The sequence below is a fragment of the Vidua macroura genome, chromosome 11, assembly GCF_024509145.1.
Source record: "Vidua macroura isolate BioBank_ID:100142 chromosome 11, ASM2450914v1, whole genome shotgun sequence".
NCBI lineage: Eukaryota > Metazoa > Chordata > Aves > Passeriformes > Viduidae > Vidua > Vidua macroura.
Window position 1 is genome coordinate 18681777 of NC_071581.1, and position 70633 is coordinate 18752409.

Here is a 70633-nt window from a genome sequence, read left to right on the forward strand (position 1 = left end):
GTGTGGTGCCATTCCCTGAGATCCAGGGGCTATGTCCTGCATGACTGTGACCTCATTGGTGCTCCCTGCCAGCCTGTTCATCCTTATTTTGGACACTTCTTATTTTTGCCACTTCCTTGACCTTGTGGCAACCTCCTCTTACTGCTGTGCTGTTGACAAATGCATTTCATATCTCCAACTTCTGTGCTGCAGTGAGGCCCCTCCCCATCTCCACTGTGTGAACCAGAGGTGTTTGCAGGGACAGCAGGGTCACACAGGGTCACAACGGTGACACCAAAGCAGCTGAGTTTGCTGCCCTGCTGAAGGCAAGGATTCCATGCCCTTATTTTCTTGGGTGTAATTTCTGATGGCAACTGTTTATGACGGCTGTGAGGAAGTGGCTCCACTGGTGTGGGAGGCAGGTGCCCAGCCAGCAGTGCAGGAACAAACCCAAATATCCTGACTGATCCTGGGGACACGTAACTCCTGTAAAACATGGACAGAAGCTGCCTCCTGAAAATATACACAGTTTGAATGAGAAGAGAGTAGAGGTGAGCCCAAAGGTGCAGGGCCATGGGATGGTGTTTTGGGGATGTGCACACACCCACCTCCTTGTCAGGGGGTAAAACACATCCCAGTGGTCGACAAAAATCATCCAAGTTGCGTAAAAGAATTGCTATTTTCCAAATGAAGGACGAACTGAAGAATTCCACTGAAACCACCTGGGTTATCCACCAGGATTTCCTCATTTTTCAGCTCCTGCCCCTCTGCTTCACCTGCATGACTTTTATTCCCATGTATTCCTTTTTTCATTGGCACCAAGCATGCCATAGGGAAGTCTTATTGAATAATATATAAATGACTACAGGAAAATACATTGCTAAAAAGATTCCTGTGAGAAAATAATTTCAAGCCAATCTAATTTATTTCTGAGATGGAGCTACATATGCATAGATCTGTGTTTATCCTCACAGGATTTTAGACGTTGTGCCTGTGACATTCCTTTAAACCAGTGGAGGAAATACAGGCTAAAAAATTTACAACAAAGTGGATGTAGTAAAATGGGAAGGATGAGAAGCACTCTCATGATCTCAGCTCTGCATCCCTGAAAACTATCCAGGGAAAACTTATGGATGTTTTGTGCAGGCTGATTGTACTGGAAGAAGTCAGGCCTCGCTTGCATAAATGATAAGATGATTAAACTAAGGATAAAATTATTAAGTGTATTTGAAGTTTCTGTGGTCATGGGCAGCAGTGTCTAAATCACACCAACAATTGCTGTTAAATCCTGCCAACATGAAGAATTTGCTCTTGTTTAATCTGGTTCCACTTTCCACATTAATTTAGCTAAATGAATGCAATCACAGTGTATTGAGCGAGTGGCTTATTTTAATTAATCTTAAAGCAGTTCCAGGTCAAATGCAATAACTAGGAAGAAGTCACTAAAACTGATATAAGTGTGTCTGTATAGGGATTTCCCTGTTTAATTAAATGGGGTTTAAGTCATGTTTTTATATAAAATGATGCAACTTTCATGTGCAAAGGTTTGGATCAGTTAAGCAACCTTAAAAGTTTAATTCTAAAAAGTTACAAATTAATAAAATAATCAGAGATGCCAACAGGAAAAACATATGAGAGAGATGCAGGACATTATTTTCATTATTCTATTGGTTAATCATTGGATTTCCCTGTCCCTGTTGGCCCTGCAAGCTGTGGCACTGTGCAGCTGCATGAGGTAGGTGTGAAGCAGCTGAAATCTGGTCTTCAGCTTCTCCTTTCCTCCACATTCCTGAAACATAATGAATCTCTCTTGCTTTTTAAGCAGTGTGCTGAAAGCAGTGGCACTGCAGGCACTTGGATTTGGTGCAGCCGGGGGGATGAGGCTGAGGTAAGTGTGGAACACTGATGGATCATTTGCTGATTCAGGATGGGTGCTTTGTGCCACAAGGGTGGAAATCCCAAAGAAGTGGATCCCAGACCTTGTTCCCCCACAGCCAATTATACAGCTCTTATCAATTTTATGCTTTGTTGGTTTTTTTTTAAACCAGCCCAAAGCAACTGTGTATGTCTGGAAAATAATTGCTAACAGCACCGTTCATAACTCTTCCTCTGCTCCCAGTTTATGCCTCAACACTTGATGTTACCCATTATGCAGAGATCAATGTGTCAAAATGAGGTAGATTTACAGTGAAGATAATTCTGCTTCCGAGTTTGAAAAAAAAAGAGTGTGATATTTTCACTGAGTTAATCAAAGGAATTCAAAGGGGGTTTAAATCTTACAATTTTCCATGGCTCATGGAGGAGATGAAAAGTGTTTGACCTCTAGTAAACCAGCTGAATTCATGTGGTGGCTCTGTAGATAAATAAAATGTCCACCCAGACAGAATATTGATTACTTAGGTGCTATTTGCTGAATCACAAACAGGACCATCAAACACAACAGCAAGGAAGTATCATAAAATACACCAGAGCATCCGAAGTGTGGGCTTAATGCAAAAAGACAAGTTAAATAAGTGGTATTAAACTAACAGGGCTGAGAAGTGGCAAGATGCATTGTTCCAGTGCATTATTCATGGCAATGGCAGGTCCTCTACACCAGCCACCACTCACGCTGGCACTTGCTTTAGGGGGCAGCTTGTTAAAGGGACTGAGGTTGTCATGGAAATTTGGCCTCTAAATGCTCTCCTGATGCACTTGGCACTGAGACAGGAGGCTTTGGCCAGGTGGTTTACCAGAGAAAGAATCACCCATCTGTGCCATTTGCAGCTGCAGTTTTTTAGAGTGTTGGTTGTGGATCAGAGCTCACAGAGGTGACCAACTCTTGGGGCTTCTGGTGACACTGGAGGTGTCACTGCTTGGCCACTCTCACACAGTGGTGGGGTCAACACACAGGGAGGATCCATCACCTCTTGTTAGACATTAGGAATGAAAGAGCTGGGTTTTTTCACCTCTTAAGAGACATAGCCCTGGATGGATATATCTGCCTGGTTTTAACAAACAAGCAAGCAAGCAAACAACAACAAAAAACAAGCCAAACCAAAACAAACAAAAAACAAACAAACAAGACCCCACCCAAACCAAAACAAAAAAATCAAAACCCACAAAAACAAACAAACAAACAAAAAAAAAAACAAAAAAAACAAAAACAAAACAAAAAGAAAATCCAAAACCCAAAAAACCAAACCAAAACCAAACAAACTAAAAGGCAAATCTGGGGAGTTTGGGTAGTGTCTGATTTCTGAGCAGAGACCTTGTGGCTCTGATCCTGTGAGGGATTATCACAGCTGGGCAGAGGCTACAGAATCACCTTCCCCACCTGTCAGGGGGATCTCTTCCGTGCTCAGCAGGGTGGTGGGGGAAGCAAGAGAAGAGGATTATGGAAAATGTGGCATGAAAGATACACTTCTCTTTGCCTTCCTTATGGAGGAGAGCTCTGGTCAGTCCTTCTGGGTATTACGTTGGTTTTGCTATCAGGAAAAACGGAACCAAAGTTACAGATATTCTCACATGAAAGAAATTAAAAGAAGTAACTTTTGCTCTTTATGTTTGTGCAAGAAGTCACCACAAAACGCATATCCTGTTTCACCTTCTTTCTACAGAAAATACAAAAACTGCAATTAATTCCAAGTGTGGCAGCACTGCTGGAAGAAGTGATCATAAACCAAACCTCAGACTAACAATCTGGGTAGTAATATTTCTAAGTTGAGATAATTTTGGACTTGTCATCTTTGGCCAAAGTTCCAAGCCAGGCATTTTTTCTTTTGGATTAAATATTTTATGTGTCATGAAGCAAAAATTAAAATAAACCTGGACTTATTTCATAAAGCTCTCTTCAGACAGCTGTAAAGACTGTTTGTTTGGCTTTTCTTGGATGACAGTGGACTTCAGATTGAAAGAATATGTGCTGTAGGAGGCCCAGAATAATCCTTTCAGCAGATGTGGGTATCTCCAGTAATTCTTGTAGTAGGGTATAAACCTCTGGGTCTGAGCAGAGAAATGGGGTGGATCTGGATCTGATGGGGGTATGGACACTTTCACCCTGCTATGGATAACCAGAAGGGAATGAATTCAGAAAGAGACCCCTATTTGCAGCAATTTATGCCTTTCAGGGCTTATCCAAAGCCATTCTGCCAGGGATGTGCTGAATTACTGCTTTACTCCTTCTGAAGGGCTTTTATGTTGCTGGGTTTTGGGGTATGTGAGGGGGATGGACTTGCATAAACATCTTCTTGGACCCAAGGAAGCAGAACAACAGGACAAGGATGAGCTGGACTGAGAATCTACCAGCCAAAGAGGAACCTGCAGGCATTTTGGTTTGTGTATTTGGCCATAGGGGGAGGATTATGAAAATATCTCTGTTAAAAAAGCCCAGCAGTTGAAGACCAGGGTTTTTTGAGGAAAAACCAAAAGAATTCTCGTCAATTCAGCATCTAAATATCTTAGAAGTCAGACTGTGGGTTCTGTGTCTAATGGGCAGACACCTGAACTAGCCCCAGCTCCTTGGTGTTAATGAGGGAGAGAATCAGCAAAGGCCAAGAGGGGTTTTTATGCTTTGGCATGGGCTGTGCTGCTGCCGTGGGACACTTCAGGAGGGACCTGGTAGGATTTGCACACACCCCTTGCTCTGTGTATCTTGTGTTTGAGCACATATCTGGGGAGGTTTCCTGCATTTTACACTGGCACAGGTTTGGAATTTGGGACACTGGAATAGGCTCCAGTGCTCACTGAGCTGGTGGTGGATTGCTAAAATCCCACTTTATGTGATTTTGTGCCTGTGAGGTGAGAGATAAAGTGGATTTTCCTGGGGTAACGAGCACAATATCTAATCTTTATCCCCTGGATTATAAGTGGTGTGATTTCAGGTTAATAATTAACAGTGCAGGTTAATGGAAATAAATGTGTCAGCTACACTGATTGCTGGGGCCCTTTGTTTTCTTATGGCTTCACACATTTTGGAAGTGCAGGAATTCCCAGAAGTGGCTTTGCTGATTTGTTTGCACATGGAGCCATTTGGTCCATCTCATCCCCAAATCTTCCCTTGTCCACTTTAATGCCCAGGTGGTGCTGCTCTCCCTTAGCTGCTTCTTTCCAGGGGGGATATAATTTTACAGATAAAAAGGCTGGATAATTAAACAGAGCTTCTATAAGTGCATTAAGGTTTAGCCTGATGCCTGGTTGGAGAAACTTGATTTTTAAGATCTCAAACTATCCTGCCATAAAAAGACAAAAGTCATATCCATCCCAGAGATGGGAGACACAGAAACAGGATTCTGGGTCACTTCCCCCTTCTCTGAGCTCGGTGTTTATTGTAACAGGTGGATAATTTTTTATTATTAATGATTACTTATTTTTCTCTTATTTTCTTATGGTCCCAGCTGGGCACAGACTACCAAGGAAGTAAAATCCTGGTGACATCTAGTGGCTGCTGGGGCTTCTCTGAGGCATTAGAGGTGAGAGTGCCTCTGCCCTGGGCATTTCAGCAGGCTGTGCACAGAACAGATAAGGAAATAAACCTTTCAAGACCAACAGACTCCCACAGCCTGAATTTAGAGACCTCCCCATCTTACTCAAGGACAATATTGCTGGGCTTGCTTTGATTTGTGCAGCAGTCTAAGCAGTCCTGTCCCACCTTTCTGGTCACACCCAGCACCTGTGATGCTTTAGAAAGAAATCAGAAATGGGTGGTGTCACCAAAGTGGCCTTTTGTACCATAAATCCTGCTTTCCTTTAGAACAGTCCCCGATGTCTCACTACCTGGCTGTGTGCTCAAATGTATTTTTGGTTTGCAGATGCCTGGTGAGAAGATTGGTTTGCAGATGCCTGGTGAGAGAAATTTAGGCCAATTACAGAAATATTTTGAAAAGCCAGTTTGCAAGGAACATAACGTGGCACTATGTGTTAATTAGCAAATCCAAAAGGAAATGCTGAGTGAAGCTGGAAGGTTTTGGGTGGGTGGCAGAACACAGGCTGCTCTCATGCCAAGTAAAGCTGGTACATAGACAAGGAACACCGATGTGATTTGAGTTTGGACACGTAGTTTGGGCAAGAACAGGCAGCTGCCAGTGTGCATCAGCAGTTGCAGGTAAGTGTGGCTGAGGAGAGGTTTGAAAGGAGCCACTGCAGAAAGGAAGCAACACCTGTGTGCTGCAGGGCTCGTGGCAGCTGTGTCCCCCAGGGCAGGCTCGGGGAAGGGTTACCCTCATTAAGGCTGAGCACAGATGCCAGTTTGGTCTTTTCCCATTGCTCTGTGCTTGGAATGGGGAAACAGGCTTTGATTTCGTGATGAATGAGTGAAATTGTATTTGGGTTCTGCTCGAACAAATCAGCAGTAATTTCAGAGTGCCTGAGCCAGGGACAAGGCTGGCACGTGTGGCAGCGCTGTGTTTCTGCTGGTGTGCTCTCTCAGGCAGCCACAGCCTGGCATGAGCTGGGCACAGCCTCACCCAGCCAGGACTCCTCAGATCCAAACACAGAATCAGCACACACACACATACACAAACCCAGTTTCAATGAAATAAAAAATACCAGAGGTGTACGGCCAGGCAGTCCATCCCTTCCCACGCACCATCTGCCCCTGCAGCCCCACATCTCTGCTGGTCACCCAGCTGGCCTGGCTGTGGGGTGCTGTGGGCAGCTGGGCAGAAGCTTGCACGTGTCCTGCACTCGTGGCTTGCTGGGGAAGTTTGAAAGAGAGAAATTAAAAGGGAAACTGAGGCTCGTGATGGTGCAGTTGACAGATTTCAGCATGGCCAGTCAACACAACACGTGTCCAGCTAGGAATGGGGGGTGGCCCGTCATGTATAATTCATCAGGAAATGAGAGCTGCAATTATGATGTGTTTGCACAGCAATAAGCCTGTAATTACTGGATATATTTACACCCATTACAGCTCAGTACAGAGAGAAATGAGCCCCTTCCCCTTTTGTGCTGCTGTGCTTCCAACCACAGCACGAATCCTCAGAGTAGGCAGGGGTCAGACCACCAGCACCCTCCTAGGAGGAAAAGGCAAGCAGTCTCCTTTCTAACAGGAACACAGGTTAAAAATGATGATTGGGTACCAATCAGGCAGCAAGTAAGCCATGTGGAAATGCAAGAACCCTACAAATAAGGAGGCAGAAAGAAAACCCCTGGAGGGAGCAGGCTGCAGAGGTGGGACTGCAGCACATCCGAGGTTCCAGATGCGGCTGGAGAAGGCTCTTGCCTGCCTTGCCCTGGCTTTGTGCTGCATGGCAGGAGTGGCACCTCCCATGGGAGCCTGTCTCCTTCCCCTGCTGCACCCCAAGTGAGAGCTGAGCCCACTGCAGGTGAGCCTGGGCTGCACAGAGCACTTCAGTCTGCCAGATCTGTTAGTGGGGACTCTTACTTCACTCAAGGCCATGTGCATGAAGTGCCAGTCGGAGTGAATTATGAGGGCAAGGCCTGACCATGAATAAATGTTTCAAGACTGGGGATTCACTTTTCTCTATAAACACCTAATGCTATTTTTGCATTCAAGTCCAATTTTCAAAATGGAGTTGAGTGCCAGGCTCCCTGGAAGCCCTAACCTCGGGGCTTGTCTGCAGGAGGAACTCTACCTGCATTTCTCCTGTAGTCAGAATGTAAGTGAATTAAAATAAATCCCATTATGGCCATGTTTTCTCTGATGGAGCACATCCACACAGGCTCACCATCTGCTTTAACTAATCTCTGCTATGAATTCATAGCCCTGTGTTGTTCAAGTTAGTATTCTGGGGTATTTTTGGGTAAACAAAGATTAAATTTGTTCAAAAATATGATTTACAGCAATGTTTATGTAAGGGTGTTCTACATAACTTCAGTCTTGTTTTGAACTGTTTTCCATGCAATATTAATCTGTTTTCCAACTGATGAAATGAAATGAAATGTGTGCTAACTCTTAAAAAGCAATCCCTCACTTTGGACTGACAGAGGTTTATGCTGGCTTTTGTTGAAAAGGTTCCTGATTGAGTTGAATTATGTTGAAGTAAGTCAATGACCTGGAGAGACATTCTATATTTAGGGAGTTGCCCATATTTCAATGGGACTTAAAGTCATCACACCTGTAATTGATCTGTTTCAATGCATTTTGTGTATGCACAATCAGGTTCCAGGTAATCTGTTGTCCTTCAAGAGGGGTAAAAAAGTGCATGCAATTCCTTAAGAGGAGCCTGCTATATATCTGAAAGCAGATTCAGGATGTTATTTTCATTACTTACTTGCTTTAGACCTTTGTTTTCTCTCTCTCTCCTTATATTTTTTTGCCAGTTATCTCCAGGAAAGACCTTCCAGTGCTGTTCCTGGCAGAGGGATACCATGAGAGCTGGCAGGATTTCATGTGTCCACCACAGACATCGACCCTCAGGACCCTGAGTGTGACAAGAGCCCAGGTGCTGCATCCAGCATACCCCAAACCCACTCCTGCCCCAGGTAAACCACCAGTGGCTCTATATCAGCCTTTTCCCCGGGCTAATGAGTCTCTAATTACCAATTTCTTCTGTCTGTTGGGCACTAATCTAACAGAGATGTGATTGTAATGATGCAACAAGGCTCCAAGCCATGTTGGTAAGTGAGATCTGTTTATGGGTACTATAATTTCATTCAAGGACTCCTGCATAAAGTGCCAGTCAGAGTGAATTAAGCAGCAAAATCCTAATGTTTGCCTGAATTCAGTGGCAAAACCTTTAATAGTCTCTTTACCTTTGATTTTGTCTGTTGCTGTTACTCATCAAAATGTGGTTGTGTGCTGTTGAGTGAGAAGTGGAGGAGAGTTTCTAAAGAGGGAACTGTGCCTCTTCAACTAATTAACAGAATCCAAAGGAAATTTAGGACTTTTTAGGCTGTGGCTGACACAGAAGACAAAAGGTGTTTGATGTTATCACCAGCGTATCTCCTCTGGTGGCTCCGGGGAAAATTAAAATGCTTGTCCAGAAGCATTATTGCTCATTAGGCTTTCTTTAATGAGTCCTGAATGGCCCATCAAAACCGAGGTGGTGTTGATACCAGGTGTATCAGAGCAGCCAAGATGTTGGGAACACTGGAGGTGGACAGGCCATGTAATTTGGGTGAAAGTAGCAAGCCAGAAGGTGCCTTTGCTTGTGGCATTTCCCCCTGCCCAGGCAGCCCACCCCGGGCTTGTAGAAGTGGCAGCACCCAGGAGCCTTTAAAATCCTGTTGTCACCCTGGCAGAAGGTGACAAAGTCAACGTGGATGAGTTGAAAGGGCAAGAAGTTGTTTCAGAAATCCCAGCTGGTTTGTACCCAGCCCACACCCCCCCCAGCAGCTCTCACAGCATCCTGACTCCCTTTTCTGCTTCAGAGAAAATTCATTTTCCTGGCTCTGAAGCTCTCCTGGAGGTGTCCAGGCTCTGCCACTCTGTCCCATGCCACTGCAGGGACGTGGACACCACCGTGGCCCTTGGTCCTTTCTCCCTGCTCACCAAAAGATGCCAGCAAAGAGCTTTGGTTCCTCGGGCTCTGCTGCCAGTGCTGCACACCCGGGAGCTGATTTTTCTTGAAAGGGCTGATTTTGGCATATTCCCCAGTGGGACTGGAGTGCAGAGTGAAGCCTTATTCTGCTGATCTGGATAATGTCATCAGATGGAGACAAATGATTTTTAAGCAGGCATTTCCACTAGTTTTAATGGCAGATTTTTTCCAATTAAAATTAAAAAAAAAAAAAAAAAAAAAAGAAAAAGAAAGATTAAATCCCATGTGTGCCCATGCAGGAGTGTGGTCTATAATATTTAAATTGCCATATCCCAAAGGCTGAGTACAATTGAGAAATCAACAATTCAGGAAATAGGGAGTGTGGATTTGCATTGGCCTTGAAGAAATGTATTCTGTAACATTTTTTAATATAAGGGAAAGAGGCAAGATGCTTCTATAGAGTTTTTGGAGTTCTAAAACCTGTGGTTTTAACTGAAGTTAGAGTAGGAATGGATGATTGGATGGAAAGAAAGGAAATGGGAGTGCTTAGATGATGGTGAGAGAACCTGGGCTGTGTATTTGAGAGAGAAGAGAGGTGATTATTAAGGAAAAACAACAAAATTTTAAGAACATTTGGTCATTAAAGCTACAGGGAAATCTGCAGAAGAGCCTTACAAATGTTCCAGCCCCAGTGACCCACACACAGGCAGAGCTCTGCAGGGCTGCACACACCAGAGAGATTCAATAACTCACAAAAAATTAACAGGACTTCCAGGTGTTGAGCAGAAAGTGTGTGTGCAGCCACGTATGACACGTGCACACACGCGTGTGTTTGGCCCCAAAGTTGCCTGGTTTTGCATTATTCACACACCAGAACCAACAAAAAACTCAAAAAACTGCCCCAAAAACTCAGCCAAAGCTGGTTCTCCCCTCCCAGTCCAGGAAACCCTCTGTCAGAACAGCAGCTGGGTAATTTTCTGATCACTAAAAAATTCTTCAGAAGGATGTTAAAGCAAGCTCTCTAGAGGCCAGGGATCACAAAGTTCAGTAGGGCTGGAGACAGAATAAAATCACAGTGACATCTAGTGATCACTAATGTTTCACAGAGGTGTTACCAGTGGAAACAATAAACATTCATTAAAAAAAAAAAATCAGCATTTTAAGCACTTAGCACAAAACATCAGAAGCCAGGGAAAGAGGTGGGCTACAGGAGAGGGTAGATTATGTGAATTAAAGTGCTGCAGGGCTGACAGAGAGCACAGTGCCACAGCTGTGGAAGGGCTGGGGGATGATTTCTTCAGGGATCTTTCCTGGGTCTGCATTTCTCCCTACTTCAGCAGAGTTTGCAGATGATACTAAATTGCAGCACATTCATATAAAAGAAACTTGACGTTTTGGAGACTGGGAATAGAACTAATAAAATGATGTGCAGCTTTGAAAGTGTGAGCTAGTCCCTAGAGAGGGGAAAGCAAAATGAGCCCTGTTCCGTGGCTGGAATATGTGGTGTGGCAGCAGCTCTGCCTCAGTGCCAGACACTGAGGGAAAAGGCAAATAAAGAGGGAATGCCAGCTGGGCAGCAGAGCTGCATTTCAGGTTTGCATCTTGAACCAAAGAGGGATTTGGGTTTGTGCTTGGCAGCAGAAAGAACTAACTGGTTTTGTGATGTTGATTGAGTGTTTTCCACTTCAGGTTACTGATTGAGTGATGGCAGTTTAAAAAACAAAAGTTTTTTTCTGTTGGTTGGATCAGCCAGGCAACCTGGCCACAGTCATGGCCACTTGGCCAGGCTGGAGTTCAGTTCTGCTGTCCTGCCCAAGCACCCTGCTGGGGCTGAACCCCGTTAATGGTACATTAATGAGCAAAGGATTAAGAGAAACTCTTTCTCCAAGGAGGATGGGGCAGGACATTGCCTATTTATGTCTTCATTGTGCATTGTGAGTGGTGAAAGCCCAATCAGATAGGTTAGCTGGAGTTACAGTGGGCATGGAGAACTGATGCAGAGGGTGAATTGATTTTGCAGCTTTAACCCAGGAATCTTTGTGGCCACATAAATATGCAGGCAAATTTTCATATGATGAAACATTCAGGAGCTGCATTGACAAAAGTTGAGAAGGAAGCTCTCAGCCAATTTCCAAGCCCTTCCCTTGAGTCCCCAGCAGCCAGGCAGGTTTAGTCTCTCAATTATTAGCTGAAAGCAGAATATACATTCTCACTGCCTGATTCTGGATGCCGCTGGAGAATATCCCTCAGATAGATGCATAAGGGGAGAGACAGATTCAGGCACATCAGATGCTCTGGCTGCCTCTGACTGTTGTGAGCAATAGCCACAGAATGGGAGTTTATTAAAAATGGTAGCACAAATTAACTACTGGGTTTCTATGATTAGGTATGAGATTTTCCAGGAGGAAGAAATGTGTAGTGGGACTTCAGGCACTGAATTTCAGTAAGGATTTTGATACAATTCTGTCTGGAAAGTTATCAGCTATGTTGACATAGACAGCAACTGGAGGAATAATTGCAAATTGGATAAGGACCTGGCAAAAGACAGATGATTTGGTGAGGTTGCTTAGGTCTTGCATGGGGATGAAGGGGAAGGGTTTCATTTGCTGAAGGATTTACAGACCTGCTCACCCCATCTTCCCTGCAGAGCTGGGGAGCACCTGGTGCCACGGATGGAAGCTGGAAAACGAGGAAAAGGGACACTGCAGCTGCTTTGCTGGCCTGGCTGGCTGCTGAGTCCTGCTGCATCTTGGAAATTTCCCAAAGGGTTTGCACAGCTCGGATATTTTAGCAGAAAGCTATCCTGGGTTGAAGGCACTTTATTCCATCACTACCCTGGGTTCAGGGTCTCAGCCTCCAGCCCCAGAGACAACAATGGATTTGTCACCATCATGTTTGAGTCTTGTTTGTGTGGCCCAGGGGATGGCAGGGGCTGCACTGCAACACAAGGTGCAGTGCCTGGCGCTGGGCAGGTCCCAGCACAACTGCTGAGAAAGCAATTAAAAATAGCATTAGTGTGAATTGACAAATCTAGTGCTTGGTTTGGTCTCTGAGGGACATGGCTGAACCACAGGCTTTTCTCCATGACAGCTCTATTTATTTTAAATAGAGGAGCAGAAGAAATGTGCCTCCAGATGCTTAAAAAGCAGGGGTTACTTTTCAAGGACTGTTTGACCAGAATTTCACACCACAGCTCCTTTTAAATAAGGGTTTGGAAGGCTGATGACAATCTTCCATCATGACAGAATCCTCAGCATCTGCCTGTGAGGAAACACTGCCCTGGGTGTAGCATCAATTTGCAACGGTGTGATGAGGAAAAGGAAATACCATGACCAGTGCAAGGAAATTAGTTGCCTTTTACCCAGGGATGATGTCAAATTAATCCGGTTCATCATCTCACAGCAAAGGCCATTCAGTAGCTTGTATGATCAAGGATCAAATTGCTCCTTGCTAGAAAGAAAAGGAAATATTATGGGTAATGTGTGGGTGTGGAGCTTTTTTTTGGGAAAGGTATGATTCTTGGCATAGCTCAATTCCTGGATGCTGTATTTCTGACTAGATTCAGCAACCTGAATTTTTGTTTTTTACAAGATTCACTCAGCTCCCAGAGCAGAAGTGGATGTGATTTTAGATCCCAGCAGCTATGAAAATTTACATGGAATTTCTTTCCCCACTCTGCACTCCAGAATATGACTCCCTGCACTGACCACATCTAAAATCTGCTTCCCAGCTTTCAGTCCCTCCCAAACTCCTGGAGGACTCACTCCTCCTCCCATTCCTGCTCAGGTACCATAGTGCAGTGTGACAGTCAGCAAATCCATGGGCAATCCATCCCGAGCTAGAAGTGATGCCTTAAGTTTTAACTTTTATAGTTTTTTGATTCTGTACTGCCTTAGCCTGTGACTCTGAATTTCATATATAGTGTTAGAAAGTTCACAGCTTAGTCAGACAAAACAATCCTTTTCCAGCCTGAGAACCAAGGACACTGTTGCAGCTTCAGGCCCAAAAAGTATAAAAAACAGAGAATTGAAGAGAGAAAACTGGGAGGATTGGACTTCATAACCTGAAGGTGTAATTGGACAGTTGACCCCAATATGTAAATGGACCAAAACTTATAAAAGTGTGAAAGCTGTGACCTGTTGTCCATCTTGGGTCCATCTTGGGCAGAGCCATGGCCAAGGTGTACTTGCACTGCCCAAGGTGTATCCTGTGAAGGCCTTTTAATAAATCCCTATTTTATTCCTTTAACTCTGTCCAGCCTCTGTTCCAGGTCAGCCTCTTTAAGCATCAGGAGGAATTTGCTCTCCTCCTGCTCCAGGTGTGAAAATGTCACCTCTCTTCTTTCCCATGCTCCTCTGTGTGGTGCACGTTGCTTTGTGCTGTCCACACCAGCTGTAAACATGCAGGGCAGGCAGAAAAACCTGTGAAAAGGGAATTTGAGTGAGCACGAGTCCCTGCAGTGCCACCTGGGAGTCACACCAGTGTGTCCCCCTGAGCACATTGCAGGGCAGAAAGGCAATAAAATCCCACTACAGGTAAGTCTGGGAGAGCATTTTTAATCCAGAGTATCTCTCCTTCCTTTTCCCCACTTGTACACCAAATTCAGCAGTGGAGTGACGGGAATACTTTGTCATCACAAACATATATTATTTCTGTGATGTGTGTTAGTACATTGTAATGAAAATGTGTTTTCCAAAGGCACAGTTGCTTTTTTCCCCCTTTGCTGTCACTATAACACTCTTCACCAAGATAAAAGGTTTCCTTCCCACCTACCTGAAAAAAAAAAAAAAAAAATGCCTGAGTAATGGGAATGACAGAACTCGTGTAATTGTTCCTGCTTTGCATGCTTCCAGGCTGATTGCCTGAACTATGACTGATCCAGATTCCCACTGAAGTCTGTGAGGGTTTTTGCACTGAAACAGCAGTTTGGTTTTAAAGGAACTTTTTTGAGGAGCAGACCTGAAGCCAGGTGAGTGAAAGCAGCATTGCCACATGGCTGTGGTGGAATGAGGACAATTTAACCCTGCTGAGGATGAGGCTTGGTAGTTTCATGACTCCTAAATGGTGACTGCTACTACATTTGGGCATATTTACAAAGATTTTTTTCTTTAGAGGTTAGAAAAAAATATATATATACTATCTATCTATCTATAGATATCTCGCCAAAGGAATTTCAGAGGCTGAGCAAACTCTTTTCATTATTTGAGAATATTTTCCTCTTAAAAAATATTGGAACAGTATTTTTTGCATGTGGTGCACAGGTTGGAATACCCAGCCATTCCTGGGCCTGGCAGTGACAGAGACTGTTGACTTTGCAAACTCTCTTTGTTAGGCAGTTGTACCAAAATGGTTACAATTATGTCTGCCCAGGCTATTTTATGTCTTTGCTTAGCAGGAATTTTTGCAGATGATCAGCTAATTAATTATAACAGGATGTCCTATATTGACTTTTGGACTAGACCAAAACATAATATTTGTATTTTCATATAAGGCCTTTCTGTCCCTACACAGGAGAATGTATGGCCCTGCAAACACCCAGCAGCTACCAATGATGAGTGATGGACAATAATGGTGCACTCTGCTTTCCAATCTCCAGGACTTTCTCCTCAGCATGTTCAGAATTTGACAAAACTGATGGCATCTCTGGGAGAGGTGGCCCATGAGATGGAGACAGGAGCAGCACGTTAGGGGTGTGATTATTACTTGTGAAACGGAAAGAAATTCTCCATCTTCCTAACTGGCAGATGTATGGGCACATTTTTCATCAAAGCAGTTATTAAAATGTTCTATTTTTCCTTCAAAACCTCTGTGAGATAAAGCTATTCATGTAGAAAAGCCAGTTGTTCCCCTTGTAATGGAATTTAACTGAATTATGACCATTTACATGTAAGAGATTCATGCTGAAACCCCCAGAGCTGGAAGGATCTGCAGACCAGCGTGGTCTTCTCAGTCTGCATTAACACCCTCAGCGTTGGTTTGTGTGAAAAAACCTCATCTTGGCAGGGTAAAATAAACAGAGGAGATAACTTCTGACACCCACCAGCCCCCAGAAAGATGCATCAGATAGAGAAAACACTAAAAGCAAGATTTGATCTCTTCTTCACCGAGACAAAGCCAAGAAATGGGAGCACAGCTGGTTCCTTCTGCAGTCCCATAGGGAAAAGTTTCTGCTGGAGCTGCAGGCTCATCCTTTGGCCAGTGGGATGGAGAACACCCAGCTGCACATGGTGGATGTTGAGGATACAAATCCAGAAAGACACGTAGCCACAGCTTTGAGAGCTGGAATTGCATAAGGAAGACAATCAATGTCCAGCATGAGGGAGTTCTGCCACTATGAATATGTTTATAGAGGTGAATATTATTACCAGTCTGGGATTAGGGGAGCCTGCATCTATCAAATTACCATTGGAAATGAAAGGCAAGAGCCAGACACTTGGCTCAGGGTGTGCAATGTTTCCTTACTCAGGAACTCAGAGCTCAGTAGGATCTGACCTTGTGTAGTTTAAGATGTTAGACTAATTCCATTTAAAACATCTCAATTGTTTTATTACTTTAAAAGTCTGTCTTTATATATTAATATAATATAATATAATATAATATAATATAATATAATATAATAATCTTAATTTCTAATCCAGTGTGCCAGAGAGCTGAATATAGAAAGCAGCAGACACTTGACTTTTACCTCAAATAAGGCACCCAATGCTTTTATTTCCCCAAGCAAATATTGCAGCATCTAATGCTCCATTAAAGCAGGGAGGGAGGGATATTTGATAAGGTCTCTCAGGAGAGTTAGGATGAGAGAAGGATTTCAGTATTAAATTTAATGCTGTCAGCAGTTTAAATTTATATAAAAGTGAGTGCAATTACATCGAGGAACTTCTGGAAAAGTCTCAGGCAGCTCCAGCTCCTGCCAAAGTTGGGAAATGGCATTTCAGTGTCCAGGTGGACAGCAGTGTCCTTAACAAGGACATTCCTGTGGTCGTGTTCCCCATCCCAATTGGTCCAAGCTGAGCTCTGCCCTTTGTGGCTCCTGGGATCAGATGAGGGCACGTTGTGGCCATGACCCACAGCTGTGATTGCAGTTTATTGCCCCACCTGGAATTAGATCTGCTGATGTGGCACGGCACTGAACAGACTCCAGCAGGGCTTGGGGCTCAAGATCAGCCTTTCCTTTCCTTTAATACTCCCTGGCTGAGCTTTGCCCTGTGCTGGCCTCGGGCACACCTGGGGAGGGTGGGAGCTCGTGGTTTCAATGGCTTGGCTCTAAAATGTGCCTGAAGAAAAAGGAGAGTGATGCAGGGTAGTGAGCTGGGATAAGAATTTGAAAGACATGGAAGAACATGCTCAATAGCAGATAGGTTTTAGGGAGAAGAGTTGAGAAAAGCTGAGTATCAAAGTACCAGGGAGAATGGGTTTTGCTCCTTCTGGGTCAGAAAATACCTGTATTTGAAAAAGACCCCAAAGTTCCCTGGAACTGACCCTGAACCAGTTCATATAAAGGAACATGGCAAGGGTTCAGTTCTGGCACCCTATATAACAATAAATATTGTTGTTTGTCCCAATAACTCTGGACAAGGAGCATGGATGGCTCTCCTCACGTGTTCTACAGGGACGGATCCACAGAATTTCAGGATGGTTTCCATCAGGACTGGGATCTGCCTCTTGACTTCTGGCTTCTGTCTGTCAAAATGAGGGTCTGTGGGAAGAGAAGATCAGCAAGATCGAGACAGGAGTATGAACTTTCTCTTTGTACTAATTTGGATCTGCCCTGATGAGCCTGATGAGGGCAGGTTCTCCTTTCCCTTCAGCTTCTTGTGGCTTGGGCATGGGTTCTCTCTTGTGGGGTCACACATGGGCCACTGATGGGATGATAAAGAGCCAAATTTGGATATGGGAGTGGAGCTGTGTAATGGGTTATCACAGACATCTTAGTTTCATCTGATTTATTAGCTCTGCTAATTATCCCAATAAATCAGTGTTTGAATGTAACTTGGCATTGACACTGAATGTAAAAGGACTGGAACTACAGTTGGGGAGCTAACAGGGAAGATGCAGCTACAGATGTAAGGGAATGAATGAGACTTGACAAAACGCAAACAAAATTGGGAGACACAAAAGCAATATTAAATACTCTGAGAGGATGGAGCTCCCTATGTGTTAATACTTTGTAGTCATCACTGTGCCAAGAGCATCTTCACCATCAACAACATCTGCAGATCATTCCTGTGGGCAAAGACCAAAGGAGACACATTGCTGGCCCAGTGCTTTCTTACATTCTATGACATTTGCTGTAATGAAAACCACATGGAAATCACAGAGAGCAAAGGAAGCAAAGGCAGCACTGAAGTTCCTGTGCTGCAGACTGGGCTAAGCAGGTTGCAGGTGCAGGTTGCTGTGCTGAAATCTTGCTGTTCTTCAGAAACAGTGCAAAAACTTTCTGGGACTGAGTGCATGCAAGCTTTCCTTCCCCACATTTCCAAGCAAACAGTAATCTAATGACTGGGAGTAAAAAACTGCATCACCGGAGCACATGCAGCAAGCAACTGAAAGAAAAACATTTTGGTGACAGCCTGAACAGGCCCCTGCAGACAGCATCAAACCAGTGAAAATGTGAAGCAGCCTCTGCTCTAACAACAGCCAGGTTTCCACTGCTGCTGGCCCTGCTGGCTCACTCCCTCTCTCTTGCTCCACCCTTTGGGGTTTGTCTTTTTTTTTTTTTTTTCTTTTAGATTTTGCAATCTGAAAGAGGCGGGTGAAAGCAAGCTGAGGGAAAGGCCATTCCCCTGAAGAGCAGCTGGGGAGCAGTCCTCCAGCCCTGTCTGCCTGCCTGAGCTAAGCAGAGGACAGCCACGCCACTTGCTGTAGCCCAGAACACCCCCAAGTCCCGGAGGCACTCTGGCACTGGAACTGATTTTCCAGGTAAGCCTTTTTCTGAACCCCCAGATCTTGGTAGCTGAGCGCTCTCTAAGCAGGAAGTTAAATCGGTCTGGGAACAAAACACAGCAGAAATGGTGTAAGGGCAGAGCAGGGAGCTCAGCTGCTCGGTGTTGTGGATACGCTGCTTTATTTACTCAGTTGTGAGCCTCAAGCAAGTCGGGCATTTGTGCCAAATGCCTCATTTCAGCAACCCCCATAAAAACAGCCCTGTAAGCGCCCTCAAGAGATGGACAGACAGACAAACCCACACCAAGATTTTCCCTGTAAGTAAAAAGTTACTGCCCATGTTCTGCTTGCTGTGGCAGAGGGAAAGGACGGGGGAAAAAAAAGAAAAACTGGTTTAACTGGGATGCTGGTTTAAAATTCACACAAGAAGAACTAAGCTTGTGCCAAGTTTTCAGAAATGAATAGAACTGTAGTTCTGGGAAAATCCTGGGAATAGCCAAAAGCTGAACAAAGAGAAGCTCCTGACTCTGATGCTCTTAACCCCATCGTGGATCACTCAGGCCTGCTCGGATCTTGAGACACAGTGGTGGTGGCCATGATCAATAGTCTGAGTTCTGTAAAGCCTCTATCCTAAAGGTTATGTGGGGACCCAGACCATGGCACCCTCTGCTTCTGCCAGGATATTACACAAATGGGAATGTTTCATTTTCTCTGTTTTGTTTATATACGAAATGTACCTTCCCAAAATCCCCATACAATTTTGGGTTTGCCATTGTTCATCAGATTGGGAATATAATCCTGTTGAACAGTTGGATATTTTTCTTTTGATTTTACTTTGGGAGTTGCATACAGGAACTTGAGAGCATTTTTGGACCCCTTGGGTCAATAATGGGAAGAACATTGCTCCATATTTACAGATGTCTGCAATTTAGCAGTGCCTGGGGAGAAACAACAAAAGTGCTTGGCTCCATCAAAATCCCATTCCTTCCATCCAGGGCTGGGAAGGCTCGGGCTGCTTTCCACCCCTGAGTTTGTGAAATAGCCTTGCACTGAGCCCTCAGCCATCCCAGAGGAGGGCAATGTCTGCTCCCTCACCCACGGGCAGCCACTCACCCGTGGGAAGACCGTGAAGAGAAGGAGCAACTGCATCCCAAAAGATGATCTCAGAAAATGTGGGGCTTCTGAACTTTGTGGTTTAGGCCCAAAGCTTGGTTTCCTCCTGTTGCTGGAGAAGGGCTGTGATTAGCAGGACTGGGGAGCTGAGCTGTGCTGTGGGGAGGCAGCTCACAGCAGATGCAGCAAAAACCCTCCCAGAGCCTTTTCTGCCCTAAAAAACCCTTCTGCACTCCAGGTCACATCTGCTACCGCTGGCACAGAGAGCAGGAGCAGGTGAGACCAGCTCGTGCCTGGCTGCCTAAATAATGACTGAAACACCATGGCAGGACAGATTTGCTTCAGATTTAGTTGCAGAAGAGGCTCAGGATCACATTGCAAGAGTGGGAGGGTTTGTTTTCTGCTTCTGCTGTGCTGAGTCAAACCAGGAGCAAAACAGTTCAGATCTGGAGAGTCTCAGTTCCTATAATTTCTAGAAGGGAAACATTGCTGCTGCTGCTGCTTTTGTTCCTTCCTACAGAGGTTTGTATATTTGCTGGGCAGAACCTCTGCTGAAATGTGCTAAGCACAGCTGGAGCCTCTCATCACAGCTGTAAAAGAGGCAAATAAAAATAACATTTGTGCTCATCAGCAGTGTCCCATTGGCTTCTCTCAGTACTATTACTCAGCTGCCTTTGATACAGATAGCAGTCAAATCCTGCTCCTCTTCTGAGCACCCCATTATAAGGGATGGGGAAGAACCTTCCACCACTTCTGACACAGGCTATTATATTTCCTACCCTTCTCTCAGAGGCAGCATGGACATCAAGGAGTATTTTGCCAGAATTTCTTACCAGGGCTCCCACAATAAGCCAGACCTGGCTACCTTGTCAGATATATTCCAGCACCACATCCAAGCTGTCCCTTTTGAAAACCTCAGCATCCACTGTGGAGAAAGAATTGAGCTGGACCTGGAAGCAACCTACAACAAAATAGTGAGGAACAAACGTGGGGGCTGGTGCATGGAAAACAACTACCTTCTGTCTTGGGTGCTGAAAACTCTTGGCTACAACATCACCCTTCTGGGAGCAAAAGTTTATGTCCCAGAGCGCGATGCCTATTCAGATGAAATCGATCATCTGCTGCTACAAGTGGAGCTTGATGACAAATCCTACATTGTGGATGGGGGATTTGGGATGGCCTACCAGCTGTGGCAGCCAATGGAGCTGATTTCAGGGACAGATCAGCCTCAGACTCCTGGGATCTTTCGTTTTCAGGAAGAAAATGGGACCTGGTACCTTGAGAAAGTGAAAAGGAAGCAGTGGGTTGTGAACCCAAGCACCTCGACTTCCCCAGATGTGGAAAATGAGGTTTGCTGTCGGGTTTACCTCTTTACCCTTCAGCCACGAGACATTGAGGAGTTCATGGGCTGCAATGCCCACCTGCAGACAGCACCTGACTCGCTCTTTGTGACCAAGTCCATCTGCAGCCTGCAGACCGCCGATGGTGTCCGGGCACTGGTGGGGTGGAAACTCACTGAGATAAAGTACAATTATAGGGACAATATGGATCTTGTGGAAATCAGAATCCTTGCAGATGAAGAAATAGAGAAAACACTGAAGGAGAAATTCAGTATAAAACTAGATAAGGAATTTGTACCTGTCAATTTGAGCAAGTGATCTCTGTTCTAACTCACTGCCTGAATTACAATTCAGTTCAGTGGCATTACAGGCAATTCTTCCCTCTCTTTCTGACAAGCATCTAAAGGTTAATCTTTCTCCTTCCAACTATGCCAGTGTAAGGCAGAACATACTATCCTGAATCTGGAAAACAAAGGGGTTCACACAACTATTCCTGCATTTCTTTTTAGGTTGGGCACCAATACTCTCTGCCCAGCTCAATCAAATCATTACCCTTCTGTTTGTGCTTAGTGGGTGGCAGACTCAGCCCATTCCCTACAGTTTTCAACTCTTAAAAGCTTTTCTGAACACACTCAGTGTAGAGGGCAGAAAGATGGAGCTGTATGTCTTTGTCTTTATTACCTGATGCTGCCACCTTGGGAAAATCATTCCTGACTCTTAAATGAATACTATATTATTTTGGAAGTGTAACAGACAAAAAAAAAAAAAAAAAAACAACCACAAAACAATCCTTTGATGAGTTTCTCCAATAAAGCCATAAGCCTGTTCTTATTGCTCTCACATCCACAACACCCTCTCCCATGGCACTCAGGCCATCCCACATCTGTGCAAACTCACCATGTGAGTACTTGAGGAAAGGTTCTTTATGACTTAGAACTGATGATAAGAAATGTCAGTGACAATTCTGTGTCGTTTCAGACTTTGTACAGCTCCTGTTCTCTCAGTGACATAACCAAAGAGCAGCATTTCTTTGAACTGAAAGCATCTCCTGAGCATTTGGCTTGCTCACATTCAGTAGCAGACTGCTGGGAATACACGTTCCTCTCCTCAGACTCTACTCTGGGTGCTATTGCACGCTAATTATTACAGCTGAACCCACACACATGCACAGAATTCTTTTTGTGAAACATATCTGTTCTACTGAGGATGTGTTTGCAGTGATACTAATTACATTGATATGAGGAGAAACGATGAGTCTTAATCACATACCTAACAACTAAAATTTCACAACTAAAATGTGACCCCTTTGCCCTTTATGTACAAATCTTGGAAGCATTACAACTATGTAGTTAAAATTAAGCAAATGATATTAGTGAATTACAATTAAATAAAAAAATCAAGCGCTGTGAACTAGAATGATTCAGATTTTTTCCCCCTTAAATTACAGCATGTATTCCCTTAGTAAAAAATAAATGTCATTAATCACTGAAGTTGTCCTGATTATTTGTACATGCTAATATTTTCCAGCTAAGGCTTTTAAAAAGACAATAACTCAATGAACCTTTTTCCCTTGTTGTATAGCATGTACAGCTTTCTAGAACTAGCAGTTTAGATTTGATAAAAGCTATTCTGCATGTTCAGAACATATTTCTCAGAGACACAGGAAGCTCCTGAAACCCCTGTCTTCTCAGAGGCAAATGCACTCACATGTGCTTGGCTGCAGGGGTGCAATAGTTCTTTATAGCACATGAGGCCCTCCCGTCCTATGAGAAAATGAAATGTGGCTGTAAAAGAAGGAGAGGCTTCTTACGGGTGTGGACCAGCAGATTGCAACAGAAATGATCAGGATTGTCCCAGGATCTGGCTTGTTTTTAATCTGTGTTTTTCTGTGGCCCCTGAATTAGAAGGAGAGCAAAAGGAGCTAAACTGAGCGGGACAGCAGGGACAAAGCATTGGGATAGAGGTGAAAGTCCAGGCAGGTTGTGCAAAGCTGTGGAGCAGGAGAAGATGCAGACACAGCCAAGAATTTCCATCCTTTGTGGGAACAAGCATAGGAAACTCCTGAAAAGGGCTGTGCCCACTCCTCTCTCCCTGTGTCAGGGTATTTCCTGCACTTTGTGCTGGTCCATAGGCTTGGGGAACGAGTCCAGAGCTATAAAACCCCAGACCTTTAGGATCAGAATAGGGCGTTATGTCCATTGCCCTGAGATGTGGCGTGTGGAGGGCAGGAACAGGGAAAGGCACTTTTCCTTCTGCTGACTCATCTGGAGCATGTGCCCAGCCCTGCCCCTGCAGGGCACAGCTCAGTGCTCCTGCCTCTTGCTCACCACAGAGGCACAGGGCACTGCTGAGCAACACAGGGAAACTTGCTGTTGGGAGAATAAAAAAGAAAGAAAAGAAAAGTGGCTTTCATTTCAGATTGCACTAGTTTGCTTTTTCCTTATCACTAATTTTGGAGGCAAATACTTAAAGGCACAGCAGCTTCAGGGAGCTCAGAGTTCTCTGGGAGCAGCATCTTCCCTTTCGAAGGACAGGGCTTCTCTTTGAACCCAGGGGAATTTAGGGAACTGCTTGACTTGGCAAATCTGACCTTGACTTGGCAAATCTGCCCTTGTTGCTTGGCAGGGCTGGTGTCAGCCACGAGGAATAGCTCGGTGTGGTGTGATTAGTTCAACAGCTGCCATGCCCACCAATACATCAGTGACTTCCTGTCCTGGATTATTCTCTCTCTACCATAAGTCACTTCCCACAGGGATCCAGAGCACATCAGTGTCAACAATGTAAAATCTGCATCATTTTTGCACAAGTGCTTTGCTGCTTTAGCATGGGAGCACCAGCAAGGTGCCCCAGACACTGAAGCCCCTGGGTGACCTGCAGGGTTGAGGATGGGTTTATAGGTTACAACCACTGACAGAAGTTGCTGATGGTGATGGTACCCATGCTTTGCACTCCTGGAGGGCTTCAGCTGTCATTCAGTGACGTGGAAGGTTAAAATCTCCTCAATATTAAAAGCAGTTTGGGGACTGGAGCATTTCCAGGCTCTCCGTGCAGCACCTAACACAACAAATTGCACGACAGTGATTTCCACACATATGCCAATACAAATAAAGCAATATCAAATATTGAAACTGCTATTAAAGAAGAAACTCTGTCCCCTCTTTGTCTGCTCTGCTGGAGGATAAGGCTGTCCCTGACAGGCACTAAAAGGCAGCCTGGACCTTTAAGAGCAGCAGTTGCCAGTGCAGCTCTTCCTGGGAACTTTGGAACAGCCCAGAGTGGAAAGCCTGAGCTGACTGCCTGCGAGGTAAGCTCTGCATGCCTGATCTTTAACTTCATGCTGCAGCGTTGGTTCAGCTCCTCTGGGAAAGCCCACCCCTGTGCTGAAATCTTGCTGTTCTTCAGAAACAGTGCAAAAACTTTCTGGGACTGAGTGCCTGCAAGCTTTCCTTCCCCACATTTCCAAGCAAACAGTAATCTAATGACTGGGAGTAAAAAACTGCATCACCCGAGCACATGCAGCAAGCAGCTGAAACAGAAACATTTTGGTGACAGCCTGAACAGGCCCCTGCAGACAGCATCAAACCAGTGGAAATGTGAAGCAGCCTCTGCTCTAACAACAGCCAAGTTTACACTTGTGAAAACACGGTTCACTCTCATGTAAAAATTTAAAAGTTCAATAAGACAATAGGAGACAAAGACCACAGAGCAAAGGTTGTTACAGTCAGGTGTATCTTGGTACTCAGCCAGGAGCTCACCAGCTAGTTTGAAAACACCCTTTATATACCATTCTATTGCATTGTCCTGTTACAAATTCATAAACAATTATGCACAGTAAGCTTTTTCCCCAAACTAGTTTATGTGTTCCAAGAACTGTTTAGCATGGCTCCTCCTTGGGCCCGCCTTTTTAGAGCATGCGTATTCCTCGGCTGTGCTTTTACTCTGTTCCTATTATCACCTCCAGTTTTTGGGTTTTGGGCCACACTGTCTTCAGATGATGAGTGCTGATAGTTGGCATATCTGTAGCAGGTGCCCTCATCATATGTTCATTGGATGTTATCCCATCCAAGCAGGCATTTTAACACAAGCATACTTATATCAGCTATTTCACTACAATGTTCTAAACTTAATTAACATCAGAAATAAAAACCTATATCTTTGTAGCAAAGTTACTTTAACACTACACATATAAAATCCATTTAATATTTGCAAAAAAACAATATTGTAATATGTATCTATAGCACCCTGCTGCTGGCTTTGCTGGCTCACTCCACTTCTCATGCACCACCCTTCCGGGTTGGTTTTTTTTTTTTTTTTTCACTATTGCACACTGACAGAGGCGGGTGAAAGCAAGTTGAGGGAAAAGACATTCTCCTGAAGAGCAGCTGGAGAGCAGTCCTCTAGCCCTGTCTGTGCTAAGTATAGGAAAACCAGCTATGCCACTTGCCATAGCCTAGAACACCCCCAAGCCCCAGAGGCACTCTGGCACTGGAACTGATTTTCCAGGTAAGCCTTTTTCCCTTTTTCTGAACCCCCAGATCTTGGTAGCTGAGCGCTCTCTAAGCAGGAAGTTAAATCGGTCTGGGAACAAAACACAGCAGAAATGGTGTAAGGGCAGAGCAGGGAGCTCAGCTGCTCGGTGTTGTGGATACGTTGCTTTATTTACTCAGTTGTGAGCCTCAAGCAAGTCAGGCATTTGTGCCATCTGCCTCATTTCAGCAACCCCCATAAAAACAGCCCTGTAAGTGCCCTCAAGAGATGGACAGACAGACAAACCCACACCAAGATTTTCCCTGTAAGTAAAAAGTTACTGCCCATGTTCTGCTTGCTGTGGCAGAGGGAAAGGACGGGGGAAAAAAAGGAAAAACTGGTTTAACTGGGATGCTGGTTTAAAATTCACACAAGAAGAACTAAGCTTGTGCCAAGTTTTCAGAAATGAATAGAACTGTAGTTCTGGGAAAATCCTGGGAATAGCCAAAAGCTGAACAAAGAGAAGCTCCTGACTCTGATGCTCTTAACCCCATCGTGGATCACTCAGGCCTGCTCGGATCTTGAGACACAGTGGTGGTGGCCATGATCAATAGTCTGAGTTCTGTAAAGCCTCTATCCTAAAGGTTATGTGGGGACCCAGACCATGGCACCCTCTGCTTCTGCCAGGATATTGCACAAATAGGAATGTTTCATTTTCTCTGTTTTGTTTATATACGAAATGTACCTTCCCAAAATCCCCATACAATTTTGGGTTTGCCATTGTTCATCAGATTGGGAATATAATCCTGTTGAACAGTTGGATATTTTTCTTTTGATTTTACTTTGGGAGTTGCATACAGGAACTTGAGAGCATTTTTGGACCGCTTGGGTCAATAATGGAAAGAACATTGCTCCATATTTACAGATGTCTGCAATTTAGCAGTGCCTGGAGAGAAACAACAAAAGTGCTTGGCTCCATCAAAATCCCATTCCTTCCATCCAGGGCTGGGAAGGCTCGGGCTGCTTTCCACCCCTGAGTTTGTGAAATAGCCTTGCACTGAGCCCTCAGCCATCCCAGAGGAGGGCAATGTCTGCTCCCTCACCCACGGGCAGCCACTCACCCGTGGGAAGACCGTGAAGAGAAGGAGCAACTGCATCCCAAAAGATGATCTCAGAAAATGTGGGGCTTCTGAACTTTGTGGTTTAGGCCCAAAGCTTGGTTTCCTCCTGTTGCTGGAGAAGGGCTGTGATTAGCAGGACTGGGGAGCTGAGCTGTGCTGTGGGGAGGCAGCTCACAGCAGATGCAGCAAAAACCCTCCCAGAGCCTTTTCTGCCCTAAAAAACCCTTCTGCACTCCAGGTCACATCTGCTACCGCTGGCACAGAGAGCAGGAGCAGGTGAGACCAGCTCGTGCCTGGCTGCCTAAATAATGACTGAAACACCATGGCAGGACAGATTTGCTTCAGATTTGGTTGCAGAAGAGGCTCTGGATCACACTGCAAGAGTGGGAGGGTTTGTTTTCTGCTTCTGCTGTGCTGAGTCAAACCAGGAGCAAAACAGTTCAGATCTGGAGAGTCTCAGTTCCTATAATTTCTAGAAGGGAAACATTGCTGCTGCTGCTGCTTTTGTTCCTTCCGACAGAGGTTTGTATATTTGCTGGGCAGAACCTCTGCTGAAATGTGCTAAGCACAGCTGGAGCCTCTCGTCACAGCTGTAAAAGAGGCAAATAAAAATAACATTTGTGCTCATCAGCAGTGTCCCATTGGCTTCTCTCAGTACTATTACTCAGCTGCCTTTGATACAGATAGCAGTCAAATCCTGCTCCTCTTCTGAGCACCCCATTATAAGGGATGGGGAAGAACCTTCCACCACTTCTGACACAGGCTATTATATTTCCTACCCTTCTCTCAGAGGCAGCATGGACATCAAGGAGTATTTTGCCAGAATTTCTTACCAGGGCTCCCACAATAAGCCAGACCTGGCTACCTTGTCAGATATATTCCAGCACCACATCCAAGCTGTCCCTTATGAAAACCTCAGCATCCACTGTGGAGAAAGAATTGAGCTGGACCTGGAAGTGATCTACAACAAGATAGTGAGGAACAAACGTGGGGGCTGGTGCATGGAAAACAACTACCTTCTGTCTTGGGTGCTGAAAACTCTTGGCTACAACATCACCCTTCTGGGAGCAAAAGTTTATGTCCCAGAGCGCGATGCCTATCCAGATGAAATCAATCATCTGCTGCTACAAGTGGAGCTTGATGGCAAATCCTACATTATGGATGGGGGATTTGGGATGGCCTATCAGATGTGGCAGCCAATGGAGCTGATTTCAGGGACAGATCAGCCTCAGACTCCTGGGATCTTTCGTTTTCAGGAGGAAAATGGGACCTGGTACTTTGAGAAAGTGAAAAGGAAGCAGTGGGTTGTGAACCCAAGCACCTCGACTTCCCCAGATGTGGAAAATGAAGTTTGCCGTCGGATTTACCTCTTTACCCTTCAGCCACGAGACATTGAGGAGTTCATGGGCTGCAATGCCCACCTGCAGACAGCACCTGACTCAAAGTTTGTTTTGAAGTCCATGTGCAGTCTGCAGACTGCTGACGGCATCCGGGAACTGGTGGGGTGGAAACTCACTGAGATAAAGTACAATTATAGGGACAATATGGATCTTGTGGAAATCAGAATCCTTGCAGATGAAGAAATAGAGAAAACACTGAAGGAGAAATTCAGTATAATACTTGACAAGAAATTTGTACCTGTTGATACCCCCAGGTTCTTCTAACTCACTGCCTGAATTACAATTCAGTTCAGTGGCATTACAGGCAATTCTTCCCTCTCTTTCTGGCAAGCATCTAAAGGTTAATCTTTCTCCTTCCAACTATGCCAGTGTAAGGCAGAACATACTATCCTGAATCTGGAAAACAAAGGGGTTCACACAACTATTCCTGCATTTCTTTTTAGGTTGGGCACCAATACTCTCTGCCCAGCTCAATCAAATCATTACCCTTCTGTTTGTGCTTAGTGGGTGGCAGACTCAGCCCATTCCCTACAGTTTTCAACTCTTAAAAGCTTTTCTGAACACACTCAGTGTAGAGGGCAGAATGATGGAGCTGAATGTCTTCAGATTTTTTCCCCCTTAAATTACAGCATGTATTCCCATAGTAAAAAAATAAATGTCATTAATCACTGAAGTTGTCCTGATTATTTGTATGTGCTAATATTTTCCAGCTAAGGCTTTTTAAAAGACAATAACTCAATGAACCTTTTTCCCTTGTTGTATAGCATGTACAGCTTTCTAGAACTAGCAGTTTAGATTTGATAAAAGCTGCTATTCTGCATGTTCAGAACATATTTCTCAGAGACACAGGAAGCTCCTGAAACCCCTGTCTTCTCAGAGGCAAATGCACTCACATGTGCTTGGCTGCAGGGGTGCAATAGTTCTTTATAGCACATGAGGCCCTCCCGTCCTATGAGAAATTGAAATGTGGCTGTAAAAGAAGGAGAGGCTTCTTACGGGTGTGGACCAGCAGATTGCAACAGAAATGATCAGGATTGTCCCAGGATCTGGCTTGTTTTTAATCTGTGTTTTTCTGTGGCCCCTGAATTAGAAGGAGAGCAAAAGGAGCTAAACTGAGCGGGACAGCAGGGACAAAGCATTGGGATAGAGGTGAAAGTCCAGGCAGGTTGTGCAAAGCTGTGGAGCAGGAGAAGATGCAGACACAGCCAAGAATTTCCATCCTTTGTGGGAACAAGCATAGGAAACTCCTGAAAAGGGCTGTGCCCACTCCTCTCTCCCTGTGTCAGGGTGTTTCCTGCACTTTGTGCTGGTCCATAGGCTTGGGGAACGAGTCCAGAGCTATAAAACCCCAGACCTTTAGGATCAGAATAGGGCGTTATGTCCATTGCCCTGAGATGTGGCGTGTGGAGGGCAGGAACAGGGAAAGGCACTTTTCCTTCTGCTGACTCATCTGGAGCATGTGCCCAGCCCTGCCCCTGCAGGGCACAGCTCAGTGCTCCTGCCTCCTGCTCACCACAGGGGCACAAGGCACTGCTGAGCAATACAGGGAAACTTGCTGTTGGGAGAATAAAAAAGAAAGAAAAGAAAAGTGGCTTTCATTTCAGATTGCACTAGTTTGCTTTTTCCTTATCACTAATTTTGGAGGCAAATACTTAAAGGCACAGCAGCTTCAGGGAGCTCAGAGTTCTCTGGGAGCAGCATCTTCCCTTTCGAAGGACAGGGCTTCTCTTTGAACCCAGGGGAATTTAGGGAACTGCTTGACTTGGCAAATCTGACCTTGACTTGGCAAATCTGCCCTTGTTGCTTGGCAGGGCTGGTGTCAGCCACGAGGAATAGCTCGGTGTGGTGTGATTAGTTCAACAGCTGCCATGCCCACCAATACATCAGTGACTTCCTGTCCTGGATTACTCTCTCTCTACCATAAGTCACTTCCCACAGGGGTCCAGAGCACATCAGTGTCAACAATGTAAAATCTGCATCCTTTTTGCACAAGTGCTTTGCTGCTTTAGCATGGGAGCACCAGCAAGGTGCCCCAGACACTGAAGCCCCTGGGTGACCTGCAGGGTTGAGGATGGGTTTATAGGTTACAACCACTGACAGAAGTTGCTGATGGTGATGGTACCCATGCTTTGCACTCCTGGAGGGCTTCAGCTGTCATTCAGTGACGTGGAAGGTTAAAATCTCCTCAATATTAAAAGCAGTTTGGGGACTGGAGCATTTCCAGGCTCTCTGTGCAGCACCTAACACAACAAATTGCACGACAGGGATTTCCACACATATGCCAATACAAATAAAGCAATATCAAATATTGAAACTGCTCTTAAAGAAGAAACTCTGTCCCCTCTTTGTCTGCTCTGCTGGAGGATAAGGCTGTCCCTGACAGGCACTAAAGCAGCCTGGACCTTTAAGAGCAGCAGTTGCCAGTGCAGCTCTTCCTGGGAACTTTGGAACAGCCCAGAGTGGAAAGCCTGAGCTGACTGCCTGCGAGGTAAGCTCTGCATGCCTGATCTTTAACTTCATGCTGCAGCTTTGGGTCAGCCCCTCTGGGAAAGCCCACCCCTGTGAGTCTGCACACCCTGTGCACAGCACTGCAGGAGTATTAGCAAAGCACAAACTACAGGAACCCCAGGGCTGATGGTGAGTGAGCATTGCAAGGGCGTTTTCCAAGTGCAACATCCAGTGTTTGAGAGTTAAACTAACCCTCTATTTTGAGCCAGAGTGTATGAAAAATGCAGCTGTTGACTCACAGCACAACTTGGAATCAAACAAACAGTGTAGGCATGTGCATGAGGATCCAGCCTTGGAAGCCCCTCCTGATTTTTAGCTGAGAAGAACTGATCCTAATATTCAGCTAATTACCCAAGGACCCCGCGATCCCGAGGGACATGTGAACAGACAGGCAGAACTAACATCTGAATCCCACTGCCCTCGACGCTGCAGGAACACTGAGCAAAGCTCAGCTGCTGCAGGGGCAGAAGCAAACAAGGCTGAGATCCGGACTGAGGCTCGGGATATTTGGCAATGCAGTTTTGGAATGCAGAGCGTCCCCCGGGAGAGGGCTTGCTCGCTGCTGCAGCCGCAGGGCTCGCACAGCAGGAATGGCTGCGCCAAGGAAAAATCTGCCTCCAGGGAGGCGAGGGAGTAAACGCTGATTTATGTGGATGCTCCCTAATGTCAGTGATGTTGTAGTGCAGCTTTATTATACTTAAATCTCTTTAAGTATTCATTGAGATCAGAGCACATTTTGTCAGCCACCAGAAGGCTGTCTCTGAAGCAGATTTTAAATTGATGAGGTCAGAGAAGGGGCAGCTGGGGAAACTGAGGCATGGGCAGGGAAGTTTCCCGATGTATTTTCCCAAAGCCTCATTGGCAGCACCCCATGGGGGCTCTCCATGGCTGGGTGAAGGGAGCTGGTTTTATCCTGTGCTTTTCCCATGTAATGGGGACACCCAGACCCAGGAGATGGGTTATAGGGGGGGCATCAGGCCTTCTGCTGCTGACCCAGGGCAGGGGCTGATCTGTTTTGCTTGAAGGCAAATTCCAAGCATGTCAGACCCACCAGGCTGATGCACTCCTCTGGACTCCTGCTGGTCACAGACATTTAGTTCCACACTCTCATGGGGTAAAGATGTTTCTATCTTCCTACGTAAAATTGCTGAAGGTGGGAATAGAAAGAAAAACGAGGCAGAGGAGCACAGGATGAGCCTGCCAGTGAATACATGTGCTGTGTGTTGGGAAGGAAATGGCTTTCTACAAGTGTTTCCAAGGAGATCCTGCCAGAGATGAATGCCCTTGTCCTAAAAAAGGGATGCAAAAAATAATAAAATGCAGTATCAAAGAGACAGTACTGGTTTTTTCATGTAGACTCTTTGGATCCTTTTGAAGTGATAATGTTTATTTCTTATTCCCTTATTGGGATGATCCTCTATCACATTTTCCTGTGGGTTTGCATTATCCAGTCTGAACATTGGTACTAGTGCAGATCAGGAACAATACAACCAAGTCATGTGAGTTGTGCTGCTGGCATCAAGATTGGGGTTAAAGTCTAGAGATTACGCCATTGGATGTGCTCATCTGCTCGGGTGGGGGCACTTCCACCCATGGATTTGAGGTGAGATTTTCATAAGCTTTTGGCATGAACATGGGGTCAAACTGCTGGGGGGAAACAGTTGGACCAAAGCTGAGAATATTCAGTGGAAGGGAGTTTGTCCCATCTCATCCACATCAAAAGATTTTTGGAAAATCCTCCCAGGGAACATTCAACAAGTTGAAGGAAGCAAGAAATCCTCAGACTTTCTGGAAATTAACATAGCACTTAATAGATCATGAATTGTTCTGAACAACAAATGTCCATGCATAGAAAAAAGCCAAATTAAATCTAAACTAAGGGCAAAAGAAATCCTTGCAGAGAGAAGATGAGTCACTGAATTAAAAGTCTTACAGGGAACCTTTTGTATCTTGGCCACACAATCAGTGCCAATGACAGTGTCTTTCTGCTAATGAAAGGGGATCAGAGACACATCAGAGACAGAAAACCAGAAAATATGTCCAATAATTTGATCTGAAACAAAAGCATTTAGTTTGTAAAAGATGGTCAAAGAAACTACAAGATTATAACTTGCCTTGTATGTACTTTTAGATCAATTCCTTTGATCCTTAGGTTAGAAAAATTGAAGTCCTTTCCTTTCACAGTCAAAGCCCTGTCTAAACTCCTCAGGGAATTTTAAGAGATTAAGAAAACAATGATCTACTTCACATGGAAACCTGTCTGAAATGGTGACACACTGAGATGTTTATCCCAGTTAACTGAATCCATGAATTACCTGTGGGATAAAGAAAGAATTGCTTATCTGGTGCAGTAAAAGAAACAGTAAGATCTTGCTGTGACTTTTATGCTGGTATGGTGTGGCAGCTTTTCTGCAAACCTGTAGTTTCTTGATTTTCGAAAAAAAATTGTCATGTGGGATCCTCCTCTGTGGCCAGGGATTCTGTTATGGCATGTACTGTGTCTTCCCATGGGAAAAACATCCTCCTGGTTTGAAGGCAGCCCCTGAGAGAGGGAAAGCAGTATTGCCACCTGCTCCTGTCCCTGTCTCTTTTTAAAGAAATACTTAAAATTCTTTTAGATCCTCAATGAAATGGCCCAGGCTACATTTGCAGGCTGGTTAACCTGTGCTACAGAAACAGGAGTGAACCCCTTGACAGCTGCACAGCAGTAACTGGCTACTTTTCTGCTCACACAGGCAAAATGAACATTCAGGAGTATTTTGGAAGAATATCTTACAACAAACCCCATAAGGATGCAGACTTGCAAACCCTGACAGCCATCTTCCAGCATCACATCCACACCATTCCTTTTGAGAACCTCAGCATGCACTGCGGGGAGGCCATCAAACTGGATTTGCAGTCTACTTACAATAAGATTGTGAGAAAGAAACGTGGTGGATGGTGCCTGGAAACCAACCACCTCCTCTTCTGGGCCTTGCAAGAATTAGGGTATGACGTCTGTATTCTTGGTGCAAACAGCTATGAGCCAGCAGAGAAGGGATACACTGCTCAGATAAACCATATCCTGCTGAAGGTGGTGATCAAGGGAGAGTCCTACATAGTAGATGCTGGGTTTGGTGGTGCCTACCAGATGTGGCAGCCACTGGTGCTGATTTCTGGGAAGGACCAACCCCAGGTTCCTGGCATTTTCCACTTCATGGAAGACGACGGCACCTGGTACTTCGAGAAAGTCAAAAGGAAGCATTACATTCCTGAGCACAGCAAGAATGACTTCCCTCATTCTCCAGACCTGGGGAATATCCGAAAAATATATAGATTTACTCTCGAGCCACGGCATATAGATGACTTCCAGGGGCTAAATGCATACCTCCAAGTGTTTCCAGATAACATCCTTCAGAAGAAGTCAATCTGCACTCTCCAAACCACCAGTGGGGTCCTTACCTTAGTTGGATGGACCCTCACTGAGATGAAGTACAACCACACAGAGGACATGGACCTGGTGAACATCACAACCCTTACCGATGAAGAGGTTGAGAAGACACTGAAAGAGAAATTCAATATAGTACTGGAGAACAAACTTGTACCAGTAAATGTTTGTGGCTTGCCACCTAATTTAGTGGATAAGATCTAATTGTAACAATGTGCTAGGTGGATCTTTAAATAGCCAAGAGGAAAATTATAAAATTAGCATTAATTACAATAATCACATTTTTAACTTGAGCTAGTCACAAAGCTTGGTAAATTCTAGCACATTGCTAATTAACTGCATATATTGATTGCATATTTTTATTAAACCTCTCCTTCTTTAGAAACCAAGACATCTTACTAGCTCTTTTCTGCTCATATGGAAATTGGTTTTTGACTCCTTAACTTTTTGTTCACCTTCTCAAGAACTCATTTTATTGCAGATATATTTTGTGGCAAATGAGACCAAAATTATGCAGAAGGAGAGGTTGTGTTACCATTTTGCACAAAAGACCTCTAACCTTTTTTGGCATTATTTCCAAGCTTCTCAGTGACTTTTACAAATTATTCACTTCCCTAAACAGTCGTAAAGTTGAGCTGAATTTGGCTTTTAAATACTGCAGAAAAAAGAAAGGTTAAGACTTTCTCAAAACAAGCCACCATTTGGTGCTGATTAGCTTATGAAAAGTTGAAAGACTTAAGTCCTGTCCCTTTTCAGAAATTGACTTAAAGTAAGATATTTATCCAAGGGTACCTAAACCCCCCCAAAAGTCTCTCTAATTTTGAGTACCCACTTTTTCTGAGTCTGATTTATCTGTGTCTCTGAATTCAAAATCAAATCTGTAGAAGATGAGATGATTCAACAGTTCTTGAAAATCAGTCTGTTGGTATCAAAACTAGAAAAAAAGTTAGATGAATCTTTGCAAACTATAATCTAAACTTCTGGGATCATGCCTTCATGTGATGTCAAGAGGAGATGACAGTATTATAGATAAAGTCTTTGTATTTGTTACAAACAGTATTCTGCACAAAAGCTACCTTAAAATGTGTGGATGCAAAAGAAAGCCCTGGGAAGTGAGGACACGCCACCAGTGTGGTTTCACACAAGATATCCATAACACAGAAGCCTTTTCCCTGATGATACCTGTGGTGCTCTACAGGAATGCCATGAAAGAGGGTGACAGAAGAACATCAGCCAAGGAAAAGACTTTGATTCTTGTTTTAGTCAACCACACAGACCTATGGGGCACCTGATGTGCCTAAAACTCAAGTGCTTCCCCAGGTGCAGTCTGATGTGCTCTTTGCCTTTCCCAGAGGCCTCCTCTGATATTCCACCTCCATCCAATGAAGGGGAGACAGGCTTGACCAGGGGAGAATTAAATAAACAGCACTGCAACACTGTGAGGATGCAGGAGGCCAGGTTTTAGAGCAGAAATGCATTACTTCATGCAAATAAATATTTGCCATGGCATTCATTAGGTGTGGCATCTCCACAGTAACTCCCTGCCACAGCTGAGGAGCTGACAGTTTGAAAAAGTTCCTGTGTGGACAAAGAAGGGTCATTTGTGCATCCACGGAGCTCAGGGACACACAGCCTGCAACACCTTGGCACTTCAGTGTACCCATCAGGGCACAGATGAACATCCTCCACTGCAAAGTGCTGGTTTGCAAAATAACAATATTTAATTAAGAGAAGTTACAATGTCATTTGCAACTGCCTACTGTAATTATTTTACATAGAAAACAAGTTCATTCTGGTCTTAACTAGGGGAAGGCATAAACATCTACTAATAGGAAGAAACAAAGTTTAATTTGCTCACGGATCAGCAAAGTCCAAAAATGTGAATTCTTTTTGGGTGGACTCTGCCCTCTCTTGGAATTTAAGATTCAGGAGCGAGGGCCAGCCGAGCTTAGAAAGACAACCCTCACAATCTGTATCCACTCCTGGCTTCACTGACTGCTGCCCCTGTAATAAACCACCCAGAAACTGAATACCTCAATAAATAAAAAGAGATCTCATAAGAGGTAAGTTTATTTTCTTAAAAAAACCCCTCCAAAGAAAGATACCAAAACCCTGGTTTCTTTATGATGGTAAAGGTCATGGACAATAATGTAAGCAACATTCTCTAGGAAAAAATGTTCTAAAAATGTGTGGATATAGAGCTAAAATATCACCTGCTAAACAGGGGCTGTTAAAGGGCAAAACAGTGATGTGCAATTTCAATTCTTCTACCTTTCACTCTTCAGGAGAAGCTTCACTTCACTATAAAATAGATTCTTTTGTTTAGGTACAATAGTAGATATAAATTTAGAACTGCCACTTCTTGTTGGAAGTCGTGCTTTTAGATACTTAAATTTATTTAAAAGTATTGCAAGTGCAAAGGAAGCAAAAGTTCAGTCTAATAATCAATAGATTCTGCTTTAAGGGAATAAGATTACAGGTCTTTAAAAACAACTTAAAAAAATTACAGACTCTGGGTTGTGCAACCCAGGAAGTCCATGTGCTGATGTATTAGGATAAAGAAGATAACATTTTCAACAGTGGAATTGCTGATACTGTGTATAGTCCTGGTAAGGAATAATTTTGTATGAACACCTTCATTTGCACCTTTAATATTCTTCTGCTGATGTTTTTCTCTACATAAATCATAACCACATTTGTGGGACAGCCTTTTCAGTACCTGCCTTTTCATCTGGTCTGCTCACATTTCAAAAGAACAGTGGCTTTCATCTCCTGCAGTCCAGATCTACTGCTGATCAAGCATATTATGGAGCTGCAGAAAGAAATTACAAATAATACAAACTTGAGAACCAGCTTTATACTGGTGTGATCTATTTAAGCATTAACAGTCAGAGTGATAGGATCAGATATACTCAGATTCTGCAAATCAGAAGTGCCATGACTTTTATGTTATACTTAAATACTACATTGAACATATCCTCCAACAATAAGCATATTACTGGAAGCTAAATTCCTCTCTGTAGCAGGTAATGTGTAGTTTTTGCTGGTGCTCTCCATTCACTTGGGACAGTGAATGGTGTAGAGCTGCTTCACACCATGAATATGCACAGCATGAATCTGCCACTGAGAATCATCTTGAGAAATTCTAGTTTGCAGTAAACATTCAATAGTTCACTGCTGAGTTAAAGGATTGGTGAGTTTTGAGAAAGTTGGGGACGAGAGAGAGTAAAGCAGCCCCTGTTCATTTTCAGGGTGGCCTGTGAGACACAGGGCACAGGAGGGAATGGAGATGTGCTCCTTGTCTTTTAGGCCACTCACTTTCCTCCATTCAGATCCATTATTCCAACACCAAAATTAGTTTCTACAACACTCTGAGCAGACACAAGACTTGGTGATCTGTGACTCTTTCAAAAGTCAGAGTTTTTTCAGTTATAATTATCTGAATAAAGCTTGCCACTTCACTTTTCATGTTAACTTTTTCTAAGCGGTGGAAAAGCAACATGTACCGAACGAGCGATTCATTTACTGTCACATCCATCAGTGGCAGACTCATGAAAAGAACATGTGAATCCTGGCTCAGAGTGTCCTCCCTCCCACTGGCAGATGACACTGCCTCCCCCAGTGACAGTCCTGTCACTGAGCAGTGGCTTTAGACCATTTCTCATGAACCCTTGTACACACTCCCCAGCAAGATCTTACATTTCTTTTTAACCCCGCTGTTACAATGCAAATACAGCAAATCCTCATCTCGCAGCCACCTCGCGTGAAACTGAAATGGCATCAGCTGTTTGCCAGAGGGATGACTCTAAGACAAAAGAAAAGCCTCATGTGCACTGCTCTTTGCTCAGGGAACCATTTGATAGGAATGCTTGTTTCCTTTAAAAGCTGTTCTGATGAGGTTCAGTAGATTAAAGAATCTTTGCTGGCAGAGCCAGGGCAGCTTTTAACAGCGTCATAAATCACTGATATAAAGAAACCAAAACACAATTCCTTCCTTTACAGGTGAGATGAACCTTGAAGAGTATTTTGCAAGAACTGGCTATAAAGGCTCCACTGAAAAACAAGATTTGGAAACCTTAACCGATATATTCCAGCATCACATCCGTGCTGTTCCCTTCGAAAACCTCAGCATCCACTGCAGGGAGAAAATTACTTTGGAGTTGGAGCACGTTTACAACAAGATTGTGCAGAGGAAGCGGGGTGGCTGGTGCATGGAAAACAACCAGCTGCTGGGCTGGGTGCTGAGGGGCCTGGGGTATGAGACCAGCTTCCTGGGAGCGTACGTGTTCAACCCCCACCAGAACGCCTACGCCACCCTCATGACCCACCTCGTGGTAAAGGTCGTCATCGATGGCAAAGCCTACATCGTTGATGGAGGCTTTGGGGTGTCCTACCAGATGTGGCAGCCCATGGAGCTCGTGTCAGGGAAAGACCAGCCCCAGGCTCCCGGCATCTTCCGCTTCACGGAGAAAAACGGTGTCTGGTACCTGGAGAAAATGAGGCGGAAACAATACATCCCCAATCAGAGCTTCTCCAGCTCTGATCTGCTGGAGAAAAAAGAGTGTCGCAAAGTTTATATGTTCAGCCTTGAGCCACGGACAGTGGAAGATTTCCGCTTCCAGTGCGCATACCTCCAGACCTCTCCAGATTCCCTCTTCACAAAGAAGTCCATCTGCACCCTCCAGACCACCGACGGATTCCGAGCGCTAATTGGCTGGACGCTCACTGAGACCACGTACAACTACAAGGAAAACATGGATCTGGTGGAATTTGTAACTCTTGAGGATGAAGAGGTGGAAAAAACCCTCAAAGAGAAATTTAACATCACCCTAGAGAGAAAACTTGTCCCCATTAATGTTAAAGGATCTTACACAATCTAGATGGCCAGGAAAACCTACAGTAATGCTATGTGTGTACAGCAGCTTCCACTGCCTGTGCAATCCCTACTGCAAGGTTATGGGATTCTTTTGCAGGTGACTGAAGGATATATACATTAGTATGAGATTAATGTGAATTTCACTTTGGGAAAAATCAGGAATTTAAGACTCTTGAGTCAGTTAGGTAAAATTATTTGCTGGGAGATGACTGCTGTTCAATTTTTGGCACAAATGTAGGATTTGATTTGAATCTGGTTATAAGCTTGGGTAAGAAATATGTCTGGGGAGTTTTGGACTGCCTGTGGCACATGAGTATGGATTATTAATTGTGATATCCTGCCAACACATTTTCTAAGGTTATTATAGGGAGACAAGTAATCTGTGAGCATTTAGACAATGAAGTACACATTTAAAACTTCATTTTTCACAAGATCCAACTACTCACAGCTCATCTCATTCCTCTTCCTTTAATGTGAGTAAAACATTGTCATCTTGGAAAGGAGCATTAGGAGGCATAATTCTTTCACCATCATCCTTAGACAAACCATAGTACAAAATAAAAATCATCACCATGTGCATCCCTCCAGCCACTGCTGCAGTAAACTGCCCCAAGTAATTTTTGGTATGTAGCTATTCTTCTGGTGATGAAAATTCTATATATTGCAGTGTTATTGTGGCTGATGGGCTCTAAAGCCGTAACTACTAAGCTTTCTTTCTGAGATATAATCATCCTATAAACTGTGACTGGTACTTAAATGTCACAGCTGGCTTAGATTTACTTTGTCCCAAAAGGGGTGGAAATTCTGTACTTTTAGGACTGCATTATATTTGTATATGAAGCTAAGCCCACTATACCCTTAATTTTGTTTTGCAAACATGAGTGTCCATATGGCTGTCCTGAATGGGTACCACTTAGCACAGGAGCTTTAGTGCCATTAGTGTCTGTTCATCTGTATCAAAGTGAAAAAACAACCCAAGGAGCCAGCCAAATCTAAAGGAAACCTTTTCTTTTTTCACAATCTTGTTTCCCCATTTTCCAGAAAATGTTGTTCCTCCTACCATGCTTCTCTGAAAAAGCCCGGCCAAGGAAACTACTAAGAAAGGGGAAACATTCTTAAATGCATCAAAAAAAATAGCAGAAACACTGAAAAACACTCTTCTCTCAGTCTGTAATAAGCCTGAGTATCAGTCAAATGTTGATTCCTCCCACTGAACAGTCTTTTTGCTCAAAGACATCATCTGATCATTAATCTCACAAATGCTGTAAGTGTATACCTGAAAATAAATAAAAGGAAAATAAAGACATTATGAGTTGTTTTAGGTACAGCTGTCCCCAGCAGCACCGACTCCTGCACACTCCATCTGCCAAGTGAGGGCTGTTCACTCATGCTGATCTGCTGGCCCACCCTTCCCACCTCAAACTTCTTAGGATCACAGGATCACTGAGGTTGGAAAAGCCCTTTAAGATCATCAAGTTCAACAATCAGCCCAACATCACAACCATGTTGATCATTAAACTCTGTCCTCAGGTGCCACTTCCAGGGATGGTGACTCCACCACTGCCCTTGGCAGTCTTCCAGTCCTTTCCAATCCTGTGAAAAAATTTTCCTAGTATCTAATCAAAACCTTCCCTGGCATAACTGGAGGCCACTTCCTGACATCCAGTCACTTGTTACCTGTTCCTTAGAACCTGTTACTTGAACTAAACAGGCCAATATTGAACAAATGCAGCAGAGGTGTTGGAGATGGTGAGTTCCTACAGGTCTGTAGGATGAGGAGGTCATAGGCTGAGGTAGATGATCACTGAAGAGGAGGCCCAGGAGTCATCTCTGCTGGGCTTGGCAGCCAGCAGCTCTGGGCTGATTCTGGTGTGTGCCAGCTCTTCGTGTGACCGGCCGTGGTGGCAGCTCATGGCCTGGGTACACAGATAGTTGCACAGGGATGAGGAACTGAGAGCCAAGCAAGAGGTGACAGGGGACACTGAAAGATCTTACTGAGGCCAGAACACAGCTTTTCTATTAATAATGGAATTACGGAATTTGTTCAGTAATTTGTGTTCAGTTATTCCCTCATATTAATGTCCCATTAAGGGTTTTTACCCCTTTCTAAATAATATCATGACAAGGTACAAGCTTCAAAACACTGATCACCTCCATTCTACCTGATGGGATTTTCATTTACCCAGCTCACCAAACCACATTTCTCTGTGCCATCAACCACAGCCGTTTTCTTGTCTTGAGGACAGCCATTAACAGGGTGGTTATTTTGCCTCCCAACTTCCCTAAAGGTTTTCCTGCTGTTGCTCCCAGGTAATTTGTTTGGGTATTTTGCCTCCCAACTTCCCTAAAGGTTTTCCTGCTGTTGCTCCCAGGTAATTTGTTTGGGTAATTTTTGGTATGCAAGGGTTTCTTGGGGATTAATGGGCTCCTGTCAGCATTTAACTGGGCCTGCAGCGATGGGACTCACCCAGCTACCCTTTCTATCGTTTGGTTCTTACCAAAGACCTACAGAGCTGCTGGTGATTGAGGCTCCAACCATCTCCCTGACTCCCATCTGTTAATTTTTCATCTTGATGTGACAATTATAAGCAGGTCCTCACTGAGAAACATGAAATCACACAAAGAAATGTCAACACATACAGCTAAGGAACAGTTTCACAGCTTAACTAAAGCTCCCCAAAAGCTGATGAAAGCAGGTTATTGAGGTGTGAATGCCAGGCCTGAAATGTCTCAGAGGTTTGAGATGAGAATGGTGTAAAACCAAACAAAACCAAACAAACCCTGAGGCCTCATGCTGGGGTTCCATTAGCAAGGCAGTATTGTGGAAGCTGATGTTCTCCCAGCCTGAAAAGAAAACAAACCACCAGTCCTTAAACCATCAGTTCTCACAGAAACTTGAATTCACATGTGGTAGGGATCTGTGGGATGGCTGCCATCCTTCCCTACCACGATGCTTTATTAGCATTCTCAGAGAAGGGTTTAATGAGAGCCTAAGTGATTTTGCAGTTGTAGTTGTGGACTGTTGTTCAAATGAAGCAAAACAAATGCTGAGAAACCGCCCCCTCCGCCCCCAGACTCATCTAATTCCAAATACAATTTAAAAGTATGGTATTCCAATCAAGAGAAAGACAAACAATTTCTTTTAAAGTCTGACTGCTGGATGAAATCCCAGAATCTCAGCCCAGCTGCCTGTTACACACACAGGCAATGCCCAATGGCAACGACAGCCACCCGTGGTTGTAGCATTGCATAATGGAGAGTCTCATCAGAGAACAAGTCACAGAGCACAAGAAGCATGGTTCAAACTCCACAGCACCACTGAACATCCTGCCCCTCCCCAAGAACCAAAGTTTAATCAGCTCAATCATTACTAAATTCACACTGGATGGCTCACTTCAGTTGGACTCTGGTCCTGGACTTTTTAAGATCCAATACTAAGCAAAATAGAAGTAAAAGAGAAACATCAGCAAGAAAAAGTTGTTCAATACTTCCACATTTTAAGGCCCAGTAGTTATTACAAAATAAGCCTGCCAAAGGGAAGGACCAAACTTCACATGACAAGGGACAGACAGACATACGTGAGCTGTCAGTGAGCACCACCTAAAACCACACTTCAGGGTCATAGGCACGAACACTTCTGGTGTCTGCTAACACTTTACCAGTTTGCAGGTAGTCATTTTCTGTAATAAAAACACTACTTATCCAACTTGCTTCTGTTTTCAAAGAAGAAACACTTTTCATTTAGAAACATGATCAAGTGGGAAAGTTCTACAGCTTAGGAGCTTGCACAATAAAATGTACTGGAGTCTGTGTCAGAGCCAAGAAAGCCTGAATCAACGCAGGTTTGCTTTATGAATATTTCAGTGCTACGCTTACACCTCTGTCAAGAGTAGTTCAAGCACAGATTTTATACAGCAGAATGTTTCTACCTCAGGTAGGAAGCTCAAGTCGGACTTAAATCTATCCATAAATGTATTTATACCATTGAAAACGCAGACAGGTATACCACCATGTCTGCTTGTAACTCTGTACTTAAAGTACATTTAAAAAGTCACACAGGGCTGAGTTTTGGGTTTGTCTTGCTCACAATAACACACTCTGGATGGTGCTTTTAAAGGCACATTTTGCAAATGCCTCATGAATAAAAGATTGTGCTAAAAATAAGTAGCTGGTCTTACTGTAGCACTGAGCCACCAGCTGAATGTGAACAGCAAAGCTCCCAGATTTAAAGACAATAAACTAAAATCTACCTTTTCTTCACAGTTGGTATTGGGTATATTTAGGAAACAGAACCAACCTTCCTATGTCCCAATTCCAAAATTGTGGATTTTCTAGGAAGCTCTTTAGCTTCTCATGTGCTTATCCATGCACCGTGCCACTCTCATGTCCAGCTGTCCCTCAGGAAATGACATGAAATTAAGGAGGCAGAATGCCCTTTGATGAGAATTACTCCCCACTGGACTGAACATAACCCTGCAATGCAGGAGAGCTCTCTGCAGAACACTGAAAAAGGAAGACTCCACACAGAATTAATCTCAGCCACTGCTGTTATCAAAATAACCTAAAAGCTTCTTCCCATGGCACCACTGGACACTTCCCCAAGCCACAGTCTCTCAGGACATGCAATTGCAGTGACATCTCCTGGTTGCTGGCGGCTCACCAGAACACGCCTACCCCTCACTTATTCAGCACAGCTATGCAGAAATTCACTCTCCATTCAAGAAATGCATTCAGAGGAATCATTTTCCTACTAATAAGCAAGAAGAAAAATGGGATGTATTCCAAGTTTTTCTTGTGATGACCAACAATAAATCATTTCATAGCTCAGGTCACATCTTCCATGGGAAGAAAAATGTCTTGCCATCATTAACTCCTTTTCAGCTAGCAGTAATATATGATCAGGTTTTAAGTAATTGAACCAGTAGCATTTAATTAGCTCCGAAAAACTATCTCAGATCATGAATCACAGCCTTTCCACCTGCACAAAGTCCCCTTACTAGGTTAAAAGTATATTTCTCTTCCCATGTGTGATCCATCTTGAATATCTAATTAGGTGCTCCTGATATATGGATCATAGTTCATGTATTACATGCAAAATACAGCAGACACGGTGTGTCCTTTAAATAATTGAGTTTCACCTCTTGCTTCACTGAGCTGTTAAAAAAAGACCAAAAAAAAGCCTTGTGCCCATGGCAAAATGGCCACTCCTTGCTTCAATTAACAAATTCCTTTCTGCAGAGAGCCAGCATAAAGGATGAGGAGCTTGGACCTCCTGAGGAAATGTAGCAATAGCAATATTGCTTGTTGAAAGGCCGTGCACAGAGAACTGCTATGATTTTAGACAAGAACACACTGATGTTTTTCAAAAGACCCAGAGCACCAACTGACCAAAGAGAATGATGTTTCTATCCTAACACTACTTCAGATGTCTTCATCATATGCTACATAAATTCATGTACTCAGCTAAATGTTGGGCGACATCTGTGGCCAGCACAAAACAGGATCTCTCCTTGTATCAGACTGTATTAAGCATAATTTTTTTACACTAAATAAGCTAATCCACAATCATTAACACAAAACCCCACAGTTTTTATTCTGCTTTCAAGTATGTTTCTGAAACTGTTATTATGCTTTTATGACAAGACTTACATAATTATAAGATTGGATTTTTTTGCTGTAAAAGAGGCAAAATTAGCAAATTTCTTCTGGAAGGCAGAAACTAAGACTCACAATCTGCTCAGACGTCAAACTGTAAGCGTCGCCCAATATTTGGCTTGCTGTATAAAAAAAGTTTCGCTACAAAATCCTCTATTTTTAAATAAACTTTATAAAAAATAAAATTCAATAAAGTGGATTTTATCTCTCTGTTCTTCTCCCATCTTATTTTTATTGCAGTAAAAAAGCTCACAAACCAAGCATGTTTCTGCTGACTTTTTTCAATTTGAAGAGAGTGCAGGTTTCATTTTCATAATAAAGCAAGAAGTGAAAGCTGAACTGCCTTACTGAATTGGACACAGCTCATCTTTACTCCAAAGACTTCTTTCAGATGTTATTCTAAATTGTAAATAATGTTGCTTTTGATTGCATGCAACACTCAATTTAACTATGTAGCACTTTTAAAGAGACTGATGGGATGAGTGCCCCACTCATGAAAAGCTGCTGAGAGAGGAAAGGATGTACAACATCCATTATATAAACACCCACTTTGGAAAGTGTCTGTCCTGTGGATGGTAGAAATTTAAATGAGAATAGAACAGATTTACAAATCCACCTTTTACATTAAATAGCAAAAACTCCAAACAATCTCCAGTTCTTGGTACTCTGTTTGGTAGGCATTAGGTATCAAGCTCCACTTGTGCAGTTGACATTAATCCTGAGGTTTTAAGAACATTTTCTTAGCTCTTTTACTAGGTCTTGTGTTACTATTCCCCTCTTCAACTTCATCATCTTCATCATCATCCTTGAGTACACGTTGGTCCCTTTTTCTCAAAAATTTCCTCCCTATTGTTCCCACTAATGTTTCATATCTGTAGAGAGAATAAAAAAAAAATACACCTTTTATTAAAATCAGAGGAAAAATCGTGGAGCATATGCTAAACATAATCAACAATTCAAGTGGTGTAAAAACCTGGTCAATAAAAGCTTGGAGAAGCACAAATACTGCATGACTTATTACATTATTATTCACTCTGATAGTTTCAATTTGTTAGCAACTGGTAACAAGAAGGGAATTAGCATGGAATACCTGGATATCAAAGGGCAGAAAAACCCTACAAGTGATGGAGAATTTACCCCCAAATGCGGTGGAGATTCAAGTGGATATATACCAGCATTCCTGGAAAATCAATTTGGTACAGTTCCATAGCTATTGTAGGCTTTTTAATTTTGTTTGTTTCCTTTTTGGGTTTTAGTTCCTCACACATAATACAGTAACGTATCATATTCCTAGCTAGTACTGATTATGTCATAAAACATAATTTACCTTCTGGCCATTTCTTCATCTGACACATCAGCCTCCATTTTATCATCCTCTGCAATTTCTTCCTCCTTGCACTTAGAGTTCATTTTGATCATTAACTTCTGAAAATGAAATGAGAAACAGCTTAAGCATGTAACCATGACACAATGGCAACAGTGCTGAAATTCACTGGTAGAAGAATATAAGAGGTAAGAATCAAATTCAGTAATTATTTTCTGTTCCTGGTTAGGCTAGAGCCATCATTATGAAAGCTCATGAAGAAAAGGCAACTGTGTTTTCAGTGTTTTGTACTACTCAAACATCCTAAAGGGCACTCCAAACATCTCCAGGAGATCAGAGAGTTAGATCATAATTAATTTTTCATCGTGATGTTAGCACACAGACCTTGAAATGGTTTTGTTAAAAACAAAGACTATCTTCAAGGATTTACAGTAAAAGCCATGAAGCAATCATATGCTGAGTCACAGGGACAGCAAGTTCAAAGTAACTAAAAGAATCCTCTAGTAAATTACCTTACATAGCCTTCTGCCAATCTCTTAGTCTTTACACCTTCATCCTTCTGCTTCAGATTCAGTGGTAACCTTTTTATTACTGTCCCTGTGTACTTCTATCAGCATGAATCATGGCAGAAAGAAATTAAAGACTCTTGCCCAGCATTTTTACTCTGGAACTCTAAGTGTTGAATAAATAGGGTTGAATGTTTGTAGATTAGACTCTCCATTCTGGGTCAGGAGGGAAAGTGAGGTTTGTTTTGGCGAGCAGCATGTGGGATGGTTTCCTCACTTCAGGGAGGGAAAATCTGCAGGAGTCATGCAATTACTGACCAACAACACAGGGAGGTAAAAAGATTCTATTTATCAGATGCTGCATTGATCAACATTTAAGGTTGAATGATGGAGTTTCTAGACATGGAAGGATTTATGGAAGGTGCTGCAAAGGCCAATAAGACTGCAGTGAGAACACTCAAATCCCCAAACCCAAAGGCTTCAATCCTAATGTGAAACAACCTCAAACCAGGACACTGAAATGGTACCTCAATTTCTGGATTGAATCCTTTGAAGGACATTCTGCCATAAACGAGATCCTCACATTGCAGAAAGCTTCTCTCTTCTATTATACAGCTCCTGCACGAAACCCCAAGCCCAGCATTTGGTCAAACCATGTACTTTAAAATAACCAAGTTAAACAAATGCAAAAAGGATGTGCTGTCTTTTCCCCCCACCACCCCAAATAAACAAAGCCACAGTGTATTTTAAACCATCAACTACTTTCTGCTTAATTGCTCTGATAAATCTTTCAGTACAAGGAGCTTGGAGTGCAAAAGAATCCTTTTTGCCAGTAAAGCTGTGCCAGTTCCACAAGCAAAATTAACTCTTCTGACAAAAAGCACTCTTTGCTGGTATGGTTCTGCCTACATTAATACTTTTGCCAGAATAAAAATACCACATAAATATCACTCCCCAGGTGGCACTACTATACTAGCAAAAGCTTCTAATTAATTTTTCATTGTGCTGTTAGACCTGGCATTAGTTGAGTCTGTCAGGGTATAAAACACTGTGTCACTCTCTGTTCAGCACATTTCCCCCTTCTCCCTCCTTTTTTTCCTCTTTTAATGAGCATGGAATGAGAAAAGAGACATGACCCTGAGGCAATCATAATACACGTGTCAGATAAAAGTACTTTGGTGGATTGTTCCATCCTTTTCCTCACACATATGTACCTGTTCCCTCATCCTCTTCATCTCCCATGTAAACTGAACTCTCATGATCACAGAACTTAGGCTGAAGAGATTGAGCTCATTGTCCTGCCTCAAGGCAGTATCAGTTACACATGTGCCATGAACGGCAGAGGTCCAGCTAGCCTGTCCTCAAAAGACTTCCCATGATGAAGAATCCAGTGTCTCCTCAGGCAATCTACTCCAGAACTTCAATAGTCTTATTGTTACAAAAGTTCTCCCAATGTCCAGCTTGAACACTCCTTGCTGCAACTGAAGCTGAAATAGCTTTTTGTCATATCCACCAAGAGTAATGGAAAAGAGTTTATCAATGGCCTTATTCAGCTACAGTTAATTCCTTGGGTCCTAGCTTTTTCAAAATTATGTTCTCCCTCAGTGGAATTTTTTTCCACTTCTGAAAGGATGAAACCCAAGCAATTTCAAAAGTAGTTCTCCTGCTATTTAAGGCACCTTTCTAAAGAGCAGGACACTTTTTTCCTTATTAGCTAAGCCTTCCTTTATTTTTGCCATTATCTTTTCTATTTCAAAACCAGGATTTGAAGTGAGCTGGACACAAGAGGACAGAACTGTCCTGAATCGACTTAACCATGTGACTGGAGCTGAATTTACTAACACAAGGTTTCAAACTTTGTTTCTAATGAAGGGAAAAAGCAGCAATGAATGAATTGAAAGACTGAAATGACTGAAAGAAACTAATTACATGCATCTAGAAGAATGTGTGAGTGAAAGAAAACAACACACACAAGAACTGAAAGTAGGTCGAACTACACTAGGCAACCTCAAGAACAGCCCTAAAAATATGTAATAAAAAAGTTGTAATACCAGTCTGTCACTATTTTTGCTTCTGTTAACTGGTTATTTATAATACTTATGTTACAGGAAAAAATATGAATATGCTATTTCCATTTCAAAACAATGCAATGATGATAAGAAGTACAAAAGATTACAAGCTCACTCTTTTTCCTTTAGATCTGGTACATCAAGATACCAGTGTTCTTCACTAATTATCTTCTTTTCTTCTTCTTCTAGTTGTTTTTTAGTTTGTGAATCCAAACCCCTTTGCATGAACTACAAAGAAAGACACAAACACATAGCTTCAGTTTTCTGCATCATGAGTATCTTCTGAACATGCAGTAATTACATGATAGCAATTATCCATTACATAATGTTTAGCAGTTGATACAAAGTAAATGTTTTTTGTGATTTTTTTTTTTTCTCTGAGTTTGGTCAAAGTTTGGGCAAACAGACAATGGAAAATTAAAACAGCTGCTGATCACAGCTATTTACTGAAAGTCAACAGCCAGTCACATCTGTACTTACATATAAAGAACCAGACCTGTCCTGGCTAGTTTTGCTAGATTGGGGTTGTCACAATTCCCTAATTTTACTAAGGTTTTTCTAATGCTTCAGGAAAAGCCAGAAAGAAGATAATGGTGTTGAAGTTATTGCTGCACATCAGGAACAAACCACACTCATACAAACAGCACTGGAGCTCAGAGCTAGAGGTGGGTCATACCAGGCTGGTTATTTTTTGAAACATCTGTACTTTCAACCATCCTCTTCTTTTCTCAGATTTAATGAACTGGATTGTGTTTGTAGCTCTGAAAGCACAAACCTGTCTTTGGAAGTGGAAAAATGTACGACTTTGAAACCAGACTATGAAGAAAAGTCCACTGTATCCAGCTGTGCTAAAGGAAGATGTTCCCAGCTCTTCAATTCTCACTGACCCACCAAAGTACAGGTCCAGCACTGTATTTAAGGACCTGTTAACTCACTGCAGGAACAGTCTGCCAAAATAGCTGAGACCAAGAATGAAGTTCAGGGCAAGACTGCTTTTTTTTTCCTAATACAAGGACACTCCTGTCACTTGCTTCCTTGGTGATAACCTCTGTCAGAGGATGGGAACAGGCAGGTAGGAACAGTAACCTCTCAACAGCTGGGAGTAGAAGAAGACATCTGTCACAGCCTATAAAAAACTGCTGAGAGCACAGAACTACAGACCTGAGGCCTGTGAAACAGCATTTTAATTTCCATTTGTCTCAAGTCAGGTGCCTGAACTGAGTGACAATTAAGTCCAAACAATGTCAATGAAGTATGCTGGGAAAAACCAGAACTCTTCAAAATTTTATGGTGATAATCCATATAGTCCCACCCTCCTAAAAGCTGAGACCTCCCTGAGGATCTACAGGAAGTGTTTGGATAGCTGTACCTGTCAGAGGTCTACATTTATACCAACCTAACTCCCAGACAGAGGCAAGTCTAACAATACAGTTTACACACAGTCCTTTAAAAATACATGGGTGGTACAGGTGTGCAAACAACCCACACATCTTTTCAGTCTTTACAAAATGCCCAACCAAACCAAACTCAGAAGTACAAACCAACAGAGCTAGTGTTTTATTTTCCATTTCTATTTCTATCTGCATCCACTGTACAAGATCTTTAATGAAAGAAAAATTGACTTCTGTTTTCTGAGTTGACTCAGAATATGTCAAAGCTTTCCAATTAAAATTACAGTATCTTCTTGAGGAAAATAAGTGAATCTATCATGTGGAAAAACATACTGCTCAAGGAAATTGGTTAGCCAGTCAGAAACCTCAACACAAGAAATTCTGCTACAAGAACCCAATTAAATAATCATTTCACACTCCATTTTAAGGATTATGTTCCCGAAGATTACTACAGGAAAAACCTAGATAAAAATTATGTGTTCAGGTTTCTCTCTAATGTAAACACACACTGATGAATTAAAAATATACCCGCTGTGGTATGCACAGAATATGTAAGTCAGTAACTGAGGAGTTGTTTGGGTGTGTTTCCCCAAGCTATGAGACCTGGATCAAATGGTGCAAGATCTAAAAGTTTGTCTCCATTTGTCTCCAGTATTTACTGCAAATGGTCCTTCCAACACCACCAACCACACGTCACCCACCTGCTGAATTCTGGTAATACATTGGATCACTACCTGCAGAGGCAGCTGCTAAAGGCTTAATTAAAACATTTGTAAACAGGAAGATCTGCAGAAAAAAAGTGCTAAATACAAGATCTGTGTATGACCTTTTCAAAACCTACTGATCTCTTCAAAGCTGGTTATTACTGCCTGGACTGTGAACCTGCAAATGTCACGGCAGCATATTCACATGGCTGGTTCTCCATGGCCTTCCAGAGAAAAACAATCAAAAAAACCTGCTTTTGAAATCTCCAGGGGGTTAGTATACTGGCAAACAACAGAAAGAAGTCTTCATTTTAAAAGAGTATTATATAAAAATAAGAAAAAATAATGATGTTGCCATCCAGGTTATGGGAGTCTGACCGTGTCACACATTGCTGGCTGACTCAGTTCAACATCTACTCCCTTTTGAGAGTGAAGCAAGATGTATTTTGTTCCTTCTGTGTACAAGTTTTAGATTTAGAAGCATCTGTTAATTAGGGTAACTATTCCATCATCCAACTGTAGCAGAGTGCACTTTATGTGAAAAATTGAACTGAAGTCAGCTAACTCTTTTCAGCCAGAATGTGAAATATAGGCCCATATAAATATGTGGGGAAAAAATGGCTAAATAAAACACCACAAGCAAGAAGCCACAAAGGCCCCATCATGTTCAGTTAAAAAACTGAATATTAACATAAAAAAAAAAAACCATACTCAACTTTTGCTGGTTGTTTTCCAGCAATAAAGGACCATCAATCAGAGAATGTACTCTACTGAATTAGGAGTCGTAGTACATGGTGTGAAGCAGAATGCATTAGCCAGTGAGCAGAGACTAATTTCACACTGGTGACATGAAATTCACAATTCCAAGGGTAATAAGCACATCGGGATGTTACTAAAATCCCTGGCATTTATGAATTGGGAAAGCTGGTTAAGCTGGATATCAATCCCCATTCAGGTTGGGATTTCCTTAGCCACCAATGTAAACAGGGGTAAAAATGCTCACACCAAAACCTAAACTTTTTTTCCCTCGATACTAAAAGCCCCCACCCCCAAGCAAAGCAAAGCAGCGTTGATATCTTCATCTCAATGTGCTGTTGAAATCCTTTTATTTAAATTCACAACGAACAACCCAGCAGCAGAGGAGCGAGGTGGAACGAAGAACTCCCAAAAGGTGCGCTGGAGCTGGCCCTTGAGGCCAGACTTTCGCTGGCATCATGAGGCTGCTCTCCTCCACCGAGCCCTGCAGTTTGTAACCCCCGCGTTCGAGCAGCTCGGCGCCGGCAGCAGCGATGTCTTGCCGGGGGAGCAGCCCAGCAAGCCCGAGAGGGATAACCACATCAGTATTCAGAGCCTGCGTGGGAAGAGCCAGGGCTGGCGCCGCGTGGCCGGCGATGGGCACGGGAATGCCCCACACCGGGGCTCCGGACGGCCGCGTGTGGCCCGGGACACGCACCCCGCTCGCCATGGGTGCCGGCACGGCGCGGCCTGGCCCTGCTGCCCCCCGGCCGCCGCTTCCAGCCCTCCCGCAGGCCTCAGGCTCGCCCTCCCCTCCTTCCCCCGTCACCTTCATGCGCAGCAGGTTCTTGGACAGCTTGGTTTTCACTTCCCCGGCCATGGCGGCCCGCAGGCCGCGGCGGATCCCCGCGCTCGCGTAGCGCCGAGGCCGCGCACGCCGCGGGAGGAGCGGGGCGAGGCGGCGGCGCGGCTCCACCCTCCGGCCGGGGGCGGCCGCGGGCACGGCACCCTGCGCACGCCCCGGGAGCCGCCGGGGCCGGGGGGAGCGCTGGCGATGCAGAACCAGCGATAGAAAAAAACTTTACGGCTGTGCGGGGTGAGGGAGATCGGGGGTGTGAGCAGGACATAAATCCGCTTCGGTGTGAAATGGTAAATCAGTATGTGAGCCTGGCATGGCTTATCCATGCTTGTGTGTTGTGTAGTACTGCTGGCTTACAGCTTCATCCATAATTTTCTGATATTTCAAAAAGAGTATAAAATACTTCCCACACTGGTATTTGGAGACTGCTTGCCTTTATAGGCGTTTATTTTTTTACAATCAGCACTGAGTTTTATTAAAAAAAAAATAAAAAATCACGAAATGGTCAGATGTGATTAAAACTGGAAAGCACACATATTCAAAGATATTACAAAAAGCCTCAAAGCTTTGTTAGTCCTGAATCACGATTTGTGAATTCAGCGTTGGCAGTGCTGGTGTTGGACTGCCCTGCTGGGCACTGGGAGCTGAGGAGGAAATCCTGATGGGGAATTGCCAGCTGACTGCCAGTCAGAAGCATATACCACAATTTCTCTATATATCCTCATAAATCAGATTTCTGATGCCTGTTTTGACATTTGGCACATAAACTGGGTGATAAAGCAATAAGAGTGTGGGTTCAGTGTTCAAAACTTTAATGAACTGGTGTGCTCCCAAAGACAATTTAGGGAGAAAAGTTCCCGCATATGCAAGATGTAGGTCAAAGCTTGGAGAACTCTGTAAAGATTTATGCTCTAATAGACTCCACAGAAAGGTATAATGAAGGACAAAACCTGATTGCAGTGGGAAAGGAGGGAGAATTATCCACATCCAGGCATCCTTATTACACATTTAAGCTCAGTGGACTAAAATGACCACAAATGCCAATGAAACATGGAGCCACAAATGCTTCAAGGCAAAGTCATAACACTGTGTGAAAATACTTAATTTTCATATAGGGAAGGCACCTTCATTCCCAGGCTCTGTAAATGAGTTGAAGCTGCTCTGAAGTTCAAGGCCCCAGTGAGAAAGTCACATTGTGAGTGTGGCAGCTATGCTGTTTTGCTCCTTCTCTCTTCCTTTTCTCATTAACAGCTATCGTCCCTTCCCAACAAAAGAAGGCTGAGAAGAAATTTGCCATTTTCTGAATACAAATGTTCATCAAAGAATTAATATGTTTGAATCTTAGTGAGCAAACCAATAGGGGAAAGCTGTTAATTAATGTAATGGTACAGTACAGCCAGAATCTGTCATTATTGATGGTATGTTCTATTTGCCATGCATTTTAATAATGCATTTACTTTTTGTTGATCATTGCAAATCAGAGCCCTGTGTTTTAATTGCATGACCTTCAACGTCAGGGCTTTTCTGAGCAGTTTCAGTTCATTTACAGTCCAGGAATGTACTTTGAATGATTTCTTCTAAATACTGTGCTCTCCTCAGCACTTCTGCAGCCACTGAGCTGTGGTGGTGCCTGGCTTTGCTTGGTGGCCTTTTCAAGAGCTGTTTCTGTCCCTCCATCCTGCAGAACATCCCAGCTCAACAATTCCTTAGCAGACTCTGCTCACAGCCTGTTTGGGATTTGGACACTGCACATAACAGCTCCTCTCTACCTTTGTTGAGAAGGAGCATCCTGCCCCCAAATTCTCTGGGAGCTGCATTCTAATAATTTACATCACCATGCAGTGTCTAACTGGGATGGGGGGAGTGCAAGGGGTTTTCACCTTATCTAACCCTGAAGATTATTCCTGGTGCTCCCTGGTCCCCACTGCACCCCGTGTCTTGGTGCTGCACCCCAGGCTTGCACAGAGTTTCTGTCACTGTTGGCACATCAGCTAAAAACCTGCCTCGATACAGGCAGGGAGAAGCATTTTGCAGTAAAAGCAGTATAGGTTCTGTGATGTTTATTTAGAAAAGTGGAGATTGTAAAACAGCTGCCAAAGAATGTGATCTATTTTGGCAGTAAAAAAGCCCAAAGGAAATTTTTGGGTTGCATCTCCCATCACTTGAATTGGATGGGGAGGTTATAGATAACAATCAGCTGCCTTTTGGACCAGATTATACTGTCTGGTAAATGTGAAGACACTCCATTGATTGCAGGAGAAATTTTTTTGATTTACTGGTAGTGGTGGAGGTAAGTCAGAGAAGAATCCAGCCCTGTAAATACACCTGCTTGTGGAGTGAGGGTGAGGAGAGCTGGGAGAGAAAAAGAATCTCTCTATGTTTAAAGAAGAATCAAGGGTCATTGTAAATGACAATTAGATGCTCTCCCACAGCTGAGTGCTGCACAGCAGCTCCATTTTCAATATGGAAATCAATTTCTTTTTCAAAACAAAAATACTTGGGAAATAACTTGGGGGAAAGGAGTTCCATCTCATCAAAGACTGTACATTAAACAAGCAGATAAAAGATTTTTCTTCCTAGGAAATGTGGTCCGTTCTCCCTCTAGTAATTACAGAAGTCAAATCAAAGTTGTCATAAACATTATTTAAGGAGTAATCTCTCTTGGAGCAACACATGTGGCAGTTGTGAAATAATTTCATGCCAATGGGATCTAATTTGAGGGAACTCATGGCTTACTTTTTCCATAACCTTTTATTTATTCATATTATTGTAGTAGTGTGATTTTAGTGTAAAATGGGTATCTCAAACCTTACAGCAACCCATCAGTTGATTTGATTTCTTATGAGCTGTCTTTGAATACCGAGGCAGCTTTTTACAGCTCTCAGAATACCTGAAGCCTTCTTCCCCTCCTTGCAAATATCAAAATTCTTGAAGTATGACAGGCGAGTCATTAATTTGTGTCAAACTCCTCCACTGTGTTTTAAGTAAGGACATTATGTGTTTTTATCTATGAATGAGGAAAGGAAAATGAGAAGTAGAGCTGCCGGAGGTCTGTTTGCAAACCTGAAAGGAAGGTGTGAAGTGCTGCGTGCGACTGGGTGTGATCAGGGAAGCAGTTTTGTGCCCTGTGCTCCCCACGGGGAGAGTGGCAGAGGTGCCGTTCTCATGTGGAGGACTCGTTTTTCATCTCTCCTGCTCCCACCCCGCTCTGAGCCGCTAATGCATGCGGTGCATTGACAGCTGCTGGGGTGCCGGGGGATTTGTTACAGTAGTCATCACCTTCGATGTGCTCATGTACATCCTCACCTCATCCACGGAGGATGCAGGGTAGCTCCGGCTCTCCTTCACACCGCACTGACTCTCTTTGCTTTTGAAGTCCCCATTTCTGGCATTGACAACGTTTAGGTGGCAGCTTGTAGTGATGTATCTGAACAACATGGGCCCCAGCCATGCCGCTTGTAGCTATTCTTACTAGAGTTCTCTCAGAGCCCTTTGGAATGCATCAAGGTTACTAAGACATAGACTGTGCTGAATTAAGAAAGAAGAGGCTAAGAAACAGAATACCAAGACCACAAGAACTAGATAACAGAGGGCTGTGAACCACCTGGGCTGTAACAGATCACATACTCTGAGAAGTGTGTGCAGAACACGTGGACAAGATAGAGGCACCAATGAAGACGAGAGTGATCAGCGTGTGCAGTATGTATCCAGAATGTATAAATAAGTGCAAAATGTAAACAAGAAATGGCTTCTGCTTAATGATATTGGTTAGTTGTACAGGAGTCCTGTTTCCTGCAGCAGCTGACACACAGAGGGTGTTTTAAATCCCTGCCCAGCGTTCCTCAGCTGACTGTGGGTTTTCCTGTGGATGGGAATGATGTGGAAAGAATGCAGCAGGAGCCAGACTCCTGTAATTTGGGTAACACGGATCTGTGAGGGCAGTTCACGTTGCTGACTCTCCTTTTAATAGCCTTGAGTAGTTTCAATTTGTGCAGCATGGAAAGGTGTGTTTTAAAAATGTGCTTGTGGCAAAACAGAGTTACAAAATCTCCAGAACAACTAAGATGTGTCTTTGGACAAAATGCCTGGTGTCAGTCTGGGAGAGGACAATTCGTTCTGAGTGCTTTTGGCTGGTCCAGTGGCAGGGTGACCTTTGTATGAATAAATAGAGTAATTCCTTTTTGATTACAGAAAGAACCAGCCTCATAATGGCAGCTCCCTATATTCTCCCATCAGCTGAAGTGATGGAGAGAACTCATGCTGGTCTGTCATTCTGCTGGCATGTGGAGAAGCCTAAATATTTGAAATTATTTGATATATGCCCATGTTAGGAGCCAGAGCAAAGAGAATGACTGCAGAACAGTGTGGAGCATCCTTCTCTTTGCTTTCCTTTAAAAATCAGGAGGCTTTTAACTTTTTGGATTTGAAGGAATCACAATTAAAAGAGAAAAAGAAAATATCACCCTCTGTTTGTTAACCATAAAAATGCAATCCAGCAGTGCTGCTGGTGCTTTGCTGTTTCCCAGGTCAATAAATGGCTCCCCTGACTTTAATAAACATTGATGCTGCAGGCTTGTTCTACAGTGATTGAACATTTTTATAGTTTCAACCACTCGCATCGCATGAAAGCTTTAAGATTTTTTTTCTTTTTTTTCCACCCCTCTTTTTCAGGAGGGTTGGTTCTGATTGATTAAATTGTCATTTTCAGAGTTAGTTGCTGAATTATAACTTGGCATTTTTAACCATGCGATTTGTTTAAAGAGACAGCATTTTGATATAGCAAAGCAGATGAGAATTTTTAAGCAGTAAAAGGAAATTTTGTTCACTTTGTTCTCAGCCTTTCATCACTGCCTGACAAAAATGCTCCTGAAAACAACATGAAGGCTATGATATGAAGAGAAGGTGCTTAGATCCATGCTCACTTCTTTATTCCATCACAGAGCTGATCTGTGCAGAGCTATATTGCTTTTGATTAGGAGTCAGATACCTCATTGTTGTTCACACATTTATCTTTCCGAGGAGGAAGGAAGGGAGGGAGGGAGAATTAGAAACATAAAATGAGTGCCACCCAATGTGATATTAAGAGTAAGTGGTAGCACTGTACTTTGGACCAACCCCTTAATATGCACGATGGATTTCTTTGCACTAAAAGGATGGGTTCTGAGTTACAAACCTGCAAGGGTTTCACCTAAATGCAGGCTGAGCCTGGTTCAAAGGGACAAAGATCCTGTAATTCTTTATAAACTGAGAAATCACAACCACGTGATGATGCATTCATTTTTTTTATTTAACCAGCTGCCACCTTTCTTCTCTGTGGATAACTGCTGGGTTTCAAGGTCTGCTTTTTTTTTTTTTTTTTTTTACTTTCCTTCACTCCCCCCAGTTTAAATCTGTATTCAAGACAGTAAAGCTGAAGTAAATGAGACTCACATAAAAAACATGTGTGTTCAGATTGTGTTTGAAAAGAAAGGCCAACAAAACTGTCCTCTAGAACATAACAGGATATCTTTTGCTTTTGATTTACAGTGCCTGCAGGGGAAACAGGATAATCTAGTGGCCTGAATATGGGAGATCTTACACTGCAGTGTTACCCTGGTCAGACTCTGAAGCAGTGCTTAGCAATAGAAATCTCAGGGTATCAATATGAAATACTGAAGTCCAATTATACTTCTGCTTGTACACTTTCCCCTTTCTGGCCATTTCAGCTTCTGCTCTGAAATAATAACTTAACAGCGGCGCAAAGCTGAATTTCAGCAGTGAATTATATCCCTGGCCTCTAAATTTAATTGCATGGTACTGCAACTAACCCACTATCCATCTTGGTCCCTGGAATTCTTTCTGCCTCTTTTCTTCTGCTTCTATACCATTCATTCAAGACCTTTAGAAAACACAAAATAGGTGCCCAGAAAGAAGATGAATTGTGAAGGAAATGTTTTAACTTCGTACCTGCCACCAATTCTTGACGGTCTTTAACTAACAAGGGAGGTAGGGTTCACCAGCAGTGGGGTCAGGATGAGGTGCTGCAGGCTCTGGATGTTTTCCTGCAGTGCTGGGTACCTGGGGTCAGGAGGACAATTGGCAAGCACCAGTTTGGATTTGATCCAGCCAGCTGGGTGCTGTACAGGATGTCCTTTTCCCACCATGCAGAGCCTGGAAATGGAGCCAGGGCAGGAGTCAGATCAGGGCTCTGATTCAGCACAACAGACCTGGTGTGCCTGACACCACTGTTCTCATCAGCTGAAGGTTTCACAGCAAGATGTTGCTGCCTGAGGAAACCATTTATAGCAAAAGCAGAAAAGATACTCTGCAGTTGTCATAAATACAATATGATTATGTTTTTTGGACAGTTACGCGTGTTTGTTTCAAAGTCATATTAAGGCTATTTTATAGGTTGGGGAAATAAGCTGTAACATGAAAAAGAGTAAAATATTCATTAATGCCATAATGATTCATATCAAAACATTATGGGGTAGCACACTTAGCCTCGGACCAGTTCCTCAATGAATGTTTTTCTAATTTCCATAAGTAATTGACCTCTCATTAGCGACTCATTAGAAAAATTGAGGTGATGTGACAAAAGCAAACCCAGTGCACAGAAACTCTGCATATACATAAATCATTGAAAACTCTAATGGATTCAAACTGAAGGGCCACAAGAACCTTGCTTTCTCTGACTGAAAAAGGATTTTGTTTATGTCTGTGAAGTGAAATACTTTTCTCTGAATATATCTGTATATGTATATATGTCCTTAAATCCATACTTTGGGTCATGGCTGATTTTCAAACACTGAACATTCACTTCTTCTCCGTGCATGTAACTTCATTGGAAAAAGAATTAGCCAAATAATTCAGACATATGTGTAAGTGTAAGCCTGTGTCAGGTCCTGGTACAACTATAGACACTGAGGATGGAAAAATGGAGTACAAATTTTGGAACGTGGACTAAATACAAAACTTAGTTTTGGAAGCAAATGAACATCAACTGATGCTTCTCACTGACTCCATCCTAGAAGTAGGATGCCAGAAAAGGCATTGTGCTGAATCCTTGCCTGTGAGCAGTTGTTTCAGAGAGGAGGGGTCTGCCTTGTCCTTTTTATATCCACTGTTAACCAACACAGGAATGTTAGAAAGCCCAAGTAATGGATTTTTCGCATATTGACGTATTAACTTAATAACCTTATATATCTGTCTTTTTAGAGATCAATAAGTCAATTTTGAGCTAGTTCTTCATCACTGCAATATTGTGAAAAGTGAAGCTGATATTTAATGTAGTTTTATGAGTCCGGGATGCTACTGGACAAACTCAGAAAAAATCCATTTCTTTTTAATATGTCCTTTAAAGTCCTGATGCCCATCTGAAACTTATTTGAAAGTAACTGGATTTATGGGTTCCAAGTTAGCATTTCATTACAAAGTTACCTGAGTATGAGAGAGGAAAAAAAAAATTACTGTCTGAAAGTTTTGTACAGCAGAGAAGAGCTGAAGAGATGAACCTCCCCTGACTTTATGCAATTCTGACTAAGAAACTGCAGGGTCTAAAAGGTGAATAAAAGCAGTGAAATAATAGTGTAAAAGAATGGGAAAAGCTACTGGCTTAGGCCTGTCCTGGGTCCTCATTTGGGAAGTGTATCTGTTGTCTGGCTACCTTTCTTACAGTTTGTTTTTTTATTTTTCTTCCTGAATTCTCGTGCAATGGACCATTGCATAGCACTGCTTTAATATGGGTGAATATCACTTTCATTTTGCCAAAGGAAGCACAGGAGTGATCATGAGGAATTTCCTATTAAGGAAGAAAAATGCATTTTTGAAGGCTCACTCAGAAAAATCAGACTGCTTAGCTTTCCATGACATTTAAAAGGAAAATATTGAAAAGAGATGGTAGACAAACAGTGAAGTTTCGTGGTGTATTGATTGTTTAATGCCAAGTGACTAGTTTTGTGATGGTGCTCCTGTATATTTTTTTTCCTGAGTTGTTGCAGGAACTGTGGTTGCATAGTTTAGTCCTGATGATTTCAGCCCAAATTAACAGAAAAATCTGATTTCTAATGCTTTTTAGCACCAGAGAGCACATCTTCCTAGAGCCATGACTAAACTGATAGAAAACCAAACATGGTGCAACAGCAGAAAGCTGAGACTCAAATACCCAAAGATTTGAATTAGGTCCAACATCTGCTGTAGGATTTCCAGAACTGCTACAGAGATGGAGCTTTTAAACTCCTGGACAGCTTTTCTGCTGGAGTAAAGCATCCTCATCAAGTTTTCCCTGCATCTCTCTGCCCAGCACTGTCTGCTCCTTGGAGCCCACCCTTTCCCCCACAGTTACACGCTCCTACACTGCCAGGATGTCAGATGGGCAGAATTTCTTTGGGATTTAGGAACTCATTTGGATTTTGGCCAGTCGTGGAAGATATACATACTTCCTCTTATACCCACGCACACACTCAATATATTCCTTTACATATGGAATCTGAATCAGTAATACTAAAAGCCTGAAGTTGAAGGAAGGACAAATGCATTTATAGCCATGTTTCTTGATAAGGTTTTTATTTTTTTAAAAGATCATTTATTCAATCATTTTGTAGGAGTGACATACTTGATCCATTGCAAGGTGGAAATAACACACACCGAGGTAATTCTCCTTATGTAGATTGACTTTAAAGGAGTACTAGTGCTAGGCTTATAATTTAACTGAACTTGTTAAGAACACTTCCTTTCCTTCCCTTGAAATGTAAGGAAAAAGCTCACCTGTGGCAAGTGGATCTTATTTGCAATATTTTGGGTGTGCCCCTGCACTGCCTGTTAGTGGGCCCGGAGGTTACCTAGGACTGGCTGTATCTTGCTGCTTCATGCTGAAAGCTGCTAATGGGAAAAAGAGAGTGTTGTGATTAGGGGCCCAAACAGAACTGCCAAACCTGCAATATCATATCAATATTCCCTGGGGCAAGGAAAGCTGTAGATATTCAGGAACCCACCAGATTAGCTAGGAAGGGCATCCTTAATGACACCAGCAGAAGAAAATAGCAAGTTGTTTTTTTTGTTATTGTTTTTTGTTTGTTTGTTTTGTTTTGTTTTGTTGCAGCATGTTTTTGGTTGTTGTATGCAAAGTGGTTTAATGTCACCTTAATGTCACCTTAATCTCTGCTTGCCATGTGAAAAATGACCCTGTCAATTTGACACAGAAGTAGAATATTGAGAAGTGGAACATTTTGTCTAATGGGGAATAGCTGACAAAGACAGACTGAATAATACTTAAATGGATAAAACTGAGTTGATTTTGAATTCCAAATTAAATTAAAAATATTACACTAGATTTATAGGGTTTGTTTTCTGTCCTTTTTTTCCTGTCTGTGTTTGCTGGGCTTTGCTCATGTCGCCAATATTTCAGTTTAGCAGCACCATTCCATTCTTTATTGATAAAAGCCAAAGGCTAAATACTGCAAGATATTTGGCAATGCCAGTATAAATGGAAATTCTCAGTTGTGTACAGCCCAGTTATTGATGTTTTTATTAGCAATCTTTGTAAGGGCACATTCTGCTTTCCTCCTCAGCACTGTAATGAGGGAATGAGTAAAATGCCTGTTGGAATTAGCTAAGCACGAGCCAGTTTGGATTGAGCACATCTCTGTCCTGTGCCCAGCCACAGGGCCAGGGTGTCTCAGCAATGCCTTTTGCCCCTTTGCCCATCCATGACTCTCCTGCTGTCCAGGGTCTGGGAACAAAGAACACTAATCTTCATCTGATGCAGGAACCACCATCCCTTATTTCTTCACTGCTTTAAAGAGCTCTCCACAGCCCACTGATTTCCTGAAAAATGCATTATCGTATCTATTCTGGGCAAGGCTTTGGTCTGAGGACACTACAGGGAAATTCTTTAAGAAAATGAATTTCTGAGAATTTTCACTAGCCACTATAAAAAGTTTTATCTGTGTTATTTTTTTTCTCCTGCTCTGCTATATAAACAAACATGACACTTTATTCTACAAAGTGATTTCTTTCTGAATTATAGAACCATGGAAAAAGCATATAAAACCCACAAACCTTATTATTTTTGTATTCTTGAAACTCAAAATTGATTTAAACCAAGTTCAGCCAGCAATATTTCCTCCCCATCTGAGAAACTATATCCTGAGCCTCAGACTAAAGTAAATTTTTATAGGCATGTTGTAATTATAAACCCTCGAGAAACAGATTTTGTAACAGGGACATGGGCACAAAGCTCCCCTGTAGTTACTGCTGAGCACTGGTGTGAGGAGGCTGAACAGCCATCCTCCCAAGAAGGAGCTTATTAAAAGACTGCAGTGGTTTTAATGACATTTCTTGTGACATCAAAATTATTTCATTTAGAATCACAGAGCATCTCTGTTTCTGCGTTTTTGAAGGTCCAGGGGGAAAATACTGCTGCAGCCTCATAGTGACTGAGGGAAGCAGTCCAGAGAGATAAATCTGCTCTGGTGCTCATATCCCCTCATGATGGCAGATATAAATTAAGCTGTTTAATTAGAACAGCATATAATAGTTATCACCAGGAAGGCAGGAGGAGTGTTTGGAAAATACTCTGGGTTCAGCTTTTCCCTTTAAATTGATGAATAATGGCTCAAAGGTCAGCAATAACTGCACTCAAAATGAGGGGGTTTGACTCCTATCAGATGTGTGTGGTAACTTGTGTTCTTATTAAAGTCTATAGAGATCCTGGATTTTCTTGCAATGTTTCAAGCCATGTGGGTATTTTCAAGCAATATAGATTTCTGATTGGACTGATCATTGTATTATTTATATCACGTCATTTGTGCACATGAATTCAAATCAAATGATGGCAGGGTGCTTGACCCAGATATATCACACCATAAGAGATTAAATCCTTCTCACTTGATCAACCTTAAATTACACATCTCAGCTATACAGGTATGCAGATGCTTTGCAAAGATGGATAAATAGCTTTATTGCCATTTTAGAGGTGTTCAAAGACAAGAATTGTCCCCAAAAAAATGCACTAGCTCAGGGGCAGAGGTCTGAACTGCACCATCCCTCATCCTGCATTCACTGAAGCCTACAGAAACATTTTCACCTAGAATATCCAGCCTTTGGCAGTAAATTTGCTTGGCTTTCTTCAGATGTCCCAGAGGTTACTCACAGGAGGAAGGGGCTAAAGTCTGACATGTTCTCAAAGAAGATGTATAAAACAAGTGGTGGCAACAGCATTCAGGGAAGGAGGAGAGTTTGGTCAAGCTGATGGACTGCTGCAGGCCCTTGAGTATGAAATGGCACAGGGTGTGTTACAGCCCTTGAATTTTAGGGATTTTTGGCATTGGCTCTTTGATCAGTCAGACAATGAAGTGGGAAATGGAAAACCACAGAGAACTCAACTTCATCCACAGTGCATGGGAGCAGCCAAAAATAGCTGATTGAATTGAATAGCAGGGCTGGGGAAGTTTTCCAAAGTTTTTCAGGATCTCCAAGGAATTTTTGGCCCATATTCTGAGAGAAAAATCATATTAGACTTCCTTTCCCTGAGCCAGTTCTCTCATCCATGCACAGCTAGCCCAGACACACGGGACTGAACCCAGCTCCTGCTGAAGCCAGGGGAAAGCTCCTACAGGCTTTGGTGGAGGCAGGATTCATCCCTTTGTGAGACAATCATATTTATATTCAATACCCTGCAACTTAAACCGAGGATTAGCAGAATTAAACTCTCCTAATTTGTATATCTCAGACTGCCAAGCCGCAATTAACTTTTGTGTGTTTGAATTAATACGGAAAATTATTAACCACCCTTTCCTCATGCAATTATCATTTTACACTTCTGGAAAAAATTCTTCAAAATATGAAAAGTAGCCTGCACCCCCGTGACCTTATCCCTTTTAATATACTTCAGTCAGTAGAGTAGAAAACAATTTTTCACCCCACTGCTTCCATGTGTGGGTGATGCTTTCCCAGTGCCACTGCCAGGCCGGGCACTCCGTGGATCCAGTGGCTTTGTGTGGGGCACTCCTCACAGGGGGACAGAACTCAGAGCTTTAAACTCACCCAAGGGCAACACCTGTGTGTGCAGCCCTTGGCAAAGTTTACATCCAGCTGCTTTTTTGGTGTTATTTTTAATTGTGCAACGTGCAGGATTGACATTGTCCTTTTCTCCCATACAAGTCCAAGCAGGACATTCTTTTTTTTTTCTCCCCTGGGCACAGAGCTACAGGCTGGCAGGGCAGGGTGAAGGCAGCCTGGTGCAGACAGAGATTTCTGCCTTATTTTCTGCCCTTCTCTTGCATGGGCTCCCCGGGCTCTGCCTTTACACAGCACTGGGAGGGCCCAGCTGGATCCCAAAGCTGGCAGAAGATCTGTTTTCCCATGGGTTTTCCTGGTGCTGCACCACCCCTCCTTCAGGTGCTCATTTCCTTACATTTAGTTTCCTTAGGAAAGTACAATTTTAAGCTATTTTTTATTAAGGGTAGGGGGAGATATGCAAGGCCACGCATATTTTAAATGATGTATCCCCCTTTTGTAATAAATATGTTTGTAACAACACAATGAAATTGTTGAGCAAAAGTTCTTTTCCAGAAGAATAATCTTTAACTAGTGCAAAATGTCTCGCTGGGGTTTTCTCAAGTTTTAATTTCAGTTTGAATAAATAGTGTGAGACACCAGGCTGTGGAAGATAAAGGTGAATTTCATCTGCTTCCAGCTTGTCATAATGGAAATAATAACTACTTTAGCTAAAAACAAGTTTCCAATTAGTTTCTCTAAAATAATATTATCCCCCTTTTTAATAGATACTGCAGCTCATTTTGGAACCTAATTTTGATAATATATAAACAGTTCTAAAATAGCTATTTCCACCAAAAAAGTGACAAGCACAGATTTTGGCAGCACATGTTGGGAGCCTGTCTATACTGAAAAGCAGTCTTTGCTTTTTTTTTTTGTGATGAATCTTAATGAAAAATAGAAAAATCAATTAAAAATATTCTTTAGGAGGAAGACATCTTTCCTGAAAGACTTTATTTTAAATGGCTGGATAATGGTCATTAAACAAAACATTCTGAAATGATAAAAAACATGTTTGAGAAAATACATAGGCTATTTATTTTATTATTGTTGTTATTTTAAGAGCAATTAATGTGCTTTATGGGGGGGTTTCAATACACAGGAAAAGTGAAATAGCACTGGCTCTTAAATGCAGCTGAAATTGGCTGATTTTTATGTAACCCTAAATTCAGAAAGCAACAATAACATGGCTCAGAAAAAAAGTGATCTCAGGTTAATGTGAGGATTCTTTGCAGGGATGTGGAACAGGACTATTCTGTCCAGTTCCACCCTGGGATCTCTGGGACAACTGTCATTTTAAATGCCAGTAAGGTGTAAATAAATGGACTTTTACTATTTAGGAGGGTGCTTTTTACCACAAGAAGGAAACAAAACCCAAGCTCTGGCATCCAATGCAATGTCCAGCACTTACAGAGAAAATGTGACTCTCTGTCAAAGAAGCTAAGATGTGTGGCACTGTTGATTTATCCATCCCTGCCTAAGCAAAGAAAATAAAGTTCACCAAAAAAAATATCCCAGAATGACACAGAATTTCAAACACTTTGTATGACAAGATAGCATGAAATAAAACAGCTATGTTAAAACCCCCACATCTAATTAAAAAACTGAATTTCATAATGCATAAACCTCTCATCATCACATGTACATATGTGTGCAAAACTGTGGGGGAACAGATCCACGAGACACTGGTAGTTCCAGGGATGTTTTTCTAAATGTTGATGTTTGCAGTGTATTTTAGCTGTAGTTATGGAGCTGCATGGAGAATTATCTCCTGATGAAAGACCAGACAAGTAACCAGGATCTATTTTTGATGAAGGTGGCTGTCAAACTGGCTTGGATGAGGGTCCTTCTAACCCACCGTGCTGCCTCTGCCAGCAGCTGACAGGAATTGCTGTGCATGAAAGAGCAAAGATCACGCAGGAAACAATTGTGAAATAATTCACCCTTCACACTCTCTTTCAGTCTTTCTTTTTTTTTGTAAATTCTTGCTACTCATGTTTAATATCACTAAATGATTTCAGCAAGTAAACCTCGGGTTTCTGGTATGACATGGTGCTAACAGGGGACTCTTTCAACTTTTGTGATGATACAAGAAAAGTCTGTCATAAACTGCCATCAAAGAGCTGCTTGTTAACACCCGGGCTGGTGCCTGCCCAGAAAATCGTTCAAACAATTCTGAAATAAAACATTTGCAAACATCATGTGCTGTTTGCAGATGCAGATCTCTGACAATACCTCACTACCACACAAACTGTAATAAATAATTAGGTCAGCACAGGTAATTTTCTGTGAAAACAGGTTAAGAAAACAGTAGCAAAACAGGGCAGAAGCTGGAGGTAGCATTGCTCTTTATATACCATGCAAAATATCCCAGTTTACCTGGAGAAGAAAACCTCATTTGCATTTGCTTCCTGCTCTGTTGGAAAAGACATTATCTCTGTGATTTACAGAAGATTTACAGAAGTATGGTTTACATAAATGAAAATATGGCCCTGATTTGGCCAACCTGAGCATGGTAATTTTTGCAGTGAAATGAGGAAGATTTTGTGAAACCTCTGAGATGCCCAGTCACTCATAGCTCGTAGCCAGACTCTGAGTGACTTTTTGTGGCTGGTTTGATTTTTACTACCTGAGTAAATGGACATTAGAGGGGAATTCTATAATGCAGGTAGCAAAAACCGATGTAAAATGGTGTTGAAATGGTTGCAAGGGACATTCAGGACTGTATGGAGGCTTTTGACACCTAACCAGCTCCTTAATCACAGACCTGAGCTTCTTCCTTGGAAATACAACTGGACCAAACTCAGCAAGAGCAGCAGCCTTCCCAGGTGGGATTAGCTCCTAGGTGTGGTGTGCTGAAATCTCACCTTGCCCAGCAGAAAAAGAAGGTATTGTTTTAGAGACCTGTGTGTTAGTCAGTGCAAGGTAAAAGGAATCTGTTACTGAAGAGCTGGAATATGAAGTTTATATTCCATGAAAACTGTCTCATGAAACTGTGCATTAAATAGGTTCTTAGAAATGTGCAGCCCAGTAAATAAACCCAGTAATTCTACCCATACAATAAGGAAATGAGTCAGTAAAGGTGTGGAAAAATGAAGGAAAGACAGGGAAGCTTCATCAAGGTTACGCTGAGGGTGTTCCAAATTTGGGCAGGGAAGGGAGCTGTCATTTTTTCGAGCTTGCAAGTAGAAATCATTGGCTGGAGAGACAGCAAAACTTATGCTTGATGAAATGGAAACTTAATACCAGCATAAACAGATGCACTCAAAAATAATGAAATGAAGTTTCAAAAGGCTTTATGGTACTCCAGGTTCAGCCCCAGCAGCTGGATTTACATAACTGCAAGGAAGAAGCCACAGAGATGGAAGCTAAACAAGTTCTGTTAGAGATGGGAGTGCAGAGCCAAAGGGGTCCCAGGAGAGTGACAGCAAATTCAGAGCTGCTGAATGCTTCAGGGTAACCCTTGAAGATTTTGAATTTCTCTCAGTCCCTTCCATGAAGAAAGAAAAGAGTTAATAAATATTGTCGGCGCCGGGGGAATTGTTCACAAGGGATCTTTTGGAAGAGTAATCTTCATATTTAGAAGTATTTTCTCATTATGGGTAATAGGATGATGAACTGAGAAATGATCCCAGCCACTTATGATTCTAAAAGCCCCTAGCCTGAATAATCTATGCTGATTTAGAGATAATAGCATCAAAGGCAGAACTCATTTAGCACAATGTCCATTTACTTACTCCGAAGACTTTTACTATCCTGCACCTATTTTATAGACACTTATAAAAGTTGATAATGATGTGAAAAGAAAAATGTAATCAAAACAAAAATGTCAGTGTGCAGTGAGAACTACTCTGTCCCAGTCTGTTCTACAGACCTACCAAAACTGCTCCTCATGAAGAGCAGTACTGTGGCAGCAGCTCTCTGGCCACAGAGAGCAGGCACAGACTTTCCCAGGCATTTTCCTGGGGAAGGCTGTGAGAAGATCAGAGAAAGGATGAGAAACAATTCTTACCTCCACTTGTTGCACCTGCTGTTGTGCACATGTGGAATGTGTCGTGGAGATTTGTTTACCAAAAGGTGATTTCTTAATTGGACACTGGATGGTGTTTGGATGGATTGACCAATGAGGTCAAAGCTGTATGGGACTGGCTGGAAGGTTTTCTGAGTTTCTTAATAAGTATAGTATAATATAGTATAAGATGATATAATAAAACAATTAATTAACCTTCTGCAATCATGGAGTCAATGCTAATTATTACCTGGCTGGGGGTGTGCGGCGACACAGTACAAATGCTAAGAGAGAGAAAAAACAGAGAGCATTCCCACTGTGGTGGGTCACAGTCTCCTTCGGGCATCCAGCTGCTCTGATTTGGGGTTCTCCAGGCTCTGCAGGTGGATCTCTGCTCCTCCATGGGCTGCAGGGGCACAGCAGCTCACCATGGGCTGCAGAACCAGCTCACGGGGATCTCTGCTCTGATGGTTGGAGCAGCTTTTCCTCCTCCTTCTTCACTGATCTCATTGCCTGCAGAGCTGTTTCTCTATCAAATTCTCATTCCTTTCTTCAGCTGCTGTTATAAAACAGCTTTTTCCCCAGCTTAAATGTGTTATTCCACAGTTGCTACCAACCATTCCTCGGCCTTGGCCAGCAGTGGGTCTGCCTTGGCCACCATTGGCTCTGTGGGACACGGGGAGCTGCTGGCAGCTTTTCCTAGAAGTGACCCTTGCAGCGCCCCCTGCTACCAGAACCTCACCATGCAAACCCGGTGCTGCACTCGTTAAACGGAACAAACTGATGGAGGGGATGGTTTTGTGTGCTGGATGCTGCAGCAGCACTTTGAGGGTGACAGTCACACTCTCACACCAACAAGGGCATTTGCTGCTTCACTGCTGGGCTTCCCTTTGGTGAGGAAGTTTTGATTCCACTGCTGCACCAGCTTGGACTTTTGGAGGCAGAAGTCGTCTTTGATCACCTCTCTGTGCAGGTTCCAGAACTGCCTCTCTGCAGCAGGCTCTGCATTCTCCTACGGCACACATTAGCCCACTAGCACAGGCAGCTGTCCCTAATTGCTCCGGATCACAGCCAACACTTTCCCCATTTTGGTTCCAAGTCCTCATGACTGTAACATCTTATTTTCAGTGAGAGTGTTTTCCCACCCATGGGACAACAAATGTTCAGGCTGACCTGAGGAGCTCTTTTTTTCTACATTTTTTGGGTTCTTTCTTCTTCAAAAGGTGATGATAAGCTCTTTCAAATGACGATTAGATCATCATAATTAATATTTCACTTTGTTTTTCTCACATCACAGAGATTGTGCTTGCACATGTCACTGGTTTTAGGCAGTTTTGTACTTCCTGAGGTGATCCCAGCAGGGGTTTCTGAGAGATTGTGTCATCCTGGGTGATTTGTGCTCAGGCATTTGCACAGTGGAGACAACATTTCCAGCACTGCAGCAACAAAGGACAAGTGTTGGACAAGTGTTTGGCTCAAGACAGGAGGATATTAAGAAAGGAGACTGTAATTTATGTCTCTGCATTTTTTAGGGCAGAGCTGATGATACAGCTGAGCCAGGACAACACTGGTTGTCTCTAAATAGGGCACTCCTCATCATTTCTCTCCTACAATCCCAAATGCACAACTCCCAGTGAAAATAATAATTTTTGACATCACACTGTAAGAATGCTATTTTTCCCTTCTAACTGGTTCTTTCAGTGGGGATTTTTGGTGTATTTCTTTCCTCTGACCCACTCTTCTGTTGTCCAAACATAGCCTCACCCTTGCAGATCAGAGGTGCAGCAAGCTGGTGGTGTGGTGTGTGTGGGGGCAGCTGTCCACCTCTCCCTCACCTCATACCCTGAAAGTTCATTCCATTTCATCTTTCTCTCTGCTGTTTCCTCTTGTGTTGAGACCTTCTGCAGTTCGATTCCTGTTTTGATTGTGTAATAAACCCATGAATTATTAACAGTATATAAAATATTGACAAACTCAATATATCTCTGAGATAGAACAGCTTTAAAGTATTGATTATTAATCCAGAGAATTATAATTAGTTTCTGCATAAGAGATAATTAAGTTATTATTGTTTCTCCTTTCTTTAATATAGTGATGGATAGAAGGCATTTATACCAAACTGTATGTAATCTTATTAAAATTAAAACAATAGGTTTATGAGCACTCAGGTAATGGGAAAATAAAGCATGATGGGGAAGCATTTACAATTCCAAAGAGCTCAGTTGGCAACATCCTCTTGTTGTGGGAAGAAACAATTTCAGGTTTGCTCTGAGGAAACTCCTGGGCATGAAGATGTGATTGACTTCAGCGGAGTCAAAATCTCATTTCCATTTGGTTTTAGCAGAAATCAAACCAACACCACAGTGCTTTGTGTGCTTGTGAGCATTTTGAACCCAGGGGCTGACTTTGGTCAGATTTGGCTGAGGGGGACACTCTTAGATATATTTTGTTTCTGCAGTTTTTATACCAGCTTGCTGGCAAAGCCTTTGAAACATTAGTTTAGCTCTCATTAGGCATCAGAAAACTCATGCCAGAGCTCAATTTCCAGACAACAGGACACTGGTAATGAGTTTTTATGGATTCTGCTGCTCCAAAGTGATTTGTGCATCCTTTAAGTTAGATGCTTTTGTCACGAGGTTATGCCTTATGGAAACCTGATTTTATTCCGTGGATTACCGTACAGGCAAAGTGTTCCCAGGCAGAATTGGGTTAGGGTCCCTTAGCAGGGACCCATCCTGCCTGCCTTAGTGTGCCTTCCAGTGCTGTGCTGTGCAGCCCTTGGCTCTATTCCCTCCACAGCAAACAG

At 42.9% G+C, this 70633-nt stretch overlaps 5 protein-coding genes and 1 long non-coding RNA gene across 8 annotated transcripts; 4 read left to right on the forward strand and 2 right to left on the reverse strand.

Moving 5' to 3' along the window:
• Window positions 1-18235: 18235 nt before the first annotated feature.
• On the forward strand, window positions 18236-22230 carry LOC128813072 (arylamine N-acetyltransferase, pineal gland isozyme NAT-3-like). Its single transcript, XM_053987827.1, has 2 exons — window positions 18236-18323; window positions 20191-22230. The coding sequence occupies exon 2, from the start codon at window positions 20198-20200 to the stop codon at window positions 21056-21058; it is 861 nt and encodes a 286-aa protein (XP_053843802.1). The 5' UTR covers window positions 18236-18323; window positions 20191-20197; the 3' UTR covers window positions 21059-22230.
• On the forward strand, window positions 18251-33867 carry LOC128813068 (arylamine N-acetyltransferase, liver isozyme-like). Of its 2 annotated transcripts, none has more exons than XM_053987823.1 (2): window positions 18251-18323; window positions 32972-33867. In XM_053987823.1, the coding sequence occupies exon 2, from the start codon at window positions 32977-32979 to the stop codon at window positions 33865-33867; it is 891 nt and encodes a 296-aa protein (XP_053843798.1). In that variant the 5' UTR covers window positions 18251-18323; window positions 32972-32976. The 2 variants fall into 2 exon arrangements, with proteins under 2 accessions (XP_053843798.1, XP_053843797.1); XM_053987822.1 differs by lacking the exon at window positions 18251-18323 and adding an exon at window positions 25162-25243.
• LOC128813071 (arylamine N-acetyltransferase, pineal gland isozyme NAT-3-like) lies at window positions 25157-28375 on the forward strand. Its single transcript, XM_053987826.1, has 2 exons — window positions 25157-25243; window positions 27119-28375. The coding sequence occupies exon 2, from the start codon at window positions 27126-27128 to the stop codon at window positions 27990-27992; it is 867 nt and encodes a 288-aa protein (XP_053843801.1). The 5' UTR covers window positions 25157-25243; window positions 27119-27125; the 3' UTR covers window positions 27993-28375.
• LOC128813069 (arylamine N-acetyltransferase, pineal gland isozyme NAT-10) lies at window positions 25181-39848 on the forward strand. 2 transcript variants are annotated; one of them, XM_053987825.1, is made up of 2 exons: window positions 25181-25243; window positions 37666-39848. In XM_053987825.1, the coding sequence occupies exon 2, from the start codon at window positions 37671-37673 to the stop codon at window positions 38541-38543; it is 873 nt and encodes a 290-aa protein (XP_053843800.1). In that variant the 5' UTR covers window positions 25181-25243; window positions 37666-37670; the 3' UTR covers window positions 38544-39848. The 2 variants fall into 2 exon arrangements, with proteins under 2 accessions (XP_053843800.1, XP_053843799.1); XM_053987824.1 differs by lacking the exon at window positions 25181-25243 and adding an exon at window positions 35640-35726.
• LOC128813074 (uncharacterized) lies at window positions 38083-40267 on the reverse strand. Its single transcript, XR_008438900.1, has 3 exons — window positions 40217-40267; window positions 38295-38404; window positions 38083-38150 (listed from the first exon to the last, which is right to left on the reverse strand). It is a non-coding gene; the product is annotated as an uncharacterized LOC128813074 (long non-coding RNA).
• A 3840-nt stretch (window positions 40268-44107) lies between these two features.
• MPHOSPH6 (M-phase phosphoprotein 6) lies at window positions 44108-51908 on the reverse strand. Its single transcript, XM_053987829.1, has 5 exons — window positions 51753-51908; window positions 48209-48321; window positions 46552-46642; window positions 45522-45619; window positions 44108-45066 (listed from the first exon to the last, which is right to left on the reverse strand). Exons 1-5 carry the CDS (start codon window positions 51801-51803, stop codon window positions 44907-44909), a joined length of 513 nt encoding a protein of 170 aa, XP_053843804.1. The 5' UTR covers window positions 51804-51908; the 3' UTR covers window positions 44108-44906.
• Window positions 51909-70633: the final 18725 nt, after the last annotated feature.

Excerpts from the sequence above, each read along its gene's own strand:
- LOC128813072 (XM_053987827.1), top strand. The coding sequence starts at position 20,198 with ATGGACATCAAGGAGTATTTTGCCAGAATTTCTTACCAGGGCTCCCAC.
- LOC128813071 (XM_053987826.1), top strand. The coding sequence starts at position 27,126 with ATGGACATCAAGGAGTATTTTGCCAGAATTTCTTACCAGGGCTCCCAC.
- LOC128813068 (XM_053987823.1), top strand. The coding sequence starts at position 32,977 with ATGAACATTCAGGAGTATTTTGGAAGAATATCTTACAACAAACCCCAT.
- LOC128813069 (XM_053987825.1), top strand. The coding sequence starts at position 37,671 with ATGAACCTTGAAGAGTATTTTGCAAGAACTGGCTATAAAGGCTCCACT.
- MPHOSPH6 (XM_053987829.1), bottom strand. The coding sequence starts at position 51,803 with ATGGCCGGGGAAGTGAAAACCAAGCTGTCCAAGAACCTGCTGCGCATG. Across the intron at positions 48,322-51,752 it reads AGAACCTGCTGCGCATGAAG|TTCATGCAAAGGGGTTTGGA; the intron begins GTGACGGGGGAA and ends CTTTCTTTGTAG. Across the intron at positions 45,620-46,551 it reads GATTCAATCCAGAAATTGAG|AAGTTAATGATCAAAATGAA; the intron begins GTACCATTTCAG and ends TTTCATTTTCAG.